Source organism: Oncorhynchus mykiss, chromosome 3 (genome assembly GCF_013265735.2).
Source record: "Oncorhynchus mykiss isolate Arlee chromosome 3, USDA_OmykA_1.1, whole genome shotgun sequence".
Lineage (NCBI taxonomy): Eukaryota > Metazoa > Chordata > Actinopteri > Salmoniformes > Salmonidae > Oncorhynchus > Oncorhynchus mykiss.
This window is the reverse complement of record NC_048567.1, coordinates 36,640,852-36,711,428: the sequence shown is the minus strand read 5'-3', so window position 1 is coordinate 36,711,428 and position 70,577 is coordinate 36,640,852. Positions and strand designations below refer to the sequence as shown.

Genomic DNA, 70,577 nt, shown 5'->3' with positions numbered 1-70,577 from the left:
CAACTCTGCACTCACGCACTGTACAAAATATATGAACCCCCCCACCAGACACAGTAGGTTGCTAGCTAGTACTGGCGGGAATTCTTTACAACAAAATGCACAACAAATATTCTTCAAAAACCGCTGCATCTTATGTGTGATGTTCGAATAACATTTACAAACAATTTGATATAAATTGTACATTTAATCACTTGTATACTCTCATCACTTGAGAGTATAAAAATCACTTTTGATGTACAGTGCTTTGCAACCAACAACTTACCGCTGGTTTGGTGCTTGTTCACTGGGAAGATTCTAACTGGAACATCCCCCCTCGTAAGCAAGCTACTCAAACCAGCCAATAAGATGCCATGTTGAGTAGGTGAAGGCAAGACAAACTCAAACCAAAAACCCATTGGCTTAACAATAAAGTGGCAAGGGGAATCACCAATATAACCCTGTTACAGATGCATCCTCAGGAATCCCATAAAAAAATGTATTTTCACGCATGCTGCGACTTTGTATGTCTACTCCTTCATCACCCTGTTTTCCCTGAGTAGACAATCCATGTTGGAATCGTGGATTTTTACTTGGCTGTGAGTGTCTTGTTTTCTCTTTGGAGCGTGAGAATTACATTCTGGCTGAACTCCAAACTCCCCCTCAGCCCTGCTACCTCCTGACACAACTTTTCCAGTGTTGCATGGATTCCAGCCAGAGCACTGGCCTCTACCTCAATGGTAAGTAAATCACCTGTGTCTGTAGATTAATGTTTTTTTTTTTTTGGGGGGGGGGTTAAAGTTATGGTGGTGGTCGCATCTTTCCATGAAGGAGTATGTTGTTCCTCCATAGCGTAAAGCTGTTGGTATTCGTCAATTTCCCTCAGGATCTCCTTAGTATCCAGATTGGCTCTTTACTGCAACCAGTTGTTTTACGAAAAGATAACAACGAGTCTTTCCTACGACGACGACAGGTGTCTGTAGTACAGCCAACCAGCACTCGCGGAATCCACACAAAAAAGGTATTTCTACTGCATCTTGCCTATGCCGCACGCCATCGCTCATCCATATATTTATATGGACATATTATATTCCTCCCTTTACATTTGTGTGTATAAGGTAGTTGTTGTGAATTTGTTAGATTACTTGTTAGATGTTACTGCATAGTCGGAACTAGAAGCACAAGCATTTTGCTACACTCGCATTAACATCTGCTAACCATGTGTATGTGACCAATAAAATTTGATTTGATAAGGAGCATTGGTGGCAAATCTGATGGCCGAATGGTAAAGAGCATCTAGCCGCTCAAGAGCACCTTTACCTGCCGATCTATAAATTACGTCTCTGTAATCTAGCATGGGTAGGATGGTCATCTGAATCAGGGTTAGTTTGGCAGCTGGGGTGAAAGAGGAGCGATTACGATAGAGGAAACCAAGTCTAGATTTAACCTTATTCTGCAGCTTTGATATGTGCTGAGAGAAGGACAGTTTGTCTAGCCATACTCCCAAGTACTTGTATGAGGTGACTACCTCAAGCGCTAAACCCGCAGAGGTAGTAATCACACCGGTAGGGAGAGGATCATTCTTCTTCCCAAACCACACAACCTTTGTTTTGGAGGTGTTCAGAACAAGGTTAAGGGCCTAGAAAGCTTTGTTGTAGAACATTTAACACAAAATCCGGGAAGGGGCCAGCTGAGTATAAGACTATCATCTGCATATAAATGGATGAGAGAGCTTCCTACTGCTTGAGCTATATTGTTGATGTAAATTGAGAAGAGCGTGGGGCCTAGGATTGAGGCATGGTGACAGGCAGTGGCGGAGACAGCAGATGTTCTGAATTTATACACTGCACTCTTTGAGAGAGGTAGGTAGCAAAACAGGCCAAAGACCCTCAGCGTCACCATTACTCCTTAGCCGGCTCACGAGAATGGAATAGTCTACAGTATCAAAAGCTTTGGTCAAGTCAATAAAAATATCAGCACAACATTGCTTAGTCAGGGGCATTTAGGACCTTTAAGGTTGCCGTGACACATCCAGAGAAAATACTATAGACATCAAGAAAGCCAATCAGTTGATATTTGACAAGTTTTTCCAACACTTTTGATAAACAGGGCAAAATAGAAATTGGTCTATAACAGTTAGGATCAGCTTGATCTCCCACTTTAAATAAAGGATGCACAGTGGTTGCCTTCCAAGCAATGGGAACCTCCATAAAGAGTATGTTTGGGGTACAAATCATTACAATCCAGACAGAAAATATTTACACAAGAAGCAATCTAATATCACACAGTCAAACTTTCAGTCATTTAGTAAGTTCCCCATTCTGCAGGTTAAAAAGGTCAGAGATAGGCTTGGTGACGATAGGGGCAGCAACCTTAAAGAAGAAAGGGTCTAAACCATCTGACCTAGATGTTTTTTGGGGGTCAAGTTCTTAAACTTGCTCCTTTAGCACCTCAGACTCAGTGACCACCTGCAGGGAGAAACTTTAGTGGGGCAGGGAAAAAAGGGAAGAGCATCGGGGCTAGTCACATGAGAACGGGTAGGAGATGAGGAAATGTTGGACAGGCAAGGAGGCATGGCTGTGTCAAATAGGAATCCTGACTTAATGAAGTGGTGTTTAAAGAGCTTAGCCATGTGATCCTTGTCAGTAACAACCATGGGCAACTGTGAGGAGGAGGGTTTATTCTTCAGGTCTTTAACCGTTTTCCAGAACTTCTTAGGGTTAGACCCACAAAGAGAGAACTGCTTCTTAAAGTAACTAACTTTGGCCTTCCGGATAGTGCACTTATAGATCACGGTCGATCCAGGGGCTGAACCCGTTTTTAAATTCTCATTATCTTTATGGGGCATGTTTGTTAACAATACCACTGAAAATATAAAAAAGAAGGTCCAAGTGTCTTTGACAGAAGGGATCAAGCTAATTCTATACCATTTTACAGAGGCCAGGTCACGAAGGAAGGCTTGCTCATTAAAGATTTTTAGCAGGTGTCTATGACAAATCAGGACAGGTCGTTTCACTGAGCAGCCATTACAAACACAGGCTGTAAAATAGTGATCACTAAGGTCATTACAGAAAACACCAGACTGATACCCATCAGGATTATTTGTGAGGATAACATCAAGGAGAGTAGCCTTTTCTGGGTGTTTGGTGTCATACCTTGTGGGATTGGTGATAATCCGAGAAAGATTTATGGAATCCCATGGCTTTAGGACCTGGTCAGGTGGTTTAAGCATGTCTCAGTTTAGGTCACCTAGCAGGACAAATTCAGACTTTAGTGTAAGGGGCCAGGAGAGAGCTTAGGGCATTTAGGGTACAGGCCGGTGCTGTTGGTGGACGATAACACCCAGCAATAGTCAACAAAGAGCTATTTGAAAGTTTAATGCTTATAACCAGCAAATCAAATTGTTTGGGGACAGACTTGGTCGAGACAACCAAGCACTGAGGTTGTACCTTGGTAAAGATTGCCACTCCACCAGCTTTGGGAGATCTGTCTTGCTGAAAAAGGTTATAACCAGAAAGGTTAAGATCAGTGTTCAAAAAACGATTTCTTAACCACGTCTCAGTAATGACCAACACATCTGGATTGGAGCTGTGAACCCACACTTTCAATTGATCAATTTTAAGCTTCTAGTGTTAATGTGCAGAAAACCCAGGCTTTTACGAGAGCAGAAATCAGTGAAGCAGATATCCGAGCACAAGTTATAATTGGGTCTAGCAACAGTAGATGGGTGTACATGCACATTTCCAGATATCATCAGCAGTAATACAATCATTGCACTGCAGAGAACAGGGAGAGCTCTGCAGTGCTGATTTATGACATTTGAATGTGCATTAGATGGCAACCAGATCATATTGTACAGCAACATTTTATCAGGTAACATGAATAAAAAGCAGGCAAGAAGTGGTTAGAATAGAGAGTCAGTCTCGAGTGTGGGAACAAACAGTCTGTCCCACAGTTGGGTAAACAAGCAAGTTCATAGTTAACAAAGCATGCAGGAGTCATGAGGCAAATAGCATAAAGCACAAGAAAAAAATATAGTGATTTGGGACTAGCCATTGTAAGTTCAGTGTTACTGTGACACAATATACAGCATCTTTTTAAAGTTGCAATTAATGTGTACACACACGAAAAACATTGTTGACCATTTAGGCTTTAACATTTTATGACATATCTTACAGAAATACGTAGTTCTTTGTAGGATAAGAAGTCAAAGATATCGATAATTGTGCTCATTATAGCCCTAATTATTCCTTTACTAAGTATACAGGACGGGACTTTTATTCTGAAGAATTCCAAAAACCGTGACCCGGAAGTAGTTAGTTATTCTTAGATGTTTCACAGCAGTGTTGTCTAGGTTTTGGTTAGCTTCTCCAATAACCAAATTTAACGGCGGTAAGTGGCGCTGGTTAGTACATTTCACTCGTATCGTAATGTAATATTTACAACACTTATTTGTTCTCATAACATGTCTTTTTGGGAGCATTTTGCTAGCTATTTTAGCTACTTGTCGTGATACATTTGCTACGCTGCTAATTAGCAAGCTAGCTGCAATATGACTAACTAGCGCATCATCACTTCGCATGACATTGTGCATTGAATGCTCTTCTAACCAGTGGTGTAAAGTACTTAAGTTAAATTACTTTAAAGTACTACTTAAATCGTTTGGCTGGTATCTGTACTTTTTAGATTTAACACATTTTACGACCCTACATTCCTTTAAAAAAAAGAAGCATTTTTTACTCGATACATTTTCCCTGACACCCATTCGTTACATTTTGAATGCTTAGTAGGACAGAGAAATCGTCAAAATCACACTTATCAGGAGAGCATCCCTGGTCATCTCTACTGCCTCTGATCTTGCGGACTCACTAAACACATGCTTCGTTTGTAAATTACCTCGGAGTGTGTCCCTAGCTATCCGTAAATTAAAACAATGTGCTATCTGTTTTGTTTATTAAAAGGAACTTGAAATTATTACTTTTGATACTTAGGTATATTTTAGCAATTACATTTACTTTTGATAAGTATATTTAACCAAATAGTTAGTTTTTTACTCAAGTAGTATGTTCCTTTAGTCATTTTCTATTAAGGTATCTTTACTTTTAATAAAGTATGACAATTGTGTACCTTTTCCACAAATGGTGCTAATTATTAAATGTGCATGTTAATTGAAAGACGTTAGTTAGTAAAACATCTTTTACACGTTTCTGCGCTAACCTGGCTAGTTTCCTAAACTCGGTCCACCTTGGGATCCCAATGATTGCAGGTTTTGGTGTTTGCCTTAACACTACACAGCTGATACAACGCCTGGTGATTAGTTTATTATTTGAATCAGTTGTGTAGTGTTATGGCACTCCTTGGGGTCCCGAGGACAGAGTTTGGGAAACCCTGCGCTAGACCCATAATAGCTGATGAACGCTCAACTCCGTTCTCTTAAATCGAGGCTAATGTTTGCTAGTAAAATGTATCAAAACTCAACTCCGCCTCGATAAGACAACGGAGTTGAGCGTTCCTCAGCTAGCCCAATAATATACTATTTAACACACCGACAGCGTCATTGCCCAAAATAGTATGCTGCATCATCTGGATATGTATGTAACAAAAGTTCAACATTCACCTTCTGCTACCATTTCTGTCAAGCCTTCCACGCATACAGTTTGACGCATACGTTCGATAAATCCAACGTATGCATCACACCGAACGCACTGCAACGGAAACGCAGTGTTTCATTGGAAATGAGTGTAATTCTGGTGTACCAAAATGCAATGACGCTGTAGGATGCGTTCGAAGCGCAACCCTATAAAGGTGTGTACTAATTTAACCTTTCATTTTTTGAAAATGATTTCTTGCTGATATATAACATATGTTTCCAAAACCGTACTGTAAATGATGCATGTTAACGTTCAGAACGAGCATCGGGGCACCCAACAAAACTCCCCCGGCCAGAAGTTACTATCATTAATAGGCGCTAAAAGCTTCTATGAATGGGCTAACCTGAGGCAAGGACCATATGTGGTGGTTAGTGGCTCAGCACTGATGGTCGGTGATGGGTATGTACCATTTGTTTTCTCCTCAGATGGGAATCTAACAAGTCAGAGCTTTGGAGAAGTAATCATGGCCACCCAGCCCTCGCAGACTCCATCCTTACGCTTTGGCCAGGTGGTCATAGGACCTCCTGGCTCAGGTAAAACCACATACTGCCGGGGGATGCAGGAGTTCTTGAGTCACTTGGGACGGAAGGTGGTTGTGGTGAACATGGACCCTGCAAATGAAGGGCTCCCATATCCCTGTGCTGTGGATATTTCAGAGCTGGTCACCCTAGATGACGTGATGGAGGGTTTGAAGCTGGGGCCCAATGGTGGACTCCTGTACTGCATGGAGTACCTGGAGGCCAATCTGGACTGGCTGGAAACCAAGTTAGAGGAACATAGCGACTGTTACTTTCTGTTTGACTGTCCGGGTCAGGTGGAGCTGTACACCCACCAGAACTCAGTGAAAAACATCTTTGCTCAGCTGGCCAAGTGGAACTTCAGGGTGAGATGGTTCAGGATTCTAAGATGTTTGTGCCCATTGGTGCTGGAATGTTGTGATTCCTAGTATGAATGATTCCCCAAAAGAAACACCGTGTAGTATGTCAATCCATGCATGACACATTCAGTATGATTTAGGCTAACTTAAGAAATGTATTGTTTGCCACATTGATGGAGAATTTGGGGCTTTGACAAGTAGGCCTAGCTATTTGTATTGGGTGTTTATGGGCATGTGCTTTATTAGTATTGAGTCATAGTGCCTATAGGTTGTGCTCAAATCACTGAGTGAGTTCTATTAACCTGAGCAGCGGTGCACCAGTCAATGACTCGTGACATTAACGGTCAAAATCAGTCAGGAAGGAGCTCCCTTCTCAAATCACACAGTGTGGTAAATTGTCCAGAAACGCATCTCTTTCCATGAAATATATGTTCAAATTTTCAAACTAGTTTTTATTGGGAAGGCAGATAGTGTTTTTATTAAAAGCAATCACTTTTGCTTTTAATAAAAGTAGAAGCCTACTCATTACTCCACATGCTTAATCTAGCCTAGGCTTTGAACAGGGCACCTGGCTCACGCCCGGATGGGTGCAGCCTGTTTCCAAAACAAATGCATTCGCTTTTCACCCTGTGCAAACTCACCCCACCGGGATAACCTGGGCCAGTTAGTTGAATCCCTGCACTGTCTCACTAACACTCCCTCTTTAATTACTCTCAGCTGACTGCAGTGCACCTTGTGGACTCTCATTACTGCGCTGACCCAGCTAAGTTCATCTCAGTGCTGTGCACCTCCCTGTCCACTATGCTGCACGTGGAGCTACCCCACGTCAACGTCCTCTCCAAGATGGACCTCATCGAGCAGTACGGCAAACTCGGTGAGATGAGATATCCTGGGTGATTATGAATATGGGCTTTGTATGGCTATATTCCCTCAGTTTCCCTCAAGTGTTTGATTTGACAGTTTGTCTTTAGCTGTGGAACTTGTTTAATTTTTGCACTTACTCTGTCTCTGGAATAGCCTTCAACCTGGACTTCTACACAGATGTTATGGACCTGACATATCTGCTGGATCACTTGGCTGCTGACCCTTTCTTTAGGAAGTTCCTCAAACTAAATGAGAAACTTGCAGGGGTCATACAAGACTATGGCCTTGTCTCTTTTGTGCCTCTCAATGTGCAGGTGAGACTTTGCTACTACCTTTAGATGTTCACTGGTTCTTGGGCATCTGCTGTTTCTGGGTCATATTTATTATGGGACATGAAGTTCAGTACCTCCCTGTTTCAGATATTTTTCTTCTGCTTTGTGCCTACTAGTGAACACAACCACAATACTTTGTCTAAACTCATAATAAATACTGGTCCATTTTAGAAGGGGTAAGGTTAAAACACTAGTCTCAACCTGGAGGATGAAGCTTGCATTTACATTTTTTGCCACTTAACCACTGACATCTTGCACTGTGCCCTATCTCCAGGACAGGGAGAGCATGACGCAGGTTCTGCGGACTGTGGACAAGGCCAACGGCTACTGCTTCGGCAACCTGGAGGAGAGGAACCTGCAAGCAATGATGTCAGCCGCTGTGGGAGCAGACTTCCAGTTCACCGCGTATCCTTTACTCACAGCTGCTATATTGATTTATGTGTTTGTTATTAAACCAGTCTGTTCCACATGCTCAACCTATGAAACAAAGCCATTTTAAATGTAAGTGTTAAAGGCCTGGTTCAGTCCAAAACTAGATTTTCCTGTGTGTTATTTATAAATAGATATACAGTACCAGTCAAAAGTTTGGACACCTACTCATTCAAGGGTTTTTCTTTATTTTTACTATTTTCTGCATTGTAGAATAATAGTGAAGACATCAAAACAATGAAATAACACCATGTGGAATCATGTAGTAACCAAAAAAGTGTTAAACAAATCAATATCTTTCATTTTTGAGATTCTTCAAAGTAGCCACCTTGATGACAGCTTTGCACACTCTTGGTATTCTCTCAAACAGCTTCAAAATTTAAGATTTTGGTTCCAACTGCCGTGTCTTTGTGATGGAATAGGAGGTATGATGGTGTGGGGGTGCTTTGCTGGTGACACTCAGTGATTTATTTACAATTCAAGGCACACTTAAACAGCATTCTGCAGCAATATGCCATCCTATCTGGTTTGCGCTTAGTGGGACTATCATTTGTTTTTCAAAAGGACAATGACCCAAAACGCACCTCCAGGCTGTGTAAGGACTATTTGATCAAGAAGGAGAGTGATGGAGTGTTGCATCAGATGACCTGGCCTCCACAATCACCTGACCGCAACCCAATTGAGATGGTTTGGGATGAGTTGGACCGCAGAGTGAAGGAAAAGCAGCCAACAAGTGCTCCTTATATGTGGGAACTCCTTCAACACAGTTTGAAAAGCATTCCCCAAGAAGCTGGTTGAGAGAATGCTAAGACTGTGCAAAGGGTGGCTACGTTAAATATTTTGATTTGTTTAACACTTTTTTGGTTACTACACAATTCCATATGTGTTCTTTCATAGTTTTGATGTCTTCACTATTATTCTACAATGTAGAAAATAGTTAAAATAAAGAAAAACCCTTTGTAGGTGTGTCTAAACTTTTGACTGGTACTGTGTCGTGTCTTTGGCATCATTAAAGGTGAGACTGTTATTTTATCAAATCAATTCTCAATAATTATTATTACCTGATTTAAACTAATCTTGTAAATTTAATTAACAAGGATGACGGTGCATGACATCTGGTTATCTGCACGAACCCAGCCTAAACCATGAATCATCCATACACCAGTTGGCTTAATCATTTATTTATTAACTAACTAAATAATCACAGAAATGCATAAACAAACAAACAATAGATATTGGTTACTAACAAGGATAGGAAAGTCCCTATTGGGCTAAGCAAAAACAGTTTGGTTATAACACAATAGATTCAGAGAAGAGAATGGGTTTTGGGAAGGAAGGCTAAGGAACATTGGTCTTTATCGGACCTGGGAAGCTATTCTCACATAAATACATATGCTACTAACAATCGTTCATTCGGAAAAGAAATGCATTGTATTTACATGAAGTTGGTTATGGTTTGTCCTGTCCTTTGTGGAATCTTGTTGTGTGGTCATGTGGTCTGAGAGGTTCATCTCACTCTGGAGATTCGTCCATGTCGGTCAGTGTTCTCGTACTAGATTTGCGCATATGTTCAGCTGCAGTCTGATATATGCTGGTTTAGTATGCACTTCTTTAGGTGATCAATAGTTCAGAGTTCATACCATTTCATGTGTGGTGCAAGCTCTCATGTTTCCTGGCCTGTAGGGTTGAAATTAAAATGCGCCCTTTTTAAACATGAGGACAAATCCTTCCGTTATTTGGAACTCCGTTGACTTTGGGTAACGGACTTTTATAGAAATGTAGAAAAGGGGTTGGTTCATCATTTCCAACCAATGCCTATTCACTTGGGTGTGGCTCGTGCCTTAGTTAAACTTGAAAGGGAAGATGATTTTCTAATTTTAAAAGTTAACAACATATTTCATCATTTTGCAAATAGTTTCATCTTTACTCATTAATTTTATACAATAAGTAGATTCAAACATAACTGAGGCACCTGTATAAACAGAGTTAGGGTAATGTGGCTATATTGCCTTTCATAAGGTCACAAACATGAAACAAAACGGACCGGGTCATAGCTGGCTTCACCGACCGTTTACATATTCACCAAAATATAGATATTGTTCAGTTCTCCAATTCTGTGATGTTGTAGAAGTTCTACTGTGAAAATCTCTCCATACTGCATGGCCAGGGAGAGTCTCCATACGGAATTTATGACGTGGGGGTTAAGTTGTAAAACTCCCGCTCCTCTCCTAACAGGAGAGGGGGTTGTTCACATCTCTGCTAGCCAATTCACTGAAAGGGCTGGCGTCATGACAACTGTATTTCAATAAAATAGTTCTGGTCCATTTAAAGGTGCAAGATTTTTTATTTATTTTATTTGACCTTTATTTAACTAGGCAAGTCAGTTAAGAACATATTCTTATTTTCAATGACTGCCTAGGAACGGTGGGTTAACTGCCTTGTTCAGGGGCAGAATGACAGATTTTCATCTTGTCAGCTCGGGGGATCCAATCTTGCAACCCTACAGTTAACTAGTCCAACGCAATAACGACCTGCCTCTCTCGTTGCACTCCACAAGGAGACTGCTTGTTACGCGAATGCAGTAAGCCAAGGTAAGTTGCTAGCTAGCATTAAACTTATCTTTTAAAAAACAATCAATCATAATCACTAGTTAACTACACATGGTTGATGATATTACTAGATATTATCTAGCGTGTCCTGCGTTGCATATAATCTGACTGAGCAAGTATCTGACTGAGCGGTGGTAGGCAGAAGCAGGCGTGTAAACATTCATTCAAACCGCACTTTCGTGCATTTTGCCAGCAGCTCTTCGTTGTGCGTCAAGCATTGCGCTGTTTATGACTTCAAGCCTATCAACTCCTGAGATGAGGCTGGTGTAACCGAAGTGAAATGGCTAGCTAGTTAGCGCGCGCTAACTAGAGGGATGGAAGCTATACTGTTTCACTGGCAATATTAAAGTGCCTATAAGAACATCCAATAGTCAAAGGTTAATGAAATACAAATGATATAGAGGGAAATAGTCCTATAATAACTACAACCTAAAACTTCTTACCTGGGAATATTGAAGGATATAATATTGAAGGAACCACCAGCTCTCATATGTTCTCATGTTCTGAGCAAGGAACTTAAACGTTAGCTTTCTTACATAGCACATATTGCACTTTTACCTTCTCCAACACTTTGTTTTTGCATTATTTAAACCAAATTGAACATGTTTCATTATTTACTTGAGGATAAATTGATTTTATTGATGTATTATATTCATTTAAAATAAGTGCATTCAGTATTGTTGTAATTGTCATTATTACAAATAAAATAAAAAATTGGCCGATTAATCGGTAGCAGCTTTTTTGGTCCTCCAATAATCGGTACAGGCGTTGAAAAATCATAATCGGTCGACCTCTAGTTTGGACCATGATAGTTTGTTGGTGATGTGGACACCAAGGAACTTAAAGCTCTCAACCTGCTCCACTACAGCCCCTTCGATGAGAATGGGGGCGTGCTCTGTCCTCCTCTTCCTGTTGTCCACAATCATCTCCTTTGTCTTGATCACGTTGAGGGAGAGGTGGTTGTCCTGGCACCACACGGCCAGGTCTCATCCTGTAGGGAGGAGTTCAGTCTCATCGTTGTCGGTGATCAGGCCTACCACTGTTGTGTCATCGGCAAACTTAATGATGGTGTTGGAGTCGTGCCTGGCCAAGCAGTCATGAGTGAACAGGGAGTACAGGAGGGGACTGAGCACGCACCCCTGAGGGGCCCTTGTGTTGAGGATAAGCATGGTGTATGTGTTGTTACTTACCCTTACCACCTGGGGGCAGCCTGTCAGGAAGTCAGGGATCCAGTTGCAGAGGGAGGTGTTTAGTCCCAGGGTCCTTAGCTTAGTGATGAGCTTTGGTGTTGAATGCTGAGCTGTTGTAAATTAATAGAATTCTCACATAAAGTGGCAAGAAAAAGTATGTGAACCCTTTGGAAATACATGGATTTCTGCATAAATTGGTCATCAAATTTTATCTGATCTTCATCTAGGTCACAACAATAGACAAACAGTCTGCTTAAACTAATAACACACAAACAACTATATGTTTTTATTGAACACACCGTGTAAACATTCACAGTGCAAGGTTGATAAAGTATGTGAACACTTGGATTTAATAACTGGTTGACCCTCCTTTGGCAGCAATAACCTCTTCTGTAGTTGCGGATCAGACCTGCACAATGGTCTGTTTCAGTTCAGCACTATTCTTGTGATGTCTGGTGTGAACTGTTCTCTTGAGGCATCTCAACTCGAGTTGAGGTCAGGACTCTGCCTGGGCCACTCCAGAAGTTTTATTTTCTTCTGTTGAAGCCATTTTGTTGTTGATTTACTTCTGTGTTTTGGGTCGTTGTCCTGTTGTATCACTTAACTTCTGTTGAGCTTCAATTGGTGGACAGAAAGCCTAACAGTCTCCTGCAAAATGTCTTGATAAACTTGGGAATTCATTTTTCCGTCGACGATAGCAAGCTGTCCAGGCACTCAGGTAGCAAAGCAGCCCCAAACCATGAAGCTCCTGCCACCATACTTTACAGTTGGGATGAGGTTTTGATGTTGGCGTGCTGTGCCTATTTTTTTTTCCTCACATAATGTTGTGTGTTTCTTCCAAACAACTCAAATTTATTTTCATCTGTCCACAGAATATTGAACACCATTATTGTTTAGTGTTTTAAGTATCGTAGTATCGTCAACAGAGATGTTAGCGTGTTCCAGAGCATGTTAGCATATTTCTGTAATTCTTTAGCTGACACTTCTTTACCTCATTGAGTGTTCTGCGCTGTGCTCTTGCAGTCATCTTTGCAGGGCGGCCACTCATAGGGAGAGTAACAATTTGTCTTTCCATGGACTGATGAACATCAAGGCTTTTAGAGATAATTTTCTAACCCTTTCCAGGTTTATGCAAGTCAACAATTCTCAATCTTAGGTCTTCTCTTTTGTTCGAGGCATGGTTCACGTCAGGCAATGCTTCTTGTGAAAAGCAAACTCAAATTTTGAGTGTTTTCTGTAGGGCAAGGCAGCTCTAACCAACATCTCCAATCTCGTCTCATTGATTAGACTCCAGGTTAGCTGCCTCCTGGCTCCAATTAGCTTTTGCAGAAGTCTATACTTTTTCCAACCTACACTGTGAATGTTTAAATTATGTTTTAAATAAAGACAAGAAAAATATAATACTTTTTGTGTTATTACTTTAAGCACACTGAGTTTGTCTATTGATGTGACTTAGATGAAGATCAGATCAAATTTGATAAATTTATGCAGAAATCCAGGTAATTCCAACGTGTTCACATACTTTTTCTTGCCACTAGGTGTTCCTTTTGTCCAGGTGGGAAAGGGCATTGTGGAGTGCAATAGAGACTGCATCATCTGTGGATCTGTTGGGGTGGTATGCAAATTGGAGTGGGTCTAGGGTTTCTGGGATAATGGTGAGCCATGACCAGCCTTTCAAAGCACTTCATGGCTACAGATGTGAGTGCTACGGGTCGGTAGTCATTTAGGCAGGTTACCTTAGTGTTCTTTGGCACAGGGACTATGGTGGTCTGCTTGAAACGTTGGTATTACAGACTCAGTCAGGGACAGGTTGAAGATGTCAGCGAAGACACTTGCCAGTTGGTCAGCGCATGCTCGGAGTACACATTCTGGTAATCTGTCTTGCCCTGAGGCCTTGTGAATGTTGACCTGTTTAAAGGTCTTACTCACATCGGCTACGGCGAGCGTGATCACTGTTGTCCGGAACAGCTGATTCTCTGATATATGTTTGTGTTACTTGCCTCGAAGCAAGCATAGAAGTAATTTAGCTTGTCTGGTATGGTCGTGTGACTGGGCAGCTCGCAGCTGTGCTTCCCTTTGTAGTCTGTAATAGTTTGCAAGCCCTGCCACATAAGACAAGCGTTGGAGCCGGTGTATTACGATTCAATCTTCGTCCTGTATTGAAGCTTTGCCTGTTTGATCGTTCGTCGGAGGGCATAGTGGTATTTCTTATAAGCTTCCGGGTTTGACCCGCTCCTTGAAAGCGGCAGCCCTACCCTTTAGCTCATTGTGGATGTTGCCTGTAATCGATGGCATACCTCTCAATGCCATCAATGTCATCGAAGGAATCCTGGAACATATTCCAGTCTGTGCTAGCAAAACAGTCCCGTAGCTTAGCATCTGCTTCAACTGACCACTTTTTTATTGACTGCGTCACTGGTGCTTTCTGCTTTAGTTTTTGCTTGTAAGCAGGAGGATAGAATTATGGTCAGATTTGCCAAATGGAGGGCGAGGGAGAGCTATATATTTACTCTGTGTGGAGTAAAGGTGGTCAAGAGTTACTTTCCCTCTGATTGCACATTTAACCTGCTGATAGAAATTAGGTCAAACGGATTTAAATTTCTCTGGATTAAAGTCCCCGGCTACTAGGAGCGCGAGCTGCGTGTAAAACCCGCCGCCTGTATGTTCTTCATGTCGTCATTCAGCCACGACTCGGTGAAACATAAGATATTAAAGTTTTAAATGTCCCATTGGTAGGATATACGTGCTCGTAGTTCGTCTATTATATTATCCAATGATTGGCTAATAGGACCGATGGTGAAGGCAGATTACTCACTCGCCGTCAGATCCTTCGAAGGCACCCAGACCTACATCCCTGATATTTCTGTCTCTTTCTCCTGTGAATGACGGGGATGAGGGCCTTGTCGGATGTCTGGAATAAATCCTTCCCGTCTGACTCGTTAAAGAAAAAATCTTCTAGTACGGGGTGAGTAATCGCTGTCCTGATATCTGGAGGCTCTTTTCGGTCATAAGAGACTGTGGTAGAAACATTATGTACAAAACAAGTTACAAATAACGTGAAAAAACACATAATAGCACAATTGGTTAGGGGACCGAGAATTGGTTAGGGGACCGGGAATTATCACTTAAATAGACCAACAAGAGTTCCAAACCCCTTTGCCAATAACAGCTAGTTTTCCATTTTCCCCTCCCCACTCAGACCATTCCCAGACTGTCCTAGCAAAATTCTTGCTTGAGCAATTGATCTTTGCTAAGAAGCTATTTTTGTTTGTTTTTATTTAAAATGGTCAAGAAGAATCTGTAAGATACTTAATTGTTACCCAAAAATGATTTGATATTGAGATAAAAACTGCTGCATTTCGACTTTTTTTCTAAAGCAGTCTCAGCAAGAGGTGACAATTATTTGAGTTTGAATATTGTGTTCTGCTGTAAACAGATCTGCCTGTATAGTGCTGCTTAACAGCCTAGTGGTTAGAGAGTTGGACTAGTAACCGGAAGTTTGCAAGTTCAAACCCCCGAGCTGACAAGGTCTGTCGTTCTGCCCCTGAACAGGCAGTTAACCCACTGTTCCTAGGCCGTCATTGAAAATAAGAATTTGTTCTTAACTGACTTGCCTCGTTAAATAAAGGTAAAATATATATATATATTTTTAAACATAGATGACTGGTCAACACTCCTAAGCATTTCACTGTTGGTCGACACCTGTTGTTTATGGTGCATGTGACGAGTAGCATTTTGATTAGATTTTCTTTAATTTGACACCTAGAACTCTAGGAGTGCAAGAGAGGTATGTTGAAGATGGTGAAAAGACCGTGGAGGAGGAGGTGATGGATCTGTAAAACAACAGACACCCATCAATGGATGCTGCTGACCTCGATGTTGCTTGCACTGGACCAGCAAAGGACCGACAGTACAACATTTGTCCCGTGGAATTGGAGTGTCAAACGCACCAAATGCTATTCTTCTTTCCCTCTTTGACTGAACACGTAAATAACTTTTATCTTGATATGGCTGCCTCTGGTTATATAGAGAGGAGAGGAGGGTGGAGAAAGGGTTAGAAGCATCAGTCTGCAAATAGAATCCAAATCAACTGCTTCTTACCACACAATCCAAGAATTGGATCAATCTGGGTTAAGAGTTTGAATTGATATATCCTTGGCTTTGTGGCTGGTTTATAATGCTAGTGTTAGTACAGACTACAGTGTGTTGTTTAGTTGGATGCAAATGTTGATCTCTTATTCTGCCAGTGAAAAAGATGGACAAATCCAGGAGCTCTGGACTACAGATAATTATTTACATATTGAAATGAGAAATACCCTGGTGTGGGGCAGTTTGGTCAGCCCTTCAGTCTATAAGGTGTGTACATTGGGTATGAATCCCTTTGCAGATCAGCAAAATCAACTGTTAAATGTGTTTTTTACATTTCATGAATAAAGTTTGTGAAGAGTTGGTCTTACATGCATGTACAGATGTGCCCTCTTGTGTTTGTGTGGACCTATAGTGTATTAGGTGCAGACCAGCAGAGGGTGAGGTAGACTATCTCAAACTGAGCATCATCATCTCCCTATCTACCCCAGACCTGTGACACATTTAGATTAGGAAGAGGCAGAGAGGGAGAATTCAGAGTGGAGCTTTAGTCAGATCAGCAGCTTAGGTACTGGTACCCTGATGCAGCAGTTCCCTTAATTTCTCTCCAGAATTTATTCAGGTAACTTTTGTTCTCCGTAGGTGGCAGCTGATAGCTAACAGAAAGAAGCTCGCAGGCGGATTAAAACAATAGACGTGTGCAAAATAGTAGGCAAGATTCCTAACCAAACCTGATTTAGATGCTCGCTTTAACGATGTAAAATGATACACAGAGGTTTAAAATATACACTTATGTAAAATGATACAGAGGTTTAAAATATACACACAATATACACTGAACGTGGATATGTTTTATCCATGGATAATTGCTTTCTTGTAAACTGTTATTCCCTGTAAAACCAAGAACATTGGCAGTATATTGGCTGTCAAAACTAACCCTACTTAAAGAATCATCAATAAGTGCATCAATGACGTCTTCCCCACAGTGACTGTACGTACATACCCCAACCAGAAGCCATGGATTACAGGCAACATCCTCACTGAGCTAAAGGGTAGAGCTGTGGGACTCTAACCCAGACTCTTATAAGAAATCCCGCTATGCCCTCCGACGAACCATCAAACAGGCAAAGAGTCAATACGGGACTAAGATTGAATCGTACTACGCTGGTTCTGACGCTCGTCGGATGTGGCAGGGCTTGCAAATTATTACGGATTATAAAGGGAAGCACAGCTGCGAGCTGCCCAGTGACAAAAGCCTAACAGACAAGCTAAATAACTTCTATGCTCGCTTCGAGGCAAGCAACACTGAAGCATGCATGAGAGCATTAGCTGTTCCGGATGACTGTGTGGTCACACTCTGTAGCCGATGTAGGACCTTTAAACAGGTCAACATTCACAAGGCCGCAGGGCCAGACAGATCACCAGGGCGTGTACTGATCAACTGGCAAGTGTCTTGACTGACATTTTCAACTTGTCCCTGATTGAGTCTGTAATACCAACATGTTTCAAGCAGACCACCATAGTCTCTGTGCCCAAAAATACCAAGGTAACCTGCCTGAATGACTACCGACCCGTAGCACTCACGTCTGTAGCCATGAAGTGCTTTGAAAGGCTCACAACACCATTATCCCAGAAACCCTAGACCCACTCCAATTTAAATACCTCCCCCAACAGATCCACAGATTATGCAATCTCTATTGCACTCCACACTGCCCTTTCCCACATGGACAAAATAATCACCTGCGTGATAATGCTATTCATTGACTATAGCTCAGCGTTCAACACCATAGTGCCCTCCAAGCTCATCACTAAGTAAGGACCCTGGGACTAAACACCTCCCTCTGCAACTGGATCCTGGACTTCCTGACGGGCTGCCCCAGGTGGTAAGGGTAGGTAACAACACATCCGCCACTCTGATCCACAACATGGGGGCCCCTCAGGGGTGGGTGCTCAGTCCCCTCCTGTACTCCCTCTTCACCCATGACTGCATGGCCAAGCACCGTCATTAAGTTTGCCGACAACAACAGTGGTAGGCCTGATCACCGACAACGATGAGACAGCCTATAGGGAGGAGGACAGAGACCTGGCAGTGTGGTTCCAGGATAACAAACTCTCCCTCAACTTGATCAAGACAAAGGAGCTGATTGTGGACAACAGGAAAAGGAGGACCGAGCACGTCCCCATTCTCATCTGCGGGCTGTAGTGGAGCATGTTGAGAGCGTCAAGTTCCTTGGTGTCCACATCACCAACAAACTATCATGATCCAAACACACCAAGTCAGTTGTGAAGAGGGCACGACAACGCCTATTCCCCCTCAGAAGACTGAAAAGATTTGGCATGGGTCTTCAGATCCTCAAGTTATACAGCTGCACCATCGAGAGCATTCTGACTGGTTGGATGACCGCCTGGTATGGCAACTGCTTGCCGTCCGACCGCAAGGCACTAGAGGGTAGTGCATTTGGCCCAATACATCACTTGGGCCGAACTTCCTGCCATCCAGGACCTCAATACCAGGCGGTGTCAGAGGAGGGCCCTAAAAATTGTCAAAGACTCTAGCCACCCTAGTCATGCTGTTCTCTCTGCTACCGCACGGCAAGCAGTACCGGAGCGCCAAGTCTAGGTCCAAAAGGCTTCTTAACAGCTTCTAACCCCAAGTCATAAGACTCCTGAAAAGCTCATCAAATTGTTTCCCGGACTATTTGCATTGCCCCCATTTTTATGCTGCTACTCTGTTTATTGTCCTTGCATAGTCACTTTACCTACATGTACATATTACCTCAACTAACATTGACATTGATTCTGTACCGGTGCCCTCTTTATATAGCCTCGCTACTGTTATATTAGTGTTGCTCCTTAATATTTTTTTTGTTGTTTAAATTTCAGTTTATTTTAGTAAATTCTTCAACACTTTTTCTTAGCTGCATTCTTGGTTAAGGGTGTGTAAAGTAAGCATTTCACTGTTGCATTTGGTGCCTGTGACTAATAAAATTTGATTTGATTAAAAAACATGGCTGGTGAAGGAGACTGGGCCAAGCATAACTGGTCTAATGTGACATACCTTATTTACAGTATTATGTATACTGAACAAAACAATTTCAAAGATTTTACTGAGTTACATATATGGAAATCAGTCAATTCAAATAAATCCATTAGGCCTTAATCTATGGATTTCACATGACTGGGCAGGGGCGCAGCCATGGGTGGGCCTGCCCACACACTTGGGAGCCATGCCCACCCACTGGAAAGTCAGGCTTAGCCAATCAGAATTTGTTTTTTTCCCCCCCACGAAGGGGCTTTATTACAGACATAAATACTCCTCAGTTGCATCAGATCTCCGGGTGGCTGGTCTCAGACGATCCCCGTAGGTGAAGAAGCCGGATGTGGTGGTCCTGGGTTGGCGTGGTTACACTTGGTCTTCGGTTGTGAGGCCGGTTTAAGGTACTGCCAAATTCTCCAAAACGATGTTGGAGGCGGCTTATGGTAGAGAACTGTACATTAAATTATCTGGCAACAGCTCTGGTGGATATTCCTGCAGTCAGCATGCCAATTGCATGCTCCTTCAAAACTTGAGACATCTGTGGCATTGTGTTGTGACAACTGCACATTTTAGAGTGGCCTTTAATTGTCCTCAGCACAAAGAGCTCCCGTGTAATGACCATGCTGTTTAATCAGTTTCTTGATAGGCCACACCTGTGAAGTGGTGGATTATTTTGGCAAGGGAGAAATGTTAACAGGGATGTAAACAAATTTGTGCACAACATTTGAGAGAAATAAGCTTTTTGTGCATATGGAAAAATTCTGGGATCATTTATTTCAGCTCATGAAACCAACACTTTAAATGTTGCATTTATATTTTTGTTCCGTATAAATACAGTATAAATAGGACATTAGGCTACTGTATTTGTTTTTAAGTTCCTTTCTGACCAGGAGATGGCACCAGTGTATCCAAATCCCCTTCCCTAGATTCCTTAAGAAATTATACTCCAGCTTTTACAGGTGGCCAAAAAAAACTAAGTTGGGAGGGGTGAGGAAGCCACATTAAATGTGTTTCTGCACAACTGGCCCTGTGTCTGTTCTCTGGGATGGGAAGGCCCTGCATGTCTTCCAAAGCAACAAAAACTCCTGCCTGTTCCCTTATGTATATACAGTATAGTGGCTTTGAGAGAACAGGGACAATTCTTTCCATCTCTTCTCCGAGACCGTTTGTCCTTAGTGAACGGTCCAAATCCTTCCAGGTTTTTCCGCTATAGTTCCCTGATATTAAAAATGCCCGTTCAAGATTGATATTTAGTATGGACCTCCTAGATAGATGACTCTTCTATTATCAATTGGGGATGTAGGCGCTGACACAGATGTTTCTAACATTGGAAAAATTATTGCGGCCTTGAAAGGCTGTATCCCGACTGCCATTATAACCAAATCAAATGTTATTTGTAACATGCGTCAAATACAACGGTGAAATGCTTACTTACAAGCCCTTAACCAACAATGCATTTTCTAGAAAAATACAACAAAAAGATAAAAAAAAGTAACAAAAAATTAAGGACCAGCAGTAAAATAACAATAGTGAGGCTATATAGAGGGGGTACCGGTACAGAGTCAATGTGCAGGGGAACCGGTTAGTCGAGGTAATAAGTACATGTAGGTAGAGTTATAAAAGTGACTATGCAAAGATGATAACAGAGAGTAGCAGCAGCGTAAAGGAGGGGAGGGGGGCAGTGTAAATAGTCTGGTTAGCCATTTGATTAGATGTGTAGGAGTCTTATGGCATGGGGGTAGAAGCTGTTTACAAGCCTCTTGGACCTAGACTTGGCGCTCCAGTACCGCTTGCGGTGCAGTAGCAGAGAGGACAGTCTATGACTAGGTTGTCTGGAGTCTTGACAATTTTTTTGGCCTTCCTCTGACACTGCCTGGTATAGAGGTCCTGGATGGCAGGAAGATTGGCCCCAGTGATGTACTGGGCCGTAAGCACTACCCTGTGTAGTGCCTTGTGGTCGGAGGCGGAGCAGTTGCCATACCCGGCAATGATGCAACCTGTCAGGATGCTCTCGATGGTGCAGCTGTAGAAACTTTTGAGGATCTGAGGACCCATGCCAAATCTTTTCAATCTCCTGAGGGGGAATAGGTTTGGTCGTGCCCTCTTCACGACTGTCTTGGTGTGCTTGGACCATGTTAGTTTGTTGGTGATGTGGACGCCAAGGAACTTGAAGCTCTCAACCTGCTTCACTATAGCCCCGTCGATGACAATGGGGGCGTTCTCCTTTTCCTGTAGTCCACAATCATCTCTTTTGTCTTGATCACGTTGAGGGAGAGGTTGTTGTCGTTGTACCACACGGTCAGGTCTCTGACCTCCTCCCTATAGGCTGTATTGTCGTTGTCGGTGATCAGGCCTACCACTGTTGTGTCATCAGCAAACTTAATGATGGTGTTGGAGTCGTGCCTGGCCATGCAGTCATGAGTGAAAAGGGAGTACATGAGGGGACTGAGCACACACCCCTGAGGGTCCCCCATGTTGAGGATCAGCGTGGCGGATGTGTTGTTACCTACCCTTACCACCTGGGGGCGGCCCATCTGGAAGTCCAGGATCCAGTTGCAGAGGGAGAGGTTTAGTCCCAAGGTCCTTAGCTTAGTGATGAGCTTTGAGGGCACTATGGTGTTGAACGCTGAGCTGTAGTCAATGAATAGCATTCTCACGTAGGTGTTCCTTTTGTCCATGTGGGAAAGGGCAGTGTGGAGTGCAATGTAGACTGCATCATCTGTGGATATGTTGGGGCGGTGTGCAAATTGGAGTGAGTCTAGGGTTTCTGGGATGATGGTGTTGATGTGAGCCATGACCAGCCTTTCAAAGCACTTCATGGCTACAGATGTGAGCCTACAGGTCGGGTAATCATTTAGGCAGGTTACCTTAGTGTTCTTAGGCACAGGGACTATGGTGGTCTGCTTGAAACATGTTGGCTTTACAGACTCAGTCAGGGACAGGTTGAAAATGTCAGTGAAATCACTTGCCAGTTGGTCAGCGCATGCTCGGAGTACACGTCCTGGTAATCCATCTGGCCCTGAATGTTGACCTGTTTATAGGTCTTACTCACATCGGCTACGGAGAGCGTGATCACTGTCGTCCGGGACAGCTGATGCTCTCATGCATATTTCAGTGTTACTTACCTCGAAGTGAGCATAGAAGTAATTTAGCTCGTCTGGTATACAAATCTAGAAGATGTTTTATTGTCATATACACCAAATAGGTGCAGTGAAATGTGTTGTTTTACAGGATCAGCCACAGTTGTACGCCAACCCTGGAACAAATTAGGGTTAAGTGCCTTGCTCAAGGGCACATTGGCAGATTTAGTTTTAGAGTACTGGGCAAAGTACCATCATTCATGAAGAGTGTGTTGTCGATGTGCTCTTGTCTGTGAAAGGGTTACTGTTAAATTCCACACTCCTCAAAAAGGCTCATTGCTCCCCGTCCTCTGTCATCTCAGTGAGAGGAATTAGTCGGGCGACTGGCCGTATATATGTCCGGTTCTTTACCTGGATCTCCACTGATCTAACACGACCATCGGTCCCAGGCATGATATTAGTGATACGGCCCACTGGCCAGGAGGCTTGAGGCAGCTGATGGTCCACAATCATTATTACTTAGCCAGTTTCCAGACTGGCCATTTCTCTCTACCATTTCCCTCTGTGCTGTAGGCTTGGTAGGTAATCCCGAATGAATCGGACCCAGAAATGGTCAGCCAAGATCTGGCTGTGTCGCCACCGGCCTCTGCCAACGAGGTTGGTATCAGCATACATGACTTGAGGAAGTGATGCATCTCCGGCTTCCCATCAAGAGCATATTTGGTGTAACGGGATCGGGGTCAGCGATGTCTGCAGAGAGATATCCCAAGGGGTTGGAGTTCAGTATCCCTTCCACCTCTATCAGGACGGTCCGCAAGACCGTTTCAGTGACAGTTTGGTCCCCCAGGATGACTCGTAAGGCCGTCTTTACAGATTTCTCTCACTCCCATGTTCCTCCAAAATGAGGAGCTCCTGGACGGTTAAATTTGAATGAGATTTTTTGGTCCATCAGATGATCCTGGAAGCATGGCTTGGAAGGCTTCCTCGAACCTGGCTTCTCTTGCCTTGAAGTTTGTGCCCCTGTCAGCCAGGATCTCGTAGGGTTTTCCCTGTCGGGAGATAAACCGCCGCAGGGCCATGAGGAAGGCTTCAGTATCTAAAATCTCCAGTAGGTCCAGGTGGACACATCTAGTTGTCAAACACTTGAATAGAATGCCCCAGCGCTTTTCCACTCGACGACTTAGCTTGGTCGTCAAGGGGCCAAAGCAATTTACTCCTGTTGACCAGAAGGGTGGTTTGAAGAGGCGCAAGTGAGCAGGGGGTAAATCTGCAATTTTGGGCACAGTGGCTCCGGCCGGCCATCTCTGACATTCCACACAGGCGTATTGATTGCTTACGAATGGCTCCTCGTCCTCCAAGTATCCAGTGCTGAGGCTACTAGCAGTTTCATAATGTTGGCTCCCTCTTCGGGTTGCGTGAAGGATAAACCTAGGACTGCTGATGAGCTCACTGTGGCCTCATTGGGCCTGTCCCCTACTGTCCCAGACCCTCCATTGGTGGCAGCCGGAATTGGATGAGAGCCCTCCCACCACATGTTTGATGACTGGCCTGGCCCAGGCCATGGACGAGAGGAACAATTTGCTGTGGTTGGTAATTGGCGGAAAGGCGAAGGAGTGATGCTTTGTCTAGATAAAGGAGGATTGCTAACTTGTGTCACTGGCATAGAGGGCGTTGGCGGAGCGGCCTGTCCCCCGTGCTCCGTGTTGGCTGTTGACCTTGGAGCCTCCGGGGACTGTGTGCCATGCTGTACCAGAGGAGCAGATTGGGAAAGAAAGGCAGACAGGTCAGGTCCATGTGGAAGGGTGGTCAGGTCAACTCCCTGTTCGTTCCTCTCCAGGAAGGATGAGACCATTCGTGCCTCCTCCAATTCCCTTCTTGCTCGGCGGTGCCGTCGCTGCTGTGCCAGGTCCTTGGCAATGAATTCTCGTTCCTGTAGAGCTCTATGGGCCCGCACATCCAATAGTAGGTGACATCGTTCGTCAGCCTGTTGTTCCTCCTTAATCTGACGCTCAATTTACTCCAACGCTAGTAGTTTCATCCTCTCTCGTAGGACAGTGGTCTGTGAATCGCTGAGGGCTAGTGCCATGGCCACTTCCAAAGGGGTATCCACTGGTCGAACTCTCACTCTGTCTAGAGTGCCACAACAATTTCCCTTTAGTTAAGGGGTGAGCGGAGCCTGCTTCAGGAAGCTGATCGACCTGTGCGGTTGGAGTTACCTCCTCCATAGGTTCTTCCTGTAGACCACATTCCCGTCCCAAAGCAGTTTCCTGTCCTTGGTGTGGGAAACTCGACCACATAATCCTTAAGATAACCTGGTGCTGCTGGTGGTTGAGGATGAAGCCTTCTTTGTTTCTTTCGTCTTAGCTCCTGGATTTTTTTATTTGTTCCAATACCTTTCCCTCAGCTGCTCTTTCCTCCGCTCTTCTTCCTTCCAGTGGAGACAATTCTTCCTTCTCCATTTCCTTTTCACCCGTCTTTGGTTCAGTCATTATCCGGCTCGAAGTACCATTGAAAGATTAGTGAAATCTGTGTGGGTAGCTGGACAGGTAGGATGACTGACAGTGAAGGTGAACACGGGTCAGGTGACAGAGGAATGGATGAGACTGAGACAGGAATTCCTTTAATCATAAAGTGGTATATTTACTGAGTAGTCTGTGCTGCATAACAAAGGAAACAGAATAACAAGTATCCAATCAAATTCATAATCACCAAGATCAAATCATAACAATCATTCATTAACATAATTAGGGAATTCAGCAATCCAGTTAATTAAGAAGTCAATAGGAATCATCCTTGAGTCATTTAAGCTCGTAACTATTTATCATAATCATAAGAAGAATAATACAAACAGTGATTGGTTATTCAATATATAATCCCCATTAGTTTGATATCAGAATAGATCAGTTCAGCAAACAATGACGTTTCATATTTCACCCTTTCAAGTGTCTTCATATGTACATATAATTTCATTACATATTAACCATATATCGGTGGCATAATTGGCCTGTGATGATCCGTAGGGCCGTGATCATTGCCCATTCACATTACACAATAGGTTTGAAGCGTGACGCGGGGGGGGGGGGGGGGGGGGGAATATAGCTTAAATGCAACAACCCAATTACCCCCCCCCCCCTCCCCCTTAACAGGATGCAGGCACCTGATGATTGACTGGTCATGTTTCATGATTTCGAAGTGTGAATAATAACTTTTAGATACATTGTATCATTATGATGTATCCATGTTCAATTAATATCCTTCGGTTGTAAGACTCCTGCTCTGGGCCAGGACTGAGGGGGTAGCATTTCACCAGTGTCGATGTGTCATCGTGTGCGGAGTGCATACTATGTGACGAGGTCGCCAGAATGAATGAGGAAGTGAAACAAAAAAATAAGGTAGTCACACAAATCAGCTGCAATCTGGTCATGTTAGCATGTTCTAAATATCAAAACCAAGTTGGGGGCTAAAATTGATATTAGCTCAGAATTTTAGAGGGAACAATTTGCCAGAACGAGACTACTAATGCACCCTCACACGAATTCGCTACCCACCCCCTCTCGGTCTGTCTCTCTTTCCCAACGGCAGCCGCGCTAGCAGAAACACTCCTCTTGTGAGTGTGGGGGATGGGCAGTGAACACAGCTTTCTCAGCCGCCAACATTGAACTACGCTGGCCAACCTTGACCTTGCCCTGAGAAGGAGGGGAATCACACTCATATCAATAGTTACTCAGAGTCAAATGTAAAACACATTTTTATTAACATTTTAGATCTTGTACTTTGAGTGTATCACAATTTGGTCTGTCGCATGTTGAATTGTTCAAAAACAGTCGATAGAATGGAACAAAGCAACGATTAATGTTTTTAGAATCGTTGCATTTAAAACCCAAAAATCACTTTATGAATGCAACCACACTTGTGCCCTTATGCAATGTAAAAATGAACGAATCCACTCCGTGTTCCCACCTAGCTCCAATCCGTACTTTACTTCTGTCTGTACGGCTTAGTAAAATGGCTGTATCTCGCGGAGCCTCGTGCTGGTTCGCTCCGTTCCTTTCCTCTATTCTCGCTCACTAATAGAACCCCCGGAATATATGTCTGTTTATGCATCCTTGAGGTTTATTATTACGTGTCCAATTATTTTCACATTGGAATCAGGAGACAAAACCGGATTCGGTCCGGAGAAAGGGGTGGGAATGAGTCGGGACAAGGATAAATGGTTATAAACAATTATTTATATTCAATGCTAGCGTTTGATTGTGACTGACTCGCCGAGAGAGGGGGGTATTATGGCCGCTCAGGTCGCCAGCGCCGCCACTCTCAACACCAGCCCGCCTTCCGAACTAAAGAAACCGGATCGAGACCCACATGAGGATTCTATACTGGGGGAAAAGCAGCAGGAAAACAAGCAGCCGGGATTAGAGCGCGGATCTCCGGTCCGGGGGGATCTGCATGACGGGGCCGATGTTGGAAATGCAGGGGGAGGAGGGGAACCTGAGATGAAGAACGGGAACGGGAACCCTTCCAGGACTAATAATAATCAGAATGATTCCATTGGATCCGAGGGGAATAACCATCCCGGGATGGTACACCACCATGGGTCTGGTTTTCCTCCACCTTCTTATGGATACAGTCAACACTACGGCCGGGCCCCTTTTCATCAACATGGCGGACAACAAAGCCCTGGCATGGCAGCTGCTGCAGGTCCAGCCGTGCCGTCGAGTAATATGATGGACCCATATCAACCCAATTCGCACGACCATGGCTTTTCTAACCACCAGTTTAACAATTACAATCCATTCCCGAACAGAACTCCCTATTCTGGCCAAGGATACGGCATGAACCCCTCACGTAATACCCAGGCTCCGGCAGCTGGGGGACAGCCAGCTAACGTTAAGCAGCAACCAGCAGGAGGACCCACAGTAATGGCTGCATCTTACAACAACCAGAGATATATTATGGGGAATCCACAGCCAACGTCTACCCCAACCCTCAACCAGCTTCTAACCTCTCCAAGCTCCACTCGTATATATCCAAATTACCCATCTAGTGAATATAGTAATCAGGAAGGCGCTAGTAAGGGACCAACAGACACGGGCAGTAGCGGTCAGTATGGAGGGGGGAATCCGGGTTGGCAACAAAGGACCCATCATCCGCCGCCTATGAGCCCTGGAAGTACAGGGCAACCCCTAGGTAGAAGCCAGGTAAAGGCCCATGTTCCACCGAATCTTTATTCCTGTACATTTGGTGTATTCTTATGTATGTAGTTCATAAACGTAGCAGGCCAGCCATTGTTGCTAGCCAGTTCGCTTGCAAAGACACTCTAAAATGGCTGCCTCTCGTTTTTCCAACATCACCTCATTAAACAGTATTTATTTAGTTGGTATGAAATGTATCACTTGCAGGCAACTGTTCTTCGGTAATCCTCCTTATGAAATCGAACTTCGAACGTTCAGAAAATGGAGGCCCGAATCTCGAAAGAGGTGAAAAAGCTCTAAAGGCCTATATTCATGACTCTGACTTGTTTCTCGGCAGGGCGGTATATAACGTAATTAAAGTTATTCCATAATATGGGTATTTCTTATAGTTTGTACTGGTAACGTCAGTCGTTTCGGATTACAATTTAATGCTTATGAATAGACTATACATTTTTATGTCGGCAAGTCTGTTTCGATCATTATGGAAATTGTGAAGGAAATGCACAACACTTGCAAGCCCAGACCACTGATGTTGTCTAGAGTCAAGTGTTGGTGTGTGTTTGAAAGTGATTTGAAGTGGACTGCACACGTAACTAAATGATGTAAAATGCTACATGTTAATCAACACACACTGGCCTATTAATTTATGAAACCGTGTCATTTGGCGTCTCTGTTGCCAGGAACTGCTTCCCTCATCGCATTCTGCTTGTAAACATTGGCCTAGTGATTTGTGTGACTGACTGCAGATTGCTTTTCTCTGGGATTTGAATTGTGGAGGTAAAAATCCTGCTGTCAAACCCAGTTGACAGTTGGTCTTGGTTTGACATGCTAGCTGAGATCTGATTGGCTCCTCACCCTGTGCTCTTGGCCATTTATAATTGCATATGCTGTAAAGCAACAACAGTTCCTGATAAGTGCACACCCCCACATTACACAAATCCATGATTGCTCATACACATTTTTGGCAATTTCTCTAAATTACTATTTTGCAATCATCTGTTTCCCACACCTATGACATGCCTGTTTGCACTCTTCCATATGCATTCTATAATAAGGAGAGATGGTCAGAGATTGGCCCATTGACCAAGTTATTCACGTTTAACCTTTGTCAATCCAGTTTGATATTGTGTGCCACTGTTTTTTTTTTTTTAATTTACATTGTATAGCCTAACCCATACCTGTTGAATTACTATATTCATTAACAACCGCAACCAACATTGCAAATAGAAGAGTTTGCGGAACTCTGTAGCCTACATGTATAAGTACGGAACCGTATTTGCACCATCCTATAAAGAAAGGCAGATGAAAATGGCCATAGTATCTTTACCCTCATTGTTAAGCACGCACTATCTCCTCTTATTTTGGATCAAAGTAAAATGACGAGGTAAATCACCCAAGTTAATAATTTATTATACTGTCATTTTAAATCGTTTTTGTATCTGCACCATGCAGAAGCTACAAATCTGAAACGAAGCAAAACAATTTAGTGGTTGAGATGAGCAATCCATCACAAACAATCCATATCACAAAAATGTAAACATTTATCACAATAACAATTTGAAGGACCATAAGACCTTGTGGGTGTGATATGAATTTGAAATAAAGACATTGCTAAATTAACATGATTTGACAAGTTCAGGTTGCACAGACTCTATTTTGACAGGGTTTTTCACATTTGGAAGCAACTCAATTTGACCCATGCAGGCCAGGGTTTCCCAAACTCGGTCCTGGGGCACCCCTGTGTGCACGTTTTAGCCCTTGCACTACACAGCTGATTTCAAATAATCAGCTTGATGGTGAGTTGGTTATTTGAATCAGCTGTGTAGAGCTTGGGCAAAAACCAAAACGTCCATCCAGGGGGGGCCCTAGGACCAAGTTTGGGAAACCCTTATGTAGGCTACAACAAGAACTTGCTGCAGTACCTGAGAACACAATCTGGAGCATCATATTTGGGCGTGATCACTGTAAATATAATGGAAAGCTGAAATCTGCTCTGATGACCTATCTACCCAAGAATATCGCCCAGACCTAACCAACTGTCATGAAATGTATGTACATGCTTCGAGACTACAGTGTGGCCTATCTGATGTATGCCCAGCTGTCTTTGCTTACATGCCATAGCTCACTAGCATATTAAAGCAGTAATACTCATGCACCTTTACCTTTCCCTAACAAACTTCTACCTGACAATGTTTTGGTCATCAATAGGATCTTTGTTACGTTGGTGATGGTAATGCGTACCAATGTTAACGTGTTAGGGAGTCATCATCCACTATGTCCCATTTGATGGGTTCACCTATCAATGACATACAGATGTATTTCTGAGGCAAGGTTAGGTCTACATCCTGTGGCATTGCTGTATGTTGACCCTGCATAGCGAGGTGAACATGAGCCGTGTGTGTGTGTGTGTGAGACATGAGTAGCTGCTGTATCTCATGTGCCACTCTGTTTCTCTGTGTGTGACTAAGAATTCCTTCTAACCCCCCTTGGCCAATCACAGAGACAGTCCAGTCGCCTCTCCCCCACCTAGGGAGTCTCCACTCTGTCTTATGCAGATTAGCCATGTGCTGCTTTTATTTATTTCAATTAATTATCTTGAAGCTGGGAAATGTCAAGAAAGGCTTTTTGCCCTTCATTTCCAAAGGCCTTTGTTTAGCAGTGACATACCAGAGCTGTCTCAAGTCTCAGAGCAGTGTGCATTGACAAGGGTACAGATAAAGAAACAAAGCCCATAAGAATCCACTGTGGTAAATTTAATGCTCATGTTTTCATTAGCTTGTCCATTTGTTGTTATTAACGTTATCGACATGGAATATTTTGACGACCCTTGTTTAGGTTGTTTTGAGTTGAGCAAGATAAACTGATAGGCCTAAGGGTTAGCGATTTACATAGAGTGAAATTATAATATTGAGATGGTGGCCGAGAGATTTAAGAAAACTTTCTCCATTGAGAGGATACCTTACTCATAGTTAGTTGTGTTTACATCCTAACACAGTATATTGAGTAGGCTACTTCTCCTTCCATTTATGATATCATTCATTCAGAGCCAGAATTGCCCCCCCCCCCCCAAGAAGGGAAACTGGCTTGCAAGCCATACAGGACCACAGCTGGGATGTGTTTAAGATTGGGCAGACAGCCCTCCATTTGAGATGAGAGAGATATATTTATTTATTTATAGCTCTGACTTCTGTAAATATGGCACAAAAAAGGTAAAAGTCAGGTTAATGACCGTGGGAAATGTGAAGGGGAAAAAACCTCCTTGTTCCCTTTGCTCTACTAATGCTCTCACGTGTTCTATGGACTTCCCCTTTGTCATGTTTTTAGTTTTTGTGCCTATCTGGATGAGAAAATGCATACCTATAGCTCCTGCTGTGTTGGGAAGCTTGAAATGTGTGAGTTGGCTTGGATGTGAGACCCCTGCTAGATAATTAAAGTGCCTTTAAACTATAGTATAGTCATCTGCCTGTATCCAAAGTCTTTTGTGATCTATGGTACATCCGGTCAACCGCACTTCTCAGTATTTTTTTTAATAGTGTTCATGTTATGCAGTGTTGTTCATGTATTTCATCTTTGTTTCTGCTCCACAGCCCCCAGGTGCAATGGATCCGATAGCTAAGTTGAGAGGCCAGCCGTACGGAGGGGGCAGTCCATACTCCCAACAACCTGGACAGGGGCCACCCCCAGGAGCCCAGCAGGGTCACGCATACCCGGGCCAAGGCTACGGTCCCCTTGGCTCCCAGAGATACCCGGTGGTCATGCAGGGCCGCACCCCTGGGACTATGGGGGGCATGCAGTACGGGCAGCAGGTCAGTGGTGTCATAAAGCTGAATTATTCCTACATTCTCTCACACCGGAATCAGCCCTCCTCTTCACACACTACTATATGGCTTACTTGTCATATGCCTAATCTTTTTTGTGTTTTCGAACTTTCGTCTGTATTTGTGTATAGATGCCGTCTTATGGGCAGCAGGGACCAGGAGGCTATGGGCCTCAGGGCCAAGGGCCCTACTACGGCCAACAGGGCCAGGCTTTACACCCAGGCCAGCAGCAAGGGCCCTACCCCCAGGCACCTCTGGGACAGCAGGGTGGTCAGACACCCTACCCTCAGCAGTCCCACCCTCCCCAGACGTCAGCCTCACATGCCCAGGGTGGGCCGCCCTATCCGCAGCCCCACATGCCCCCCCAGTCCCAGGGCCCGCAGCCAGGTCCATCCCAAGGGCCCCCGCAGTCTCAGCCGCCCTACTCCCAGGGCCCAGCCCAGGCTCAGTCTGGTCAGCCTCCTTACCCCCAGCAGCAGGGGCCTCCCAGCCAGCCTCCACAGCAGGCCAGCTCCCAGGTCCCAGCAGGGTCACAGCCCCAGCTTAGCTATCCACCCACGCAGGGCCCACAGCAGCTCCCCACACAGCAGCAGCAGCAGCAACCCCAGACACCCTCTCAACCCCCTCAGCAACCACCAGGTCACAGCCAGCATCCACAGGGCCAGCCTGCATCCTACTCCCAGAATCCTCCACAGCAACAGCAGTCACCTTACCAACGCTTCCCTCCTCCACCACAGCAGGTACAACTGAGTTTGGTGTGTATGTTTGCGTGCAATTTATTTATGATTGAGGTACCTTTGATATCGTCATTGAACATGCAGTACCGGTTGCCATACTTGCTCACCAGATGGAAGGCATTGGTATTGTCACTGTACATTCTCATGTGCGCATATATGTGAATGCCCTTCAATACTGATTGTCTCGTTCTCTCCCCCAGGAGATATCCCAGGACTCGTTCAGTTCCCAGTCTAGCGCCCCTCCCTCCAACCAGCCCAAAAGTGTCTCAGAGGACGTCAGCATGCAAGGCCAGCCGTCCAGCCTACCGGTGAGTCCTCACCCAACCTGTGCAAAGGTATACTATACATCTATAAATCATTATTACATTGTTCTAAAATCATAATGCATTGAAACATGTTTGCATGATTCCGTGTGACCCATTTTAGACTTAACATAGTCAAACCGTTGTGTGTGCTGTTGTGGTTAATTAATGCTACCCCTGTTTATTGTGTATATCATTTGAGTGTGTGTGTCTGTAGATGTCATTGGGCCTGTGTAGAGTGTTTTGTGGACTTGCAGAAATGTTGTCTGTGAGATTAATATTAGTAAATTTGAGCAGAGCTCCGGCCTGGATAAAACGAGAGCAAAAGTTATGGCGCACACGCCTAGCGTGTGTATCAGATTCACATGGCAGAGTTACAGCGCGCTGAGTCGGCACACGTCCACTGTAACCATGACAACCCCCTGCTCTAATATGCCCTCTCTTTTCCTCGACAAGATCAATAACGACAACTGTGTGTGTGTGTCACATGTCTCCAAACCTAATAAAATGTGCTGTCATGCTTTCTAAAACGGAGGAGATTGTGTTGTTCTGTTGTGCTAGTAGACAGAGATACAGGATATACATGGAGTCGTTATCAAGACGTCTCACTGCTAACTGTACAGTCAGCTAATAGCTGTCATGTCGATTCCATCAGGCCGGCATATTTCCACAGTGTCTCCTCACCATAGGCCCCGCTGTCTCCTGTCTTGTGTGTCTGCAGGATCTCTCAGGCTCCATCGATGACCTGCCCACGGGCACGGATGGCGCTCTGAGTCCTGGCGTGAGCACTTCAGGTGTGTCAAACAGCCAGGGTGAGCAGAGCAACCTGGCCCAGTCGCCCTTCTCGCCCCACACCTCTCCCCACCTGCCAGGCATCCGAGGGCCCTCACCGTCACCCGCCGGCTCCCCTGCCAGTGCCACCACCTCCCGCACGGGGCCCCTCTCACCCGCCACAATGCCAGGTGAACACACGTACACGAGTGCGCACACATACATGGGTTTTTCTGACATGTACTAGGACACATGCCATTTGTTATACATATACACTATGACAACAAAATGAACACCTTTTAAAACTGTATGATGCTTGGCTGCAGTAGCTCCACTGTTTCAATCTATGGGCATTTTGTTGGATTAACAATATTTAAGGGACACTTAAGTTAACTAAGTAGTGACATTAGTGGCCTTGTTCCTACTTAGACTTGTTATTTACATACTGAGATGACCCTTCTGTTGTTTAGGGACCCAGATGCCCCCTAGACCATCGAGTGTGCAGTCTGACGGGAGTCTGCACCCCGCCATGAGCCAGTCTCCCATGGCCCAGGAGAGAGGTGAGTTCACCTTGACTGAGAATCCCCTCACACAGTACTACCCCGCTCTGCAGGGACCACTGACCGTGTGCTGTTTTAAAGAAACTTTGGTTGCACTTTATTTTATGGTACCACTGGTATTTACCTGGTACTTAATTGAAAATTGTGTTGTAAACATGGGTACTTTCTGGTACTTCAAATAATATTACATGTAATTGCCATTTTACCATGTACTTTCTAAGTAAATACTGGCTAATTTCTGTACCAAAGCCCTCTGATGTGTTTTATGTGAGATTTCCAGTGTTGGAGGATTAACATCTCTTTCACTCTCTCTTCTCTGACCCTGCCAGGGTTCGTACAGAGAAACCCCCAGATGCCCCCATACGGTTCACCACAGTCTGCCTCTCCCCTGTCACCCCGACAGTCCTCTGGAGGCCAGATGCACCCTGGGATGGGACCTTATCAGCAGCAGAACAACTGCATGGGGGGCTATGGACCTCAGGGTGGGCAGTATGGCCCACAAGGTAAGTTCTGTGGGTTACACTGTGCAACAAAGGAGAGGGGCTGGTGGCAATTAGTTAAAGGATCCTTTGGTTTACTTTTGCTTAAATAGAAGTGAGTTCTATTCTATGTTAAAATTACACTTGAAAAAGAACAACTCAGTTGATATACCAAATAGACTTTTAATCATTTTGATCTTTAACATTTTGGTTATCCTTTGACTGCCAATATATAAATGCATCCCACTTAATTATCTCACTATCCTTTGAAGTTGCTTCTTGTTTGTTCCCCCAGCCAAATCCATGGAATATGTATTTTTGCCTCATAGGAATTCCATCCTATCAGCTCATCCCTCCCTCTTTGAGCCTAGTGTAGCTATTTTTAGCCATGGAGAACAGTCAGCTGACATAGCAGAGCCCCCCCTGTCAGTAGAGCTGCCACGCAGGCTCATTAGCTCAGTGTGCACAGCGCCACTGCCAGCTCAGTATAGTGCCTTGCACAACTTCAACAGACATTAGCAGTCTCTCAGGCTCCATCGTATCATTATGTTTAGGGGGGATTCTGACTTAGAGGCGTTCAGTCATAATCCCACAGATGGTAGCTTCGCACCATTGGCTCCTCAGCCAAGCACATACACCAAATGTCTGAACCTGTGGTTCCTCTCGTACTGAGCAGGATTACGATTGCAACAACACATCATCAGTAGGGTACACCTTTCACAATAGAACCCCAAGTTGATTAAATATTTAGTTTGTTGTTTTGCACTTATAACTAGTCTTCCCAATGTCATCTGAGCAGTGTTTTATTTATTTTTTTGCACACATTTTTTACACATTTTTTGTTAATTCTATTACAGGTTACCCCCGGCAACCTGGATACAACAACATGCCCAATGCCAACTACCCTGGCCCTGGCATGGGCAACCCCATGAACCCTGGCCCTGGCATGGGCAACCCCATAAACTCCATGTCTGGGCAAGGGGGGCTGCCGTACGCAGGCATCCCCCCTGGTAGAATGCCTGCGGGCCAGATGGGAGTGCGTCCCTATGGCCCTAACATGGGGCCCAACATGCCACCCAATATGAGTAACATGCCACCTCAGGTGGGCTCAGGGATGTGCCCTCCCCCCGGCCTCAACCGGAAGGCCCAGGAGGCTGCAGCTGTAGTCATGCAACACGCTGCTACCAACTCCATACACAACAGGTACACTATACTGTTTACTAACCCATATTACACATGTACGGTGCATTTGGAAAGTATTCAGACCCCTTGACTTCTTCCATATTTTGTTACGTTACAGCCTTACATGCTGACCAGACCAGCTGTTGATTTTGTCCAGCCACACTAGACGCGATCAGCAGGTTGAAAATCAAAACAAACTCTGAACCAACAATATTAATTTGGAGACAGGTCGAAAGCATTGAACATTTAAGGCAATTTAGCTAGCTACCTTGCTCTTGCTTGCTCATTTGTCCTGGGATATAAACATTGGGTTGTTATTTTACCTGAAATGCACAAGGTCCTACTCCGACAATTAATCCACAGATAAAACGGTAAACCTAATTATTTTTTTGTAGTCATTTCTCCTCCTTCAGGCGTCTTCTTTGGACTTTATATGGCGGATGGCAATCAACTTTAAGGTGCATTACCACTACCAATTGGACAGGAGTGTGGACCTTAGTTCATCTTTCAATCACCCATGTGGGTATATGCTCCTACAAACCAATGAGGAGATGGGAGAGGCAGGGCATCAAGCGTCACAAATAGAACTAAGTTCTATTTTAGCGTCTGGCTACGCTTACGCTCGTTGACGCGCAATAGCGTGGATGCAACGATTGAATAACATGTATATGTACATTTATTTTGCGACGCAGGCGGTGTGGTCAGCATGTTATTCTAAAATGGGTTAAATTGTTTTTTTCCCCTCATCAATCTATACACAATACCCCATAATGACAAAGCAAAAACTGTTTTTATTTTAGAAATGTTTGCAAATTTATTACAGGAACTGAAATATAACATTTACATAAGTATTCAGACCCTTTACTTAGTACTTTGTTTAAGCCCCTTTTGCAGCGTTTACAGCCTCGAATCTTCTTGGGTATGACGCTACAAGCTTGGCACACCTGTATTTGGGGAGTTTCTCCATTCTTCTCTGCAGATCCTCTCAAGCTCTGTTAGGTTGGATGGGGAGTGTCGCTGCACAGCTATTTTCAGGTTTCACCAGAGATGTTCGATCGGGTTCAAGTCCGGGCTCTGGCTGAGCCACTCAAGGACATTCAGAGACCTGTCCCGAAGCCACGCCTGCTTTGTCTTGGCTGTGTGCTTAGGGTTGTTGTGTGTTGGAAGATTAACCTTTGTTTGAGGTCCTGAGTGCTCTGGAGAACGTTTTCATCAAGGATCTATCTGTACTTTGCTCCGTTCATCTTTCCCTTGATCCTGACTAGCCTCCCACCGCTGCCGCTGAAAAACGTCCCCACAGCATGATTCTTCCACCACCATGCTTCCCCGTAGTGATGATGCAAGGTTTCCTCCAGACGTGGCGCTTGGCATTCAGGCCAAAGAGTTTAATCTTGGTTTATCAGGCCAGAGAATCTTGTTTCTCATGGTCTGTGAGTCCTTTAGGTGCATTTTGGCAAACTCCAAGAGGGCTCTCGTGCCTTTTACTGAGATGTGTCTTCTGTCTGGCCACTGTACCATAAAGTCCTGATTGGTGGAGTGCTGCAGAGATGGTTGTCCTTCTGGAACTCTTAAGCCCTATCAGAGTGACCATTGGGTTCTTGGTCACCTCCCTGACCAAGGCCATTCTCCCCCGATTGTTCAGTTTGACCGGGCTGCAAGCTCTAGGAATAGTCTTGGTGGTTCCAAACTTCTTTAATTTAAGAATTATGGAGGCCTCTGTGTTCTCGGGGACCTTCAATGCTGCAGACTTTTTTTGGTACCCTTCACCAGATCTGTGCCTCGACACAATCCTTTCTCAGAGCTCTATCGACAATTCGTTCGACCTCATGGCTTGGTTTTAGCTTTGACATGCACTGTGGGACCTTATATTTAAATCATTGTTAATGTGTTGTGTATGCCTTATCTGGTCCTAACTAGTAGATTTTCCTCTACTTTGAAGGTCCAGTGAAGGCAGTGAGAGGATTGATTAGAGCAACAGGAAATAAACAAAGGAGAGAGCAGATGAGATGAGGACAGACTTACTGAAAGGTAGACAGGCAGAGGCAGAAGAGATGTTATCCAGCACCTGTCACTACGAGGAATACCTGGCTCTCACATTACATCCAAACATGAAATGCATTGGAGAATTCAGATGCAGGTTCAGCATATTTTCCCTCTCTTTAGTCTTCACAGGTGTACAAAGTCACTAGACATTTTCATATCAAGAACTCAAACAATTCCCCCTTGCAATGGCACTCATAACTCACTCTTTCTTATTTAGTGATATTGTTGCATAACTGATTGATTGTTTTTCAGCATAAGAGATTAATTTCTCAGCAGGAGAGGGATGTTTTTCACTCTGATATCATGCTACATGCTAAAGGTATGGTTGTCCCTCATTGTTCAGGATGCCTGGCTACCCCAACATGTCCCCTGGCATGATGGGCTCTGGCACCCCCTATGGCCCTCCCATGAACAACATGCCTGGCATGATGAACACGCAGGGCGGCCCACCTTTCCCTATGGGGCCCAACATGGCCAATAACTCCAGTGGTGAGTACTGTAGTCCAATACTGTTGCTCCATGGTGCCTCGGGTATTTCTGATATGGCAGGATGACTTTGGTTGGGACGGTGGTCAGTGGAATAGGTTTGCATTGGGGTGGCTAGTAAGTAAGGCCTGATGCAATTTGTCTGCAGTGTTTTTACAATATACTTTTTTTCCATCTGAAAGTTCTAGCATAGACGGATAGTGCGGTAGCTAAGTATGAGTTTTCCAAAACAAATATTGTTTTAGTGCAGTGGTTGTTAATCTAAGTCACACTTCAGGAACGTTTTGCATTGGTTTCTCTAGAGCACTTCCAATCCTGTTTGACGGTAACGTTGGTCAATGAACAATGGCCGCAGTATGAATAAGTTATACAGGGGAAACTTTATTGTTAGTCTGTATTCCTCTGAAATTAGAATACAAAAAAATGTCAACTGCCTCTGTTCGTTCAGCAATTGTTTGAAATATGTCCTGATCCCGAGAATTGTTGTTCAAAAGCCAAACAGTGCTCAACCCCACAATGTACCCTTGTACCTAGGTTTGGTCCCCAGTCCAGAGTTTGGTATGGATGGGAAAATGAACCAGGGCCAGAAGATGAACAACAAAGTGGACGGAACACCGAAAGCAGAACCGACTAAATCCAAGGTGATAAGATAATGGCTTTGTCTGTCCACTTGGGACAATTTTGTTTAAGGGCTTGTGTGTACGTTAAAAGAAACTACGTTATAAACCATATTGTTTGTAAACTGTTAACACACGTGTTACGATCATAATTTTGACTTTATTCCATGGTTATTACAGTTGCCATTGAGCTAGCTACTAAAGGGAAATAAGACCAATGGGTTACCCAACCCTTTCCCTCATGACGGCTCTCTTGACGTCCTGTGTTCTCTTGACGCCTTGCAGAAGTCAAGCTCTTCCACGACGACCAACGAGAAGATCACGCGTCTGTATGAGCTGGGCCCCGAGCTGGAGAGGAAGATGTGGGTGGACCGCTACCTGGGCTTTATCGAGGAGAAAGCCATGGGCATGACCAATCTGCCTGCTGTTGGCCGCAAGCCCCTAGACCTCTTCAGACTCTACGTCTCGGTCAAGGAGATTGGAGGCTTCGCACAGGTCAGTGTAGGTTTGTGCTGTACTATGCATGCATACACTGTAGTGTGTTTGATCTATGTGTTTCCCTATTGAGGTGCCCTCTTGGCCAGGTTTCCCTTATAAGAGGTCTTCTGACCTCAATGTGAATTCCTGGATAAATATTGGTTCAATAAATAAGTATAACACATGCACAAACACACCATGCACAATCTTGGTTCTTATTTGCTCCATCCCCCTTCTAGTCCCTGTTTTAATGTCCCGGTTTTAATGCTCTATGTGCAGGTGAACAAGAACAAGAAGTGGCGGGAGCTGTCCACCAACCTGAACGTTGGCACGTCGAGCAGCGCTGCCAGCTCCCTGAAGAAGCAGTACATCCAGTGTCTGTACGCCTTCGAGTGCAAGATCGAACGCGGGGAGGACCCCCCTCCTGAGATCATCACTGACAACAAGAAGGCCAACCAGGCCAAGGTCCAGCCACCCTCCCCAGGTCAGTGCCAGACGGTTATCCACACTATGCTGGGTCGTAATTATTAGGCATCAAACGAAAGAAAGCGGACTGAACCTGGTTGGGACTACCTGGTCTTGTCCAATATGAAAAGCTCATTTTCATTGCAAAACTCCTTTTTTTTTTTTTTGCTTTGTTGATTTGAACAGGGAGTCCATTGAGACCAATATCTCTTTCACAAGGGAGACCTGCATACGCATCATTTACAAAATACATATTTTTGTAAAAAATAACAATCACATTTGTCAGCAAAGAGGTCCCCAATCAACATTTTGAACTGCCTGAGAGGCACCAGAACATCCAGTTGTAGGGAACTCTGTTCCATACATGGGGTGCAAAGAAAATAAAAGCAGATTTACCTAACTCTGAGGAGACTGAAGAGATTTCCAGAGTGTGCCATCCTCGAGACCCGGTATGGTTAACTCATACTTATTATTCGTTATTAACAAAGTTAGGTACGGCGGGAGTTTTTGTTAGAGAACTTTATAAATAAAAAGAAAGCACTGAATCGACCTACTTGAATTCGAAGAGGGCCAGCTGACTTTCTGGTGAAGAATGAACCTGATGCCATAATAAAATTAAGTGCCCTATGTTAAATGCATCTAACGGCTTTAATGAATTGGCAGCTGTTTTCATATAGATAATGTTGCCACAGTCTAGTATCGGTAGAAATGTAAATTGAATGACCTGTATAATTAAGCAGTAAGGCCCGAGAAGGTGTGAATATACCACGGTCAAGGGCTATTTTTAGGCACGACGCAACGCGTAGCCTTAGTATATTGGCCATATCCCATAAACCCCCAAGGTGCCTTATTGATATTATAAACTGGTTTCCAATGTTATTTGACCAGTAAATAGTAATCATTGTCATACCTGTGGTATATGGTCTGCTACACCATGGCTTTCAGACAATCAGCATTCAGGGCTCAACTCTCTAACTGAAATTCCCCTCTTTTGTTCCAGTAGCTGGGTCAGGTTCTCTCCAGGGCCCTCAGACCCCCCAGTCCACCAGCAGCTCCATGGCCGAGGGCAGCGACCTCAAGCCCCCCACACCCGCCTCCACCCCACACCCCACCCAGATGCCACCCGGGGCCAGGTAAGTTGCAGCGCTTCAATCTCATCCTCTTTGAGTTATCAATTACATTCAGGAGATTAAATTCTTCAATTGGAATTTTCATTTACTTATTGAATTTAAATGTAATTCACCCCAACTTTGCTATCCGCTTTGATAAACCCCTATTTACTCCCTAAACGTCCCTCTATCTTTTAGGAGCAATGTGGCGCTGCAGGACCCATTTGCTGACAGTAGTGACCCTGCTTTCCCCAGAAGGAACTCCATGACCCCTAACTCTGGCTACCAGTCTGGCATGAGCACCCCAGAGATGCCAGGTCGCATGGGTCCAGGGCCCTACGAGGGTCCAGGGCCTAACAAAGACCCCTTTGGTGCCATGCGGAAAGGTGCGTAGAAGAGGCTACAAGAAAGATCCCTAGAAACTGATGGTGCTGGGAAGTTGGGTCCCTTGCTGACGGAGTGTGTGTTTCTTTCCAGTTGGGGAGCAGTTCTTGCCTGCCAGTCCTAACAGTGGGATGGCTGAACAGCAACAGTTTAACCGTGGGCCTCCTCCAGGTGCTATGGGGAACATGTCGATGGCTCAGAGACAACAGTACGGACCAGGACCTTACGGACAAGGCTACGAAAGGAGGTAAGACCCTACACACGCTTAGATCGTAGAAATATAATTACTATAAAGGACATCCACATTCAAGTTAATGTGTCTATGATTGGTGGACTGGAGGCCATATTGAGTATAATTCTATTTCTATACATTCTATACCATCTTTGACTGCGAATAAGTCTGCTCATTTCCTTTTTTTATGGAAATGATTTGTGCTAAGTGTAGTCAACCAAACTTGTTGTTTACCAGGCCAGAGCAGGGGATGGGCCCAGAGGGCAGCATGGGATCTGGTGCTCCGCAGCCAAACCTGATGCCTGTCAACTCCGACACGGGGATGTACTCGCCAAACCGCTACCCACCACAGCAGCAGCCACGGTAAGTTCACCACCCAGCACCACTCTCTCTCAGGAGAGGTCTGGCACAAACTTGTGCAGACACCATGCACTGACTGTCTCAGCATTTATAGTCTTGCAATATTGTAAAGATTGGGTTGTTTTTCAGAGGGTTTATTGGCACACTAGCAGTGTACCGTAGCAATATTGGGTACATAGGCACTCGGCTTATTTGGAATGGCTTGTTGATGCATTGTGGTTGTTTACAGGAATGATTCCTATGGTAATCAATATCCTGGCCATGGTACTCCCCCTGGTGGTTCCTATCCCAATCAACAGCCAGGAATGTACCCACAGCAACAACAGGTGATGGCTCTAACCCACTGTGTAAGCACTGGAAATCAAACTGTAATGTTGTAACCACTAGCCATGTGTTATTACCCCAAAAAGTAGTACTTACTGTATAGATGAGTAATAGCCATCAATATTCATCTGATGCAATGTAATGACACCGCCTAACTAAGCGTATTTTCTCTATGCAGAACTACAAGCGTCCCGTGGAAGGGGGCTACCCACCAGCGAAGCGTCACGAGGGGGAGATGTACAGTGCCCCCTTCAGTGCAGGGCTGCTGCAGCAGCAGCAACAACAACCGCAGCAGCAGCCAGGGGTGGCCTCTGCACCCCCTGCTGGCCAGCCAGAGATGTACCAACCCCAGTACAGCAGCGGCTCCTTCACCGGCACTGACCGCCGCCTGCCTGGTCCCCAGGGCCAGTTCCCCTTCCCCTTCAACAGAGAGCGCATGCAGGCCGCCACGGGGCCCAACACCCAGCCCTCCATGCCCCCTCAGATTATGCAGCCAAGCACTGACGGACCCCCGGGTGGCGTGTGGCAGGGCCGCGGGGAGATTAACTATCCCGGCAACTACCCCAACCGGCAGGGTGGCCCCCCAGGGGGCCCAGCCCAGGGGCCTGGCCACCCCGGCATGAACCGCGGTTCGGAGGAAATGTCATCAGAGCAGCGCATGAACCACGAGGGCCAATGGGGGCCAGGTCAGATGGGCCCTCGGCAGCCCCCCTACGGCCCTGGAGGGACGGGCCCGCCCATGACCCGCACCCTACAGTCCAACTACCAATCCGCTCAGGCCATGCAGAACCACATTCCACAGGTGTCCAGTCCCTCCCCCATGCCCCGCGGGGGCCCCATGGAGAGCCGGACGTCGCCCAGTAAATCTCCCTACATGCACAGTGGCATCAAGATGCAAAAGGCAGGGCCCCCGGTTCCTGCCTCTCACATAGTGCCCCAGTCTGTGCAGTCCCCTCTGATCCGTAGAGACATGCCCTTTCCCCCAGGCTCAGTGGAGGCCACCCACCCCATCCTAAAACCACGCCGATGCCTCACAACGAAAGATATCGGTATGGCTATCACATCCCACAACTCCAGCCACAATCAATGTTATTATACATGGATTATACAGTATTTAGGGATCACATTAGGACATTACAAAGATAGGTTGCTTCGGCTCTCTATGAACTTGTTTGTATTGTGTGGTCCATCAGTACTGTGAAGGGTATCAGCTTGAGTTAAAATACTGTGTATCTCCATAGGGACCCCAGAGGCTTGGAGGGTGATGATGTCCCTAAAGTCTGGCCTGTTGGCTGAGAGCACGTGGGCCCTCGACACCATCAACATCCTCCTGTATGACGACAACAGCATCTCCACCTTCAACCTCAATTCGGTGAGCTAACAAGACAGGTAGCCTAGCGGGTAGAGGTTTTGGCCAGTAACCAAAAGGTCGCAAGTTCGAATCCCGAGCCGACAAGGTGAAAAATCTGACTGTGCTTAAACCTAATTTTGCCAGACCCTAGATGTGACCCCACTCTCTGAGGGTGTCTTGGGGAGAGTCTGCTATACAGAACACATTAATACACATGTGCATGTGTAAACGGGACAAATATAAGCACCCACTAAATTATTATTACTATACTGGCCACAATGTTGGATAAAGGTTTTAATAAAATAAATAAAAATTGAATCAGAACTGTAATATTTTCTGATTTAGGGCTTTTTATTTTTACATTTATCCTTTCACAAATGTATTAAATTTGACCTATTCCCAAACCCTTTTCCAGATTTTCTGTCATGCACATCATATCATACAATACAAACTATTGATCTTCTCCTCAGCTGCCTGGCCTGCTGGAGCTGGTGGTGGAGTACTTCCGGCGCTGCCTCATCGAGATCTTTGGGATCTTGCGCGAGTACGAGGTGGGCGATCCCGGCCAGAGGACTCTACTGGACCCTGACGCTCTGAAAAGAGACTGGAGCTGCATGGAAGATGAGGAACCAGGGGTGGAGGACATGAAGGTAGAAGGAGAGGATGAGGAGGATGATGATGAGGAGGAAGAAGAGGTGGTGGTGCAGCGTTCAAAACAGCCGGCCGGGACGACAATTGATGGACAGGCTCAGGTGAAGCAAGAGGATGAGCAAGAGTCGTGCTCAGAATGGGACACTCTGAAAGAGAAGGATGCTGAAGATAAGGAGAAGAGCTGCTCTACCTTTGAGCAGCCCAGCTCTTCATCGGACCCCCCTGGCCTTGGCCCGGCTACCCCCCAGGAGAGACCCAAACAGGCTAGCAAGTTCGACAAGCTCCCCCTGAAGATGGTACGGAAGAAGGACCCGTTTCCAGCAGGCAGGGCAACCCAGAGAGGAAAAGTGCAGGAGTTTGACAGTGGGCTGCTCCACTGGAGTGCCGGCGGCGGAGACAGCACGGAACACATCCAGACCCACTTTGAGAGGAGGGAGGAATTCCTGGTCCCACGAGAACGAGTGCTGGTCGTCCCCACAGCCAAGAGGAAAAGGCCAGAACCAGAGAAGGTCGGGGACAAGGACAATGCTACCCCCACAGAGAAATACAAACAGAAGGGGGAGAGGGATCAGAGGCCCTCCCAGCCATCATCCACAGAGAAGGCCTCAACAACAACCGACGGTAAGGAGGGGAAGTCCGAGCACTCGGACGCTGAGACAGAGGAAATGTCACAGTCCGAAGAGCCCCAGAGCCAGCAGGAGCACGACAAATCGAGCGGACCCACTCGTCAGCAAGTCCCCCAGCGTGTGGTGGAGGACGAGCCTCACAGCAAGGACGAGGGCCCACTGGTTACACTGGCCAACTGGCAGGATGCTCTGGCCCGCCGCTGTGTCTGCGTCTCCAACATCGTGCGCAGCCTCTCCTTCGTGCCTGGCAACGACCAGGAGATGTCCAAACACCCTGGCCTCATGCTGCTGCTGGGTCGCCTAGTGCTGCTGCACCACCGCCACCCTGAGAGGAAACAGGCCCCGCTCACCTACGAGAAGGAGGAAGAGTCTGATGACTGTCTTGGCCAGAGGGACGAATGGTGGTGGGACTGCCTGTCACTGTTGAGGGAGAACTGCCTGGTCACTCTGGCCAACATCTCTGGCCAGCTGGACCTCTCCATCTACCCCGAGAGCATCTGCCTTCCTCTGCTGGACGGCCTCCTCCACTGGGCTGTGTGCCCCTCGGCTGAGGCCCAGGACCCCTTCCCCACGTTGGGGCCACACAGCGCAATGTCCCCCCAGAGACTGGTCTTGGAGACCCTCAGCAAGCTGAGCATCCAAGACAACAATGTGGACCTGGTCCTGGCCACGCCGCCGTTGGGTCGTTTAGAGAAGCTGTATGGGACCTTGGTGCGGCTGGTTGGGGAGAGAAAGGTGGCCGTCTGCAGGGAGATGTCGGTGGTGTTGTTGGCCAACCTGGCCCAGGGAGACAGCATGGCAGCGCGCGCCATTGCCGTGCAGAAGGGAAGCGTGGGAAACCTCCTGGGCTTCTTGGAAGACAGCCTGGCGGCCACCCAGCTACAACAGAGCCAGAGCTCTCTACTGCACCTGCAGGGGATGCACTTTGAGCCCACCAGTAATGACATGATGCGGCGGGCGGCCCGGGCCCTGCACGCCTTGGCCAAGGTGGAGGAGAACCACTCAGAGTTCACACTCTACGAGTCACGCCTCCTCGACCTCTCCGTGTCACCTCTCATGAACTCTGTGGTGTCTCACGTCATCTGCGATGTACTCTTTCTGATTGGCCAGTCATGACAGCTGTAGGGAGCTTTGGCTCCACCTCCTCTTGGTTTCTTCCCTCCTCACCCCCTGGTTACAACATGGCTTGTATGTGTGTAGGGGGAAGGGAAAGTTCAAGTGACTGTTTTTAATTTATGCAAACCCTTCAGATTCCACTGTCTGAGCCCCCTTTCGCTGTTCTCACTCAAGGAGAAGGGATGTCACAAAGCTACACTGGTGGATTTACAAACCAGACACTCCACAAACTGTCACAACTTGTAACATTAATGCCAACTAGATGACAGAGTGGAGAACCTGGGTTTAGGAGTGTTCCACATGTTTGTTTTTTTTTTTTTTTTTGGGGGGGGGGGGAGGGGTGTGTGTATTTTTAATAAAGATAAATAGCTGAAAAACAAACTGTAACCAAAGTTGCTGTCTCGTTTACAGGAAATTTGGGGATAATGTGTGCCCTTGTGTGCCCCTCGAGAGCACAGTGAGTGAGTCAGACTGGTTCATGTTTGGAGGTAGTGCAGACTGAGGAACAGCCTGATCTGATGGCATAGTTGCTGTAATTGGATGCTTACCAGTCAGCCTACCACTCAGTAGGCTGTTGAGACACCTTCGCTGGGGAGGCCTGTGCAGTAGATTGTAGGGCATTTTCTCTACCGTACTGCTCGAGTGTCAGGCATTCTGTAAAAAAGTTTCATACAGAAAAACGTTGCCAATGCAGCTCTACTAGAGTTAAAAGGTCATTTTAGTTTTGACGTTAAAAGCTAAAAAGGCCTTCCCCAAAGTACCGAGAACCTACTACAACACCCTTACCTCCTCTCTTTAGTCCTTGATTGTATGAATTTACCCTTGTAAAATAAATCACCTCTTAGGATTGGTTTTCAACTTCAGATGCAGCTTTGCTGTGGTGTATATATATGATATTGTACATTACACTTCCTTTCTGTGTCTGTCTCTGTGTCACTATTCCCACTCATTTTGTTGATGAGGAATGGAAGGTGACCCATGAGTTTGGTTCCTGTCATCCAGTCCCTGCTGATAGACCTTCTCACTCCACGGCTCCATAGTACGGCAGACTCAGATCAAATCTGTTATCTCCTCCTGGTACAACAAAAAAAACTCTAGATGAAGAAACACACTTGACAATTCATTTCTCCAGGATTCTGCATATTTGTATTTCAAACTATGTAGCTAAAAACATGTAAATTCCTCCTTTTCCTTTTTTTGGCTCAATGAATATCATTCAGTATGAAATCTTTATACTATATGTTCCACGTGGTAAGAATAAATGTACATTAAATCTTCATAAAATGTTTGGTTTTGTTCCGTTGGACTTGGTGTCTTTCTCAGATGTACAATTTATTAAAAAGCAGTTTGTCTTTCACAATTTTTCTACAATCCCTGGCCCTGTGAAAGTACTGGGTGTGCATGTTTTATTTTTTTAGCCCAGTACTAGAACATTTGATTTAACTAAATAGTCAAGCTTGATAAACTGAATCAGGTTATTATGTTAGAACTGGGCTGGGATAAAATCCTGCACACTGGTGTGCAATCCCCTTTCTCAGCTTCCTAGTTTCTAGGATTTGAATCAAGACAAACTAGTCAATTGTAGATACATCTATAATTTATATGGTATCGTAATTAGTATATTTGTGAAAGGTCATAAGTTATTGTAGTATTTCATTATGCAATAATGATAATTGATCATTCAAAGCAAATAGTATTCCCCTCTTAACAGCTGGAGACGATCTTTTTCACTCTAACTTTTATTTTGAAATAAAGAAAATTCCACCGGAAGTAAAATTTAGCGGACCAACCAGTTCCAACAATAGAATATGAAGGTTTCTGACCTTAATGTCTATGGTTCTGACCAGGCTCCTCTAATCAAAAGGTAAAGATATGTGTAACGTTTCATTTTTTTAAAGCAAAAAATAGACCGTGTGTAAATGAATGTCAACGTTTCGTCCCATTTGCCACCGTCTATTTCGAGTTTGTAGAGGCTGAAAATCGTGTTGCCTTCGTACCATCCACACCAAGCTAGCTTGCGCTAGATATTGTTATGGGAAAGGCTGTTCATTGTAATGACAGATGGACGTGAAGACGGTTCTGCAATTTGCCGCCACCACAAGAGGCTTGTCACTACTAATACAGGTCAGTAATAATATTGTATTTATTTACAATAGTTGCTGGTTAACTACAACATGACGTCCACAGACTGAAGGACTTGGATGTTAATCGATTTGAAAAGTGTCATTAGTGTGTGCTTGTCAACTCATGTTTGCTATGCCTCCCTTTCAGGCTCTCCTAAATGCTGCAATCCCAGATCACGAAGCTGATGCATTCACTCCTCCACGTGCAGAGGAGCCTCGGCTTCTGGACCCTGCAGTGCAATGGTTTCTAGGGGGCCTTTCCCACTGGGATGCAGAGCATTTCCTCTTCATTGCTGAGAGGGGTTACCTGTATGAGCACAACTACGCCTTCTTCCCCCTGTTCCCTGTCATACTGCGGGGGCTTGCAGAGACTATACTACGGCCCCTCAGTGGCTGTCTTACACTACGTGGACGCCTGCTACTGGCTGTTGCCTTGGGTAACAGCGCCCTCTTCCTGCTGAGTGTGGTAGCACTGTATGGACTCGGCCGTGTGGTGCTGCAGGATCGCCGTCTTGCTCTAGTCTCAAGTTTACTCTACTGTCTCACCCCTGCCAATGTCTTCATGACTGCTGGTTACTCAGAGAGCCTGTTTGCTGCATTGACCTTCGGTGGCCTCTTTCTCCTTGAGAGAGGATACACCTTCAGAGCCTGTCTGGCTCTGAGTATAGCTACTGCTGCGAGAGCCAATGGACTTGTTAATGTAGGATTCTTGCTGTATCTGCCCCTGCAACAGGCCCTGTCCAAGATCTGGGGACTGCGTAAGGACAATAACAGGCACAACAAATGCCTCCACTACACCTGGATCATCGCACGTCTCCTGTTCACGGCTGCATTGGGCACAGCAGTTATTGCGCTCCCCTTCTTGGTCTTCCAGTACTATGGGTACAGGGTGTTCTGTACACCCTCCCTCTCCTTGGAGCAGGTTTCCCCTGCCCTCATCCAGCTTGCTGAGGATAAAGGCTACAGGGTCCCTGACGAAAACGCACCCCCACCACTCTGGTGCCTGCGACCCCTCCCCTTGCTCTACTCTCATATCCAGGATGTGTATTGGGATGTGGGCTTCTTGCGCTACTTCCAGCTTAAGCAGATACCCAACTTCCTGCTGGCACTGCCCATGGCAACTCTGGGCATGGCGGCAGCCTACATGTACTATAGGGCTAACCCAACCAGGTGTCTGAGACTGGGGCTGTGGGACGGAGGGGCAAATAAACGGCCAGACAAACCCACACCTGGATTTTACAGCCCCAGGGTGTTTTTGTATGTGGTGCATGCTACAATGCTCCTGGGATTTGGAACATTCTGCATGCATGTGCAGGTAAGGAAGGAATCAGTGGAAAATGTTTATGTAAGGGGATTTTAACAGGTCTAGTGGGGGAACAACAGTCACAATGTTAAACAAATAGCTGTGTTTGAAGATTTTTATGAAATACAGGCAGCTCGTCTAGTCCATTAATGTTATTCTCTTTTATGGATTTCTCCAGGTTTTGACCCGGTTTCTGTCTTCCTCCTCCCCTGTACCTTTCTGGATCAGTGCCCACCTGCTCTTACTCTACGAGCCTCTCCTTCAGCGAAGGTCACCACCCACATACAATAAGGGGCAGCAGCGGGGGACACCTAGGACTGTCTTCTTGTACTTACCCCAAAACCCCATTGTTCATCTACTGTCCCGCTGGAAGACATGCTCTATTCCCACACGATGGATTCTAGGGTACTTCATCTCCTATTGGCTTATGGGCCTGGCACTGCACTGTAACTTCTTACCATGGACTTGACCTGACACTTTCTACTGAAGATCTGATGTGCGCACAAAATACTATTTGAGGGCAATAATAATAGCTCTGAAGCTTGTCATTTTCTGCCTGCTTCATAAATAGACAGTTCTGTTTTGAGATCGCAACTGGCTACTCCCCTCTGTTAGTGTTCGGCAATAAAGTTCAAGCGTTTTATTTGCACTCATCTAATTTTCAGAAAATTGCATATTTTAATATTTCTTTAACAAGAAAAACATTGGATTGATTCGTAATCCAGCATTGATGCACTGATTGTTCCATTATATCAAATTGTCTCTGAAAATGTACAGGGTGCAGTTTGTGCATGTGTTTGTTTACTAAAGAGATACTGTAATAAAGCATTGCTGTGTTTTTTTTAAATTAACAATTAAAATAGTATGCGTCACAAATAATTAGCGTTTGTTGATTAGATTCTGCTTGCAGCATTTCAACCATTGATTTCAGCACCACCGACAGCAAGCCTTTCAAGTTGAATGAAACACCTAGAAAGTTAAGATCTTAAGTAAATTAAGCTAGCTAGCTAGCGAGCTTGCTGTATTTTATACAGACCGTGCATGCTACTGTAGCTGACCTGATAAAACTTGCATCATTACTCTAGAACATTACTAGCAAATGACATTGAAACATGAAAGGTGAGCAGTGCACATAATTATGGAGAGTCTAAAAACAGACGGTCTAAACTCAAAGGCGAGTGTGAACGTATTGTTTTGAATTATGACCCAACCGAAGCCGCGCAGGCGGGTTGTCCACTTTGACGCCTAGCTCAATTAGAACGTATTTGCTTTGGCGCTGTAGTCACAAAACAAATGTCATTCACTTTTTTCAAGCTCATTTGAATTGGAAGTGGTAGCTGTCTGATGAGTATGCAGGCCATGGAAGAACTGGGACATGGGGCCGTGCATTATCTTGCTGAAACATGAGGTGATGCCTCAGGACCTCGTCACGGTATCTCTGTGCCGTCAATAAAATGCAGTTGTATTCATTGTCCGTAGCTTAAGCCTTCCCATACCATAACCCCACTGCCACCATGGGGCACTCCGTTCACAACGTTGACATCAGCAAACTGCTTGCCCACACGATGCCATACTGGGATTCATCCATGAAGAGCGCACTTCTCCAGCGTGCCAGTGGCCTTCCCACTGGTCAGTTATGACGCCAAACTGGAGCCAGGTCAAGACCCTGCTTGAGGACGGCGAAGATGCAGACGAGCTTCCCTGAGATGGTTTCTGACAGTTTGTGCAGAAATTGTTCGGTTGTGCAAACCCACACTTTCATCAGCTGTCTGGGTGATCCCGCAGGTGAAGAAGCAGGATGTGGACGTCCTGGGGTGGCATCGTTACACGTAGTCTGCGGTTGTGAGTCCGGTTAAGCGCCCTGCCAAATTCTCTAAAACGACATTATGGTAGAGAAATAGGCTCTATGCATTATACCGCCTCCAACGTTCTAATTTACTTCCGATCGGGTTTATGACTTCCGGAGCGAGTTCTGCTATTGATTTTATCATTAGCTTACTAGCTATCGTCAATGCATTTCTGACAGAAATAGTTCGCAATGACTACATTTAAATTACAGCCCCGCGAAGGAGGTGTTAATGAACATTGTTCAGTGCCTCTGTGTTCAGTTTCTTCCAAATGTGATGGTATTGTGAGCTTCCATCGTTTCCCGGTCGATGTAGAGCTCAGAAAAAGGTGGTTGGTGGCAGTACGTCGTGACAACTTTGCTGTCAATGTGTACTACACACCATTGTGTGTTTGGTACACACAATGGTGTGTAGTACACATTTCGTTCGAAAGTGACTTTGTTGTGGGAAAAATGGGGGGGACGACACCTAAAAAGAGGTGTTGTTCCTACTGTCTTAGCGTGGAACTGGCACATTCAAAAGAGACCTGGTGTTTGGGGAAGATAAGGTCTGAAAACCTCCTGCTCCGACTGAGGGGGATGAAGAACAAGGTGCGCTGCCTGTGGACTGTGCCGTCTCCGATCCGGTCCAGAGCATGGGCCAAGCCAGTGTAAATGTACAGGTGTTTATTTGCTAGTAGCAAAATTATAATTTGTTTATCTACGACATGTATCAATAATTTGTGTTGTAGTGAATATCAGTTTGTGTGGAGCTTGTAATTGGCTTTAATTAGACAATGAGTGACAGGGGTGGGGGGAAAGAAATCAAGTATAGCCAGAATGCAAGATTGAATACAATGTTAGAGATGTGTAATTGATTAACTGAACTGTTGAACATTTGCTGATTTAAAAATGTTTTTTTTTTAACAAATCTATTCTACTGTAGATTTCTTCACAAGAACATCACTACTTATTTTTCATAAAACCACTAAACTTGGCACGGGGGGGGGCATGCAGGGGATCCATTCAGGTGCGAGAGACACTTCTGCAAGTAGTGGTAAAAATACAAGTGGTCAACCTCCTCTCATAGTTTTTGAAACCTGTAGATCTTTATATATCCTTTCAACTAGGATGTCCTCCTGTGCACAGCTGACAAAGTCACACCAGCTACAACCTGTGAGAAGGATTTGACCTTGCACCTGCCAGTAGTAAGCATGAGATCTCTTCAACTTCAGCTCTCCATTCTGTATCTTCAGGTAAGGGCCGTCAACATAACTTGGTACCTTTGGGCACTTGACCTCTAAGAGTCCAAAGTTTGGTCTCACACTGGGATCAAATATGATTCCATCTGGAGAGGATCCTAACCACGGAGCATCTGGGTGCACTGCGAAGCCACACGGAAAGATGTTAACATTCTTCAGTGTGCAGTACTCCTGTACAGCCACTGGCTCCATGGCTAGCCCTCTTCATCTCCATGGTCTGTATTCCAGATCCCTGTACAGCCACTGGCTCCATGGCTAGCCCCCTTCATCTCCATGGTCTGCATACCAGATCCCTTGAACATCCGCTCAGCTAGGTGGTCACCTGAGGTGTCTCCCTGGACATGGCAATCCTCTCGGAAATGAGAGGATGATATTCTTATTTTCCTGAGCTGATGCCATTCTGGGCTGCTGCTCTGCTCCCTTGTAGCAACCTCGACTTTGTGTGACATCTCGTAGGTTGTCTCTAATGCCTTGAGGTGTAACTGCTCCTGATGGCTTCAGCACACTGGGAAGCCTGAAGCCTGTAGCCATCTAATGGAAGTATTGGTGGAGAAGTGGAATTGTCAATCTTCACAATGTAACAGGTCTTTGGCTGTGGAAGCTGATAGGACAGAACACTGCTGGCTTGCACTGGCCCAAAGGCAGACTCAACCAGGGGCACGTCAGCTGACATTTCCATTGTTGTCACGAGGGGCAGTAAAGTGGAGAAAAGTTGGCATACGTTTCTGAGACGCGGAGAAGGTCCATGTCAGGCATGTATCCATTGAGTGCTTTGTAGAGAGAACTTCTGCAAAACATTGTAAAACCTTAACATCATGTTGGAGAGATTACTATGACAAAGACTCATGTAACTTTTCCAGAAACAGCACAAGCCCGAAAGTTCAAATAAAATGAATTAAAATATACAGATTTGTCCCAAACATTTGTCATTATCATCTGGATACAATCACAAGAAAATGTTTCCATTCTAGGAACCTCCAACTTACCTTATTCCATCAGCATACGAGTTAGTAGGTTTACGGAACTCTATCCCATCAATCGGACCTGGTTTCACACCCTAATTAACAAAGATTTACTGTTACATTGGCTGAAAACTTTTCAGGTGCATTTTTTTATGGATATTGATAGACTAACAAGTGTTCTTGGTGTAGCTGATGTGAAATGGCTAGCTAGTTAGCGGTGGTGCGCGCTAGTGGCATTTCAATCTGGGACGTCACTTGCTCTGAGACCTTGAAGTAGTGGTTCCCCTTGCTCTGCAAGATCCGCGGCTCTTGTGGAGCGATGGGTAACGATGCTTCGAGGGTGACTGTTGATGTGTGGTTCGCGCCCAGGTCGGGGCGAGGGGATGGACGGACGTAAAGTCTATACTGTTACATTGGCTAGTGCCAATGCTGTTCTGTGATTGTGCAGCTGTGAACTGGTGTTGCAGCAGGAATGTTTAGTTGAGAATAGTGCACTGTCTGGTGACAGTGTCTCACAAAAGATGTTTAACAAGGTCCCTAGTAGCTATCTATAACCTTTCCCTACTCTCATGCTGTGCGGCTTTTCACTCTTCCTCATGGACCTGTGACAGGCAGCCCTCACGGTGATCTCCCCTGTCAATGTATCTTTTTTTAGATACTGTGTAGAAGACATGAATAACAATTATTTTTAGCTAGCAAATATAGCTACCAAGCATAACTTAAGCAAGCTAACGAAAATACACACATTCTCAGGTAGATTCTGTCAACGTTACATCATTTTACGAAGTAACTAGCTAGCTACAGTTAATAGTTAAATTAGCTAGCTAATGATTGTAGCTAGCTAACGTTATATCTGTCACCGACTTGGTACTCACCTTCATAGTTGTCTATGTAGCTTCCTATATACATCTTGAACCCCTTTTCATTCTTGCTAGCTGGAGTCTCTGAGGCTGATTTAACAATTTGATGTACATCATTAATATTAATTTGAGGCAAGTCCTGAAGACCCCTAGTAAAAAAACTGCGACATAGTGGTAGTAACGTTATATCGTCGATAACAACTAGACTGACCGGAAATTGTCACACCGATAGGAAGTGTGTTTAGAACGTTCGATCATGGAATGTGCATAAGGGCTATTAATATTAAATTATCTGGCAACTGTTCTGGTGGACATTTCTGCAGTCATCATGACAATAGAACACTCCCTCAACCTGAGACATCTGTGGCGGTGTCAAAACTGCACATTTTAGTGGCCATTTATTGTCCCCAGCATAAGGTGCACCTGTGTAATGATCCTGCTGTTTTTTTCCAGATTGGCGGATACCACCTTCACTGTAGCCTCGGAAGGTTTCATCCCATGTAGGAGCTGCACCTATTTTGCACAGTTCCGGGATAATATTGACTGGCCAAATTTCCAATGTGGAAACTCAGTTTATTGAGGAATGTCTGAGCTGGACATCCTGCTGACCAACCGTTTTGCCAACCTGCTTCCAGAGATTTCCTGCTCCTTTGTCATCTACCCTGTCTCCTGAGGGTCCAGCTCAGGGAGTTTCTACCACATCAGGCCTCGAGGGTGTCTGAGGCTCCAGCATCCCACCCTGCTCGGAGAGTTTCTATTGATGATGTGGGTCCTCCATCCCCAATCTCCCGTCGGTCCTCAAGGAGGCACAGAAAAGGCCAGACATCCACGACCATTCCGCAATAAGACATTTAGAATCAAGGCAGGTAAAATAGCAATAGTGGGATGGCGCTAAATACATTTCAGATTGGGACTAGGACTATGAGATGGAGTCTGTAGTACCGGGCTTCAAGGCCCATTTAAAAAAAGTTCAGATGGACAGGGAGAGTATTTGAAAGGCGACGGTAAAGGGAGCAGAAGGATCTGTTCTCCATAGTTCGGAGACGTGTGTCATGGTATTACTCAGTGCTGTTATACAGATTGACCATGTCATTGAGGGCCAGCTCACTGCAGTCAGACTCAAAGGTGGGCTAGATGTGTTGATCGAGGGCTAGTTCACTGCAGTCAGACTCAAAGAGGGATGGGTTGAGTTTCCTTAGGTTGAGGAATTGAATAGCCCTCTTTGAGAGCTGGAGAGGAGTTGGAGGGGTCAGAGACTTGTGCTAAGAGACGCATAGCTCGATGACATCCAAGTCAGAGGCAGGGACATCACCAGTGATCATGTGTATGTCCACAGTTGTGGGTGGGAATATTTACATGTTAAAGAGGTCAGCAGCCATAGAGCACTTGGGTGAGTCAACATGGATGTTAAAGTCTCCCAAAATTACAATGTGGGAGAGTGTGGGGCATACAGACGTTACTAGTTCAGAAAACTCAAAGATTAGAGGTATTTGTCTTTGGGGTGGCAAACAAGAATAACAGTGAGAGAGAGGATTTGGTTATTTACATTTAAAAGCAAGGTACTCAAAAGACTGAAAATCAGCAACAGTCAGTGGGTTTAAAATAAAGCAGTCTCTGTATAAAATAGCAAGGCCTCCGTGGCTGTGTGCCTTTTCAATGTATTTGATTTCAGGCGGAGGTTCTTCCTTAAGATGGTGAAAGTCACTGTCTCTGTGCCATGTTTCAGTGAGATATATGTCAAAGTAATTCTCAGAAAAATTCTTACAGAAGAAGAGACTTATTCGTTAAGGATTGTAGAGTGAAAAACGTGTGGACGTATTGGTGGAAACGGATTCATTGCATTGTGGTTGGTCCACTGTGCTCTGTATGAACTATTAACTTGGAGTAGGTGATGTCAATTGCCTGAGGGTTAGCCTGCAGAACTGGCAAGTGATCGTTATTGTCCAACTTCGGTGTACATGTTGTACTGTTCACATTGTGAGTGCACACAATAGACTTGAATTCCTCTCCGTCTGCATGTTTTATGTAGGATCCCGTATTGCATAAGGCTGTTCTTGAGCTCCTTGCACAGGGTTGTTTTAATCTGTTCAACATTTCGGAGGAATCCTTGTAGTGGAGGAAAGTTGCTGCCATTCCTTAGTCTTTGGTCCAGGAGATGAGGAAGATCTAGGCTAGTATTTGAATCGAAACAATTAGCTTGTTGATTGGAGAAGTATGCTAATATCTTGTCAAGTTTAAGGTCAGTTTAGATGACTAGATTTTTGTATTCTGTATGTTACGAAACCGATTAAATTCCCTGTTAATATTGTTACGCTCGCAAAGTCTAGGGGTCTTAGGCCTAGTTCACTGGTCTGTAACCTGATTTAAGATGTGCATCTATGTGAGAAATCGGTGCCTAGGTGTTGAAATTACATGTACCCAGGGAGACAGCAACCTTAACTTGGTCCAGGGGCAGCTCTGTCTCTCTTGACCTATTTTGGGTCAGCCGAGCCCAAGCGGATTATTATGTTCAGATGGTGACAGAAACAGATATTTACGACAAAGGAAAACAACAAACAGGCATGACTAACCTAAGGATTTAAAATCCAAACGAAAGGCCTCATGGCCACCAAATAAACCAGCAGCCTCACGGCTCGCAAGCGGGGACACTGACTGACAATCCTTACATGGCAGCACCTGATGTGCTTATCAACCAGGCTCACCACCTGGATAAGGTTGCTGTTGCCCACTGAGGGAAAGGAGTGTGGAAGTGGTAGTGAGCTGTAGTGTGCCTACTAGATTAGCTTTTTTAAAAAAGCTGATAATTGATAATAATGCACATAAAAAACACTTAAAACAAATTTGTCACTAAGCGCCATGGCAACGATGTAAAAAAAGAAGTAATTCGAAAATGGGTTATTGGACATTAAAAGTAGTAGCAGACAAATATTTGACTAAAATCAGCTCCCTTGTTATTGTTTCATAAACTTTGATTTGCTGTTATATTTCAGTGACGAGGAGCCAATAGAGGGTCATCAAAAGAGATGTGTAAGTACGATTTATATTCTTTGCATATTTGGCATTTGAAGCCATTTTCATTGATTCGTCTAAAAATATATGTGCATCAGAACTAACTTCCAGTTAGTATTAATACTTAAAGTTATTGTACTCACACAGTCATAAGAGTCAGTTAGTTAATTTGCTCTCTTATATATTTAATTTCTACACAGATTACTATGTACCCCATTCTCTGGAATATTGTGGCATTTTTTTGTATTTATTTGGAAGCGCCGAGGCATCAGCTACTCTTTCTTGGGTCCAAACACATTAGGGCACTTACATTGCATATAAAACAAAAAGTAAAAAAATAATAACATTATTACACCGCTACATATCTACAATACAAAATGTATAATACCACCATACAACAATATTACAATGTATGTGTGTCTACCTTTCTGTGTCTCTTCACAGTCCCCGCTGTTCCATAAGGTATATTTTTATCTGTTTTTTTTTAAATCTGATTCTACTGCTTGCATCAGTAACCTGATGTGGAATGGTTCTATGTAGCTCTGTGCGCCTCCCATAATCTGTTCTGTACTTAGGGACTGTGAAGAGACTTCTTGCTCTTGTGGCATGTCTTGTGGAGTATGCATGGGTGTTTGAGCTGTGTGCTAGTAGTTTAAACAGACAGCTCAGTGCATTCAGCTTGTCAACACTTCTTACAAAAACAAGTAGTGATGAAGTCAATCTCTCCTCCACTTTGAGCCATGAGAGATTGACATGCATATCATTATGCATGTCATGCATGGGGTGGCAGGGTAGCCTAGTGGTTAGAGCGTTGGACTAGCAACCGGAAGGTTGCAAGTTCAATCCCCCGAGCTGACAAGGTACAAATCTCTCGTTCTGCCCCTGAGTTAACCCACTGTTAACCCACTGTTCCTAGGCTGTCATTGAAAATAAGAACTTGTTCTTAACTGACTTGCCTAGTTAAAAAAATAATACGAATTTTGGCTCCCTGTTTTAATAGCCAGCCGTGTTGCCCTGTTCTGAGACAATTTTCATTTTCCTAAGTCCCCCTTTGTGGCACCTGACCACACGACTGAACAGTAATCCAGGTGCAACAAAACTAGCACCTGTAGGACCTGCCGGACCTGCCTTGTCGTTAAGAAGGCAGAGCAGAACTTTATTATGGACAGACTTCTCCCCATCTTAGCTACTGTTGTATCAATATGTTTTGACCATGACAGTTTACAATCCAGGGTTACTCCAAGCCGTTTAGTCACCTCAACCTGATCTATTTCGACATTATTCATTACAAGATTTAGTTGAGGTTTAGTGAATGATTTGTCCCAAATACAATGCTTAGGTATTAGTGATGAAGGAAGTGAATAGGAATCCGACATCCACCATGCAGAGTTATGAGTGCAAGCATAGCACACCACCTAACACTACTTATTCTGGAGAAATGTCTATGCTGTATGACTTCAACTACTATAAAGACCCTGCCTCGTTTTGTGTTGGCCTACAGTACCCTCCCCATATCCCATCACCTCCAATGCAGGATAAGCATTCTGGTAGTTTGGAACTCCTGTCTGGAGAGCAACATCTTAAATGGAATGCAATCAGGTTTTAGGTCTGGCCACAGCACTGTTTCAGCAACATTGAAGGTTTTAAATGACATCCACTGTGCTCTTGATAAGAAGTTGTGTGTCTGTCTTTATTGATTTGTCGAAGGCTTTTGACACCGTGGACCATGCTGTAAAGGTTCAAATGCAAAGGTTAAAATGGTGTGGAATTACTGGTCATGCTCTAGATTGGTTTATAAATTATCTATCAAATCGTAGACAATGTGTAATGGCGGATGGTTGTAAATCCATAGAGGTGCATAGAGGTGTGCTCAGGTGTTCCGCAAGGTTCTATTTTGGCCCACTGTTGTTCATTTTGTATATCAACAACATTGGGGATCTTATTGAAACAGCGGATGTTCATTTTTATGCAGATGATACTGTTCTTTATTCAAGTGGTAGTAGTTTATCTTCAGCTTTTGAAAATGCCCAAAGAACATTTAACATCATACAACAGAATCTGATTTAAAGCTGGTACTAAATTCGGGTAAAACAAAATGCATGGTATTTTCAAATGCCAGGCATATTACTAATCATATCATTGCTACATTGTCTGGACATACTATAGAGCAAATTAAAGTTTACAAATATTTGGGTGTGTGGGTTGATGATATGCTGAGCTTCACTGTGCATGTAGAGAACTTGATAAGGAAGCTCAAGCTGAGAATAGGTTTTTATTACCGGAATAAGGCTTGTTTTTCTTTTGAGGCCAGGAAGGAGCTGGTACGATGTATATTACTGGCGGTTTTAGATTTTAGTGATGTTATACACTGCTCAAAAAAAATAAAGGGAACACTAAAATAACACATCCTAGATCTGAATGAATGAAATATTTGTATTAAATACTTTTTTCTTTACATAGTTGAATGTGCTGACAACAAAATCACAGAAAAATTATCAATGGAAATCAAATTTATCAACCCATGGAGGTCTGGATTTGGAGTCACACTTAAAATTAAAGTGGAAAACCACACTACAGGCGGATCCAACTTTGATGTAATGTCCTTAAAACAAGTCAAAATGAGGCTCAGTAGTGTGTGTGGCCTCCACGTGCCTGTATGACCTCCCTACAACGCCTGGGCATGCTCCTGATGAGGTGGTGGATGGTCTCCTGAGGGATCTCCTCCCAGACCTGGACTAAAGCATCTGCCAACTCCTGGACAGTCTGTGGTGCAACGTGGCGTTTAGTGGATGGAGCGAAACATGATGTCCCAGATGTGCTCAATTGGATTCAGGTCTGGGAAACGGGCGGGCCAGTCCATAGCATCAATGCCTTCCTCTTGCAGGAACTGCTGACACACTCCAGCCACATGAGGTCTAGCATTGTCTTGCATTAGGAGGAACCCAGGGCCAACCGCACCAGCATATGGTCTCACAAGGGTCTGAGTATCTCATCTCGGTACCTAATGGCAGTCAGGCTACCTCTGGCAAGCACATGGAGGGCTGTGCGCCCCCCCCAAAGAAATGCCACACCATGACTGACCCACCGCCAAACCGGTCATGCTGGAGAATATTGCAGGCAGCAGAATGTTCTCCACGGCGTCTCCAGACTGTCACGAACCTGCTTTCATCTGTGAAGAGCACAGGGCGCCAGTGGTGAATTTGCCAATCTTGGTGTTCTCTGGCAAATGCCAAACGTCCTGCACGGTGTTGGGCTGTAAGCACAACCCCCACCTGTGGACGTCGGGCCCTCATACCACCCTCATGGAGTCTGTTTCTGACCGTTTGAGCAGACACATGCACATTTGTGGCCTGCTGGAGGTCATTTTGCAGGGCTCTGGCAGTGCTCCTCCTGCTCCTCCTTGCACAAAGGCGGAGGTAGCGGTCCTGCTGCTGGGTTGTTGCCCTCCTACGGCCTCCTCCACGTCTCCTGATGTACTGGCCTGTCTCCTGGTAGCACCTCCATGCACTAGGCACTACGCTGATAGACACAGAAAACCTTCTTGCCACAGCTCGCATTGATGTTCCATCCTGAATGAGCTGCACTACCTGAGCCACTTGTGTGGGTTGTAAACTCCGTCTCATGCTACCACTAGAGTGAAAGCACCGCCAGCATTCAAAAGTGACCAAAACATCAGCCAGGAAGCATAGGAACTGAGAAGTGGTCTGTGGTCACCACCTGCAGAACCACTCCTTTATTGGGCGTGTCTTGCTAATTGCCTATAATTTCCACCTGTTGTCTATTCCATTTGCACAACAGCATGTGACATTTATTGTCAAGCAGTGTTGCTTCCTAAGTGGACAGTTTGATTTCACAGAAGTGTGATTGACTTGGAGTTACATTGTGTTGTTTTTTATTTTACCTTTATTTAACCAGGCAAGTCAGTTAAGAACAAATTCGTATTTTCAATGACGGCCTGGGAACAGTGGGTTAACTGCCTGTTCAAGGGCAGAACGACAGATTTGTACCTTGTCAGCTCGGGGGTTTGAACTCGCAACCTTCCGGTTACTAGTCCAACGCTCTAACCACTAGGCTACCCTGCCGCCCCTTTAAGTGGTCCCTTTATTTTTTTGAGCAGGCCTCAACCACTACCCTGAGAGCACTTGATTCAGTGTATCATCAAATCAAATCAAATTTATTTATATAGCCCTTCGTACATCAGCTGATATCTCAAAGTGCTGTACAGAAACCCAGCCTAAAACCCCAAACAGCAAGCAATGCAGGTGTAGAAGCACGGTGGCTAGGAAAAACTCACTAGAAAGGCCAAAACCTAGGAAGAAACCTAGAGAGGAACCAGGCTATGTGGGGTGGCCAGTCCTCTTCTGGCTGTGCCGGGTGGAGATTATAACAAAACATGGTCAAAATGTTCATAAATGACCAGCATGGTCGAATAATAATAAGGCAGAACAGTTGAAACTGGAGCAGCAGCACAGTCAGGTGGACTGGGGACAGCAAGGAGTCATCATGTCAGGTCTTCCTGGGGCATGGTCCTAGGGCTCAGGTCCTCCGAGAGAAAGAAAGAGAGAATTAGAGAGAGCATATGTGGGATGGCCAGTCCTCTTCTGGCTGTGCCGGGTGGAGATTATAACAGAACAGCGCCAACCCAGACAGGATGACCACATCAGTGACTCAACCCACTCAGGTGACGCACCCCCTCCAGGGACGGCATGAGAGAGCCCCAGTAAGCCAGTGACTCAGCCCCTGTAATAGGGTTAGAGGCAGAGAATCCCAGTGGAAAGAGGGGAACCGGCCAGGCAGAGACAGCAAGGGCGGTTCGTTGCTCCAGAGCCTTTCCGTTCACCCTCCCACTCCTGGGCCAGACTACACTCAATCATATGACCCACTGAAGAGATGAGTCTTCAGTAGAGACTTAAAGGTTGAGACCGAGTTTGCGTCTCTGACATGGGTAGGCAGACCGTTCCATAAAAATGGAGCTCTATAGGAGAAAGCCCTGCCTCCAGCTGTTTGCTAAGAAATTCTAGGGACAATTAGGAGGCCTGCGTCTTGTGACCGTAGCGTACGTGTAGGTAAGTACGGCAGGACCAAATCAGAGAGATAGGTAGGAGCAAGCCCATGTAATGCTTTGTAGGTTAGCAGTAAAACCTTGAAATCAGCCCTTGCTTTGACAGGAAGCCAGTGAAGTGAGGCTAGCACTGGAGTAATATGATCAATTTTTTTGATTCTAGTCAGGATTCTAGCAGCCGTATTTAGCACTAACTGAAGTTTATTTAGTGCTTTATCCGGGTAGCCGGAAAGTAGAGCATTGCAGTAGTCTAACCTAGAAGTGACAAAAGCATGGATTAATTTTTCTGCATCATTTTTGGACAAAGTTTCTGATTTTTGCAATGTTACGTAGATGGAAAAAAGCTGTCCTTGAAATGGTCTTGATATGTTCGTCAAAAGAGAGATCAGGGTCCAGAGTAACGCCGAGGTCCTTCAGTTTTATTTTATCATGCAGCCCTCAGGTTCATTACAAATCAAAAACGTCTAACACATCATTGTGATCTCTACAGCGCTGTTGGCTGGTCGTCATTGACCTTGCGTAGGCTTAAACACTGGTATACACTGATTTATAAAGCCATATTGGGTAAAATACAATTTTCTCTGTTCTTTTTTAGTCAGGTCGGTAAATAAATATAAATTACTGTCCCATTCTCATTTGCTTCGAACAGTACCAAAACTTAGAACAGGTGATGGTAGAAATAGTTTTAGTTACTTACAGTGCCTTGCGAAAGTATTTGGCCCCCTTAAACTTTGCGACCTTTTGCCACATTTCAGGCTTCAAACATAAAGATATAAAACTGTATTTTTTTGTGAAGAATCAACAACAAGTGGGACACAATCATGAAGTGGAACGACATTTATTGGATATTTCAAACCTTTTTAACATATCAAAAACTGAAAAATTGGGTGTGCAAAATTATTCAGCCCCTTTACTTTCAGTGCAGCAAACTCTCTCCAGAATTTCAGTGAGGATCTCTGAATGATCCAATGTTGACCTAAATGACTAATGATGATAAATACAATCCACCTGTGTGTAATCAAGTCTCCGTATAAATGCACCTGCACTGTGATAGTCTCAGAGGTCCGTTAAAAGCGCAGAGAGCATCATGAAGAACAAGGAACACACCAGGCAGGTCCGAGATACTGTTGTGAAGAAGTTTAAAGCCGGATTTGGATACAAAAAGATTTCCCAAGCTTTAAACATCCTAAGGAGCACTGTGCAAGCGATAATATTGAAATGGAAGGAGTATCAGACCACTGCAAATCTACCAAGACCTGGCCGTCCCTCTAAACTTTCAGCTCATACAAGGAGAAGACTGATCAGAGATGCAGCCAAGAGGCCCATGATCACTCTGGATGAACTGCAGAGATCTACAGCTGAGGTGGGAGACTCTGTCCATAGGACAACAATCAGTCGTATATTGCACAAATCTGGCCTTTATGGAAGAGTGGCAAGAAGAAAGCCATTTCTTAAAGATATCCATAAAAAGTGTAGTTTAAAGTTTGCCACAAGCCACCTGGGAGACACACCAAACATGTGGAAGAAGGTGCTCTGGTCAGATGAAACCAAAATTGAACTTTTTGGCAACAATGCAAAACGTTATGTTTGGCGTAAAAGCAACACAGCTCATCAACCTGAACACACCATCCCCACTGTCAAACATGGTGGTGGCAGCATCATGGTTTGGGCCTGCTTTTCTTCAGCAGGGACAGGGAAGATGGTTAAAATTGATGGGAAGATGGATGGAGCCAAATACAGGACCATTCTGGAAGAAAACCTGATGGAGTCTGCAAAAGACCTGAGACTGGGACGGAGATTTGTCTTCCAACAAGACAATGATCCAAAACATAAAGCAAAATCTACAATGGAATGGTTCAAAAATAAACATATCCAGGCGTTAGAATGGCCAAGTCAAAGTCCAGACCTGAATCCAATCGAGAATCTGTGGAAAGAACTGAAAACTGCTGTTCACAAATGCTCTCCATCCAACCTCACTGAGCTCGAACTGTTTTGCAAGGAGGAATGGGAAAAAATGTCAGTCTCTCGATGTGCAAAACTGATAGAGACATACCCCAAGCGACTTACAGCTGTAATCGCAGCAAAGGGTGGCGCTACAAAGTATTAACTTAAGGGGGCTGAATAATTTTGCACGCCCAATTTTTCAGTTTTTGATTTGTTAAAAAAGTTAGAAATATCCAATAAATGTCGTTCCACTTCATGATTGTGTCCCACTTGTTGTTGATTCTTCACAAAAAAAATACAGTTTTATATCTTTATGTTTGAAGCCTGAAATGTGGCAAAAGGTCGCAAAGTTCAAGGGGGCCGAATACTTTCGCAAGGCACTGTAGCTCCATGGTCCTGGAATTCTCTCCTGAACATTTAAAATATTGCTGATCTAGTTTCGTTGGTGGAGTTTAAACACTTGATCAATATCACAGAAGAGTGTAATGGTCTTTAGGACAGCTGTTTTTAGTCAAGAGTTTTGTGTTTTTAACGAAATATGTCATTGTTGTACTGTATGTGTGTTTTTTTATAGTTGTTTAATGTTGTGTTAGTGTATGTAAGTTGTTTTGTCTGAAACATTGGTGCCTCTGCTGCTATTGGACCAGGTCTCTATTGGAAAAGAGATGTTATCTCAATGAGGAAAAACCTGTATAAATATAGGTAAAATAAAAAATAATTAAAAAAATGAGAACAGTAGGACACCCACAACTCTGGACTTCCGGCGCCGACAGAGATGGCCGCCTCGCTTCGCGTTCCTAGGAAACCATGCAGTTTTTTGTTTTTTTACGTGTTATTTCTTACATTAGTACCCCAGGTCATCTTAGGTTTCATTACATACAGTCGAGAAGAACTACTGAATATAAGATCAGCGTCAACTCACCATCAGTACGACCAAGAATATGTTTTTCGCGACGCGGATCCTGTGTTCTGCCTTACAAACAGGACAACGGAGTGGATCCCATGCAGCGACCCAAAAAAACGACTCCGAAAAAGAGGGAAACGAGGCGGTCTTCTGGTCAGACTCCGGAGACGGGCACACCGCGCACCACTCCCTAGCATTCTTCTTGCCAATGTCCAGTCTCTTGACAACAAGGTTGATAAAATCCGAGCAAGGGTAGCATTCCAGAGGGACATCAGAGACTGTAACGTTCTTTGCTTCACGGAAACATGGCTCACTGGAGAGACGCTATCCGAGGCGGTGCAGCCAACGGGTTTCTCCACGCATCGCGCCGACAGAAACAAACATCTTTCTGGTAAGAAGAGGGGCGGGGGCGTATGCCTTATGGCTAACGAGACATGGTGTGATGAAAGAAACATACAGGAACTCATCCTTCTGTTCACCTGAATTAGAATTCCTCACAATCAAATGTAGACCGCATTATCTACCAAGATAATTCTCTTCGATTATAATCACAGCCGTATATATCCCCCCCCAAGCAGACACATCGATGGCTCTGAACGAACTTTATTTAACTCTTTGCAAACTGGAAACCATTTATCCGGAGGCTGCATTCATTGTAGCTGGGGATTTTAACAAGGCTAATCTGAAAACAAGACTCCCCAAATTTTATCAGCATATCGATTGCGCAACCAGGGGTGGAAAGACCTTGGACCATTGTTACTCTAACTTCCGCGACGCATATAAGGCCCTGCCCCGCCCCCCTTTCGGAAAAGCTGACCACGACTCCATTTTGTTGATCCCTGCCTACAGACAGAAACTAAAACAAGAGGCTCCCACGCTGAGGTCTGTCCAACGCTGGTCCGACCAAGCTGACTCCACACTCCAAGACTGCTTCCATCACGTGGACTGGGAGATGTTTCGTATTGCGTCAGATAACAACATTGACGAATACGCTGATTCGGTGTGCGAGTTCATTAGAACGTGCGTTGAAGATGTCGTTCCCATAGCAACGATTAAAACATTCCCTAACCAGAAACCGTGGATTGATGGCAGCATTCGTGTGAAACTGAAAGCGCGAACCACTGCTTTTAATCAGGGCAAGGTGTCTGGTAACATGACCGAATACAAACAGTGCAGCTATTCCCTCCGCAAGGCTATCAAACAAGCTAAGCGTCAGTACAGAGACAAAGTAGAATCTCAATTCAACGGCTCAGACACAAGAGGCATGTGGCAGGGTCTACAGTCAATCACGGACTACAGGAAGAAATCCAGCCCAGTCACGGACCAGGATGTCTTGCTCCCAGGCAGACTAAATAACTTTTTTGCCCGCTTTGAGGACAATACAGTGCCACTGACACGGCCTGCAACGAAAACATGCGGTCTCTCCTTCACTGCAGCCGAGGTGAGTAAGACATTTAAACGTGTTAACCCTCGCAAGGCTGCAGGCCCAGACGGCATCCCCAGCCGCGCCCTCAGAGCATGCGCAGACCAGCTGGCCGGTGTGTTTACGGACATATTCAATCAATCCCTATACCAGCCTGCTGTTCCCACATGCTTCAAGAGGGCCACCATTGTTCCTGTTCCCAAGAAAGCTAAGGTAACTGAGCTAAACGACTAACGCCCCGTAGCACTCACTTCCGTCATCATGAAGTGCTTTGAGAGACTAGTCAAGGACCATATCACCTCCACCCTACCTGACACACTAGACCCACTCCAATTTGCTTACCGCCCAAATAGGTCCATAGACGATGCAATCTCAACCACACTGCACACTGCCCTAACCCATCTGGACAAGAGGAATACCTATGTGAGAATGCTGTTCATCGACTACAGCTCGGCATTCAACACCATAGTACCCTCCAAGCTCGTCATCAAGCTCGAGACCCTGGGTCTCGACCCCGCCCTGTGCAACTGGGTACTGGACTTCCTGACGGGCCGCCCCCAGGTGGTGAGGGTAGGCAACAACATCTCCTCCCCGCTGATCCGCAACACTGGGGCCCCACAAGGGTGCGTTCTGAGCCCTCTCCTGTACTCCCTGTTCACCCACGACTGCGTGGCCACGCACGCCTCCAACTCAATCATCAAGTTTGCGGACGACACAACAGTGGTAGGCTTGATTACCAACAACGACGAGACGGCCTACAGGGAGGAGGTGAGGGCCCTCGGAGTGTGCTGTCAAGAAAATAACCTCACACTCAACGTCAACAAAACTAAGGAGATGATTGTGGACTTCAGGAAACAGCAGAGGGAACACCCCCCTATCCACATCGATGGAACAGTAGTGGAGAGGGTAGCAAGTTTTAAGTTCCTCGGCGTACACATCACAGATAAACTGAATTGGTCCACTCACACAGACAGCATCGTGAAGAAGGCGCAGCAGCGCCTCTTCAACCTCAGGAGGCTGAAGAAATTCGGCTTGTCACCAAAAGCACTCACAAACTTCTACAGATGCACAATCGAGAGCATCCTGGCGGGCTGTATCACCGCCTGGTACGGCAACTGCTCCGCCCTCAACCGTAAGGCTCTCCAGAGGGTAGTGAGGTCTGCACAACGCATCACCGGGGGCAAACTACCTGCCCTCCAGGACACCTACACCACCCGATGTTACAGGAAGGCCATAAAGATCATCAAGGACATCAACCACCCGAGCCACTGCCTGTTCACCCCGCTATCATCCAGAAGGCGAGGTCAGTACAGGTGCATCAAAGCTGGGACCGAGAGACTGAAAAACAGCTTCTATCTCAAGGCCATCAGACTGTTAAATAGCCACCACTAACATTGAGTGGCTGCTGCCAACACACTGACACTGACTCAACTCCAGCCACTTTAATAATGGGAATTGATGGGAAATGATGTAAATATATCACTAGCCACTTTAAACAATGCTACCTTATATAATGTTACTTACCCTACATTATTAATCTCATAAGCATACGTATATACTGTACTCTATATCATCGACTGCATCCTTATGTAATACATGTATCACTAGCCACTTTAACTATGCCACTTTGTTTACATACTCATCTCATATGTATATACTGTACTCGATACCATCTACTGTATCTTGCCTATGCTGCTCTGTACCATCACTCATTCATATATCCTTATGTACATATTCTCTATCCCCTTACACTGTGTATAAGACAGTAGTTTTGGAATTGTTAGTTAGATTACTTGTTGGTTATTACTGCATTGCCGGAACTAGAAGCACAAGCATTTCGCTACACTCGCATTAACATCTGCTAACCATGTGTATGTGACAAATAAAATTTGATTTGATTTGATCTCCCACTAGCTTTTCCAGTCTTCTGAAAAAGTCTGAGAGCATCGTTTGGGGGGTCATCTGGAGGGCAGTGAAGGATTTACATTTGAGTAATTTAGCAGACGCTTATCCAAAGCAATTAGGGTTAAATGCCTTGCCCAAGGGCACATCAGTTTTTTTGCACCTTGTCAGCTCTGCGATTCAAACCAGCAACCTTTCAGTTACTGACCCAATGCTCTAACCGCTAGGCTACCTGCCACCCTATGATGTTACTAATATGTCAGAGGTGACAAAATACAAAACAAAACAAAGTGAGTAGAGAGCCCAGGGATGTCAATGCTATTATGGAGCCTGGCCCTACACTCAACAATGCTGAGAACATAATTGATGTACATAGGGCACAAACAAGACAGAGAGTACATATGAAAGCGATCTTGACAGTTCTGATAGGGAGGCGAGCCCCTGCCAACATGTATGTCCCATAAGCATGTCCAGGACAAACTTGATGTCCAATGAGCTGGTAAACCATGCTGGAGAAGGTTAGCTCTATGATTGCCAAGGAGGGAATTGAGGTAATGGAGTTTGAGAAATCCATCCAGTCATCTAGCAAGTCATCCAGCCAATCATCCATCCTGCACTTTGTTGTGTGTCAGGTGGCCAGGCCCACCACCGAGGGCAGAGGAGGACTCCAGCTCTGATTGCAATATTCTGGGCGGACATTCCTCCAATATGACCTCTCCTACACCCCTAGCATTGAAAGAAGAACTGACACTCAGTGAGATTGAACCTTGTGCTGATGAAATCATCAGTGTTATCTTGCAGAACATTGAGTAAAATACTGAGGACGAAGGTGTAAGTGAACTGAAGAATGAGCCCATGAAAATCAGACAAGTGACACCACACAGACATTGGTAGCGATCTTCTGTTGTCAGGCTTCCAAATATGCCATCATGCAGTCAAGGTAGCTCACAGTATATTCCAGAAGATCAAAATGCATCCTGTCAAGATAGATCAGAGCGATATCCAGACAGGGGTGGACAGCAAAGAGCAGGTGGATGGCATCCTTGTTCTAGAGATTGTTGAAACTGCATTGGAGAAGCTGGATGATCATGTGAGGAGGGATTCCTCTGAGACAGATGCTTCTAATAGGAGCCGAGGAATATCAGAGAACTTCTAACTAAAGATGAAAAGGATCTCAATTAAGCCAGTCAGGGCTGTCCTCGACAAGGTTGTGGCAAGATTTGGCAGCTCTAGTGAAGACACCCCATCGCTGAACTTCCATACAACCACTACAGCCGAAAAGTTTCCGTGTGTGCTGTAAGGAGTTGGAGAGTGCTCTCTTCTTTGGCTGCCGATATCATATCTGTGGTCCTGAATAAGCTCATGGAGACCTCTGGTGGTAAAACAGCTGCTTGCTCAAGTCAGATGGAGATCAAGAACCTTGTCTGAGCATTGTCTTCCAAAAACCCAGAATCTCTTCCGACAGATTCAGGGTCTCAAATTGAATTGGTGTCAGAGGAAATACTTCAAAATATTGTTGGAAAGCTAAAAAAAAAAGATAATCAGACAGGAGTTTGAGTAATTCAGGGGAACAAATAGAGTTTGGTTTTCCATGTGAAGCTCAGGATTTTGTTGAAGAAATCTTACAGACACAGTCCAGGGTCAGACATTAGTCAGTATGGGCCAAAGGCAATTGGCCATGTTTCCTCCTCTATTTCTTAGACATTCAAACACACAAGTGAGACTCACCTCCATAAAGACAATGTAAAGACACCTAGTAAACATCACGTCACAATTGGGAATGAGACCCTGGTCTCAATTGGGCTACCCTAAATAAATAAAAGTTTATAAATAAAACAGATCACCTGCTCTCTAATTCCCTGCGTGACTAGCACAGAGCTGGCCAAATTCCGTGACTCGCTGTCAAAGTCAGCTACGTCTCTTCTGAAGGAGACATATGGTGAGCGATCCACAAACCTCAAGATGGAAAGGGAACTTCCAGCCTGCATCTCATATCAAAGATTTGAAAACCTGGTGATACAGCCTTACATGTATGTAAAATAACCAGGTGATACAGCCTTATGTAAATAGCATAGACATCATTGTACCGAGAGTTACAGTAGAGGCGTTGTTCCCTATTGCACATGGACACACAAAGGAGTGTAACCAGGAAGCTCAACATCCTTTGTCTGAAGTCAAGACTAAGACAATACCTCAAACAATGCAGTGCCCCTGAGAACAAACTGACCTTGGCCCTTGACACTGATTGCAGTCGTACTACAGATACCTGTCAGCGAAACTACATGCAAAGCTGCCAATATCCTCCATGTACTTACTCAAATCCACAGTGGAGAAGTTTGTGAAGGTGATGGATCAGTGCAAGCTACCGGACATCCTCTCATGTCAGTCAGAGTAGGGAGTGCTTTGAGCGAAATGCAGCCTTCCTAGAGTGGTGACGCTGAGCTGATGATCAGTCTGGACTTCAGGCATCAGGGGAGGAGCTGAAGATGAACACAAAGAGCTCAATGATTCATCACCTTCACTCTGTGATGTTGTGACCGAGTCTATGATTTGCTGTGGGATAACTCTCCCCAGGCCTCAACAAG

The 70,577-nt window shown here is 44.9% G+C and overlaps 4 protein-coding genes and 1 long non-coding RNA gene across 23 annotated transcripts in view; 4 read left to right on the top strand and 1 right to left on the bottom strand.

Moving 5' to 3' along the window:
* The first annotated feature begins 519 nt into the window (after positions 1–519).
* On the top strand, positions 520–16,394 carry LOC110519934 (GPN-loop GTPase 2). Of its 7 annotated transcripts, none has more exons than XM_036973995.1 (7): positions 520–716; positions 6,053–6,160; positions 6,284–6,510; positions 7,222–7,378; positions 7,522–7,682; positions 7,975–8,105; positions 15,695–16,394. In XM_036973995.1, exons 1-7 carry the CDS (start codon positions 680–682, stop codon positions 15,765–15,767), a joined length of 894 nt encoding a protein of 297 aa, XP_036829890.1. In that variant the 5' UTR covers positions 520–679; the 3' UTR covers positions 15,768–16,394. The 7 variants fall into 7 exon arrangements, with proteins under 7 accessions (XP_036829890.1, XP_036829888.1, XP_036829891.1 ...); XM_036973996.1 differs by lacking the exon at positions 520–716 and adding an exon at positions 4,231–4,368; XM_036973997.1 differs by lacking the exon at positions 520–716 and adding an exon at positions 5,363–5,781.
* An 8,908-nt stretch (positions 16,395–25,302) lies between these two features.
* LOC110519933 (AT-rich interactive domain-containing protein 1A) lies at positions 25,303–46,700 on the top strand. Of its 11 annotated transcripts, none has more exons than XM_036973991.1 (20): positions 25,303–25,523; positions 30,911–31,129; positions 31,273–31,881; positions 32,079–32,213; positions 32,902–33,142; positions 33,422–33,511; positions 33,841–34,014; positions 34,848–35,193; positions 37,559–37,704; positions 38,236–38,342; positions 38,604–38,819; positions 39,075–39,279; positions 40,261–40,393; positions 40,568–40,755; positions 40,847–41,000; positions 41,223–41,348; positions 41,575–41,692; positions 41,848–42,718; positions 42,911–43,041; positions 43,491–46,700. In XM_036973991.1, exons 1-20 carry the CDS (start codon positions 25,494–25,496, stop codon positions 45,411–45,413), a joined length of 6,162 nt encoding a protein of 2,053 aa, XP_036829886.1. In that variant the 5' UTR covers positions 25,303–25,493; the 3' UTR covers positions 45,414–46,700. The 11 variants fall into 11 exon arrangements, with proteins under 11 accessions (XP_036829886.1, XP_021452489.2, XP_021452483.2 ...); XM_021596814.2 differs by lacking the exon at positions 25,303–25,523 and adding an exon at positions 25,560–27,329 and having other exon boundaries at positions 32,079–32,186; XM_021596808.2 differs by lacking the exon at positions 25,303–25,523 and adding an exon at positions 25,561–27,329.
* Positions 46,701–47,183: 483 nt separating this feature from the next.
* On the top strand, positions 47,184–52,205 carry LOC110519931 (phosphatidylinositol glycan anchor biosynthesis, class V). 3 transcript variants are annotated; one of them, XM_021596806.2, is made up of 4 exons: positions 47,184–47,277; positions 47,377–47,537; positions 47,685–48,851; positions 49,018–52,205. In XM_021596806.2, the coding sequence occupies exons 2-4, from the start codon at positions 47,475–47,477 to the stop codon at positions 49,306–49,308; spliced, it is 1,521 nt and encodes a 506-aa protein (XP_021452481.1). In that variant the 5' UTR covers positions 47,184–47,277; positions 47,377–47,474; the 3' UTR covers positions 49,309–52,205. The 3 variants fall into 3 exon arrangements, with proteins under 3 accessions (XP_021452481.1, XP_021452482.1, XP_036829883.1); XM_021596807.2 differs by having other exon boundaries at positions 47,190–47,537; positions 49,068–52,205; XM_036973988.1 differs by having other exon boundaries at positions 47,190–47,537.
* Positions 51,876–53,962, bottom strand: LOC110519932. Its single transcript, XR_005044177.1, has 3 exons — positions 53,764–53,962; positions 52,913–52,983; positions 51,876–52,713 (listed from the first exon to the last, which is right to left on the bottom strand). It is a non-coding gene; the product is annotated as an uncharacterized LOC110519932 (long non-coding RNA).
* Positions 53,963–68,223: 14,261 nt separating this feature from the next.
* The window catches only part of LOC110519930, a 6,877-nt gene continuing 4,523 nt past the window's right edge, over positions 68,224–70,577 (top strand). The window contains exon 1 of the mRNA XM_021596804.2: positions 68,224–70,577. This exon is cut by the window's right edge and continues 3,253 nt beyond it. The gene's annotated coding sequence lies outside the window, so the exon portion shown is untranslated.

Bases quoted from the DNA above. Each gene is read 5' to 3' on its own strand.
- LOC110519931 (XM_021596806.2), top strand. From the start codon at position 47,475: ATGGACGTGAAGACGGTTCTGCAATTTGCCGCCACCACAAGAGGCTTG. The intron at 47,538-47,684 runs GTCAGTAATAAT...CCTCCCTTTCAG, and splicing joins GCTTGTCACTACTAATACAG to GCTCTCCTAAATGCTGCAAT. The intron at 48,852-49,017 runs GTAAGGAAGGAA...GGATTTCTCCAG, and splicing joins CATTCTGCATGCATGTGCAG to GTTTTGACCCGGTTTCTGTC.
- LOC110519933 (XM_021596808.2), top strand. From the start codon at position 26,415: ATGGCCGCTCAGGTCGCCAGCGCCGCCACTCTCAACACCAGCCCGCCT. The intron at 35,194-37,558 runs GTACACTATACT...CTCATTGTTCAG, and splicing joins ACCAACTCCATACACAACAG to GATGCCTGGCTACCCCAACA. The intron at 41,693-41,847 runs GTAAGCACTGGA...TTCTCTATGCAG, and splicing joins TGATGGCTCTAACCCACTGT to AACTACAAGCGTCCCGTGGA.
- LOC110519934 (XM_036973993.1), top strand. From the start codon at position 680: ATGGATTCCAGCCAGAGCACTGGCCTCTACCTCAATG. The intron at 717-6,052 runs GTAAGTAAATCA...TTTTCTCCTCAG, and splicing joins CACTGGCCTCTACCTCAATG to ATGGGAATCTAACAAGTCAG. The intron at 7,683-7,974 runs GTGAGACTTTGC...CCCTATCTCCAG, and splicing joins TTGTGCCTCTCAATGTGCAG to GACAGGGAGAGCATGACGCA.